The following is a 71,132-nucleotide window of genomic DNA, read 5'->3' on the forward strand; positions in this document are numbered from 1 at the left end:
GTTCCCCTTTTCACTTTTGGGGGTAAAGCGATTTTAAAATGATACGATGCCCGATTGTGATAACATAAAAAAACTGACATATTTTGCTTGTAGATTTCAGGACTATATATAGTAGAAAATGGCTAAATCTTTTCCCAGGCCACCATGCATGTTTTTTGGATGGTGAGCGACTATCATATTCTACTTTGATGCTAAGTCATTGATCATTACTTATTATGTCGTATCCTCACCAGGATTTACCGTGTGAACAAATGTAGAGGTCGCGATTATGCATCACACAGGAAGAAACCTAAAGGGAAATCACACGAGGACTGATCAGGTGCATTACAGGAATCATAGCAAGAGTTCAAGCTACCTGCATGCTATACAAGAGGGCAGCAAGTGTAAATATGGAAGAAGACTGAAGCTTTTCTCCAAGGACAAAATAGTCACTTTCAGCATGAAGATGTTCTAAAGCGCAAATGTAATTTCAGTACCGCATGATAAGTCTTCTACTGAACAAGGCTGGAGTTTATTTCATCTCTTTAAACGATTTAACAATGATTAACTTGAGAGAGAGAATTGCAGAATAAGAATATCTGCCACTGTAAGGACCAGAATATGTTATGGCCTTATCTATGCTACGATGATCTGCACAATTAATGAACGATCAACACTCTAACCAGGTATCCGTACCTATGGTCAAAACCACATGGCCATAAGAATACAGCTATAGCTCAGGAGTCTAGTATTTTTCCACAGCCTACATGTTAAGTATTATAAGGCTATTTTATTTGGTCTTTAATGTAGCATGGAGATTGTAGTGCTGAATGGACAAATGCTGCCTTTGTGTTGTTAAATGTTGTGATGTACACACTGCTACAGTGTGTAACTGGAGAGAGCTTTGTCACTGAGGTCAATGCCAATCTGTCATGTACAGAATAAATAGTGTTGTACCTTTACCCATAAAACACAAGGCATGCTTCAGTACTGTCTTTATTGAAAATGTTTTACATAAGAGTTTATGTAATCCAATTTATTCCAAAATGAAGTAAAAACTGCAACATTTCTCAGAATTGAAAATATTATGTATATATAATTTTGTTCTAAAAACAGTCATATTGTATTTCAACTAGAGTTGTTTTCTTTTATGCTAATATTCTTTTTATGATAGTCACCCAGGAAAAAAATTACAATCCTCTTTCAAAAAAGTGTGGTCTGGTGAAACACTCAACTAGATGAAATACATACGCAATGCATTGCACACACTTGGATTTGATGTGCTATGCATTCCAGACCTGATCTTGGATCACATAAGCATAGATTAGCCAAATAGTGATGGATATCTGTAGTTTGAACTCTTTTTCTAGTTAGACTAGTTTGTGTTTGATGTCGAAGAGTCTGCCTGTGAGTAAATAGAAATGTTAATGTGTCTCTAGTGAATTTTCTTACTGAATGTGGTAGTCATAGACCAGGGATCTGAGCAGTCTGCACTGACGTCTGTATACACAATACCCTCTGTGTGCACTATAATAACCAGCTACAGTTGTTCTGTAAGAATGCTATTGTGTTGTTGTGCCAAAGGGTCAAAATCATGAGGGGGTCCTAGCTGGGATAGCTCATGCCATTCAGGAAAATTAGATAAAACAGCTGTTGGGTGGGTCTCTGAAGGGAGAAAGTCCTTTACTGTCTGATAAGCAATCACATGCAGATGTTGGTCGAGAAGCATGGAGAACCTTTCTGGACTGCTGGTTTTCTTCCTAACTATACACTCAGGTACTGAATTTTCATTTACTGAAAAAGTACTTAGTTCCATTCAACTTTGTTAATATCAAAGATTTCGTGAAAGTGATTCTAACTTTTGAATTTAGCCCCAGTAATAAATACAATGCTTTTGTTCTGATTTCTGAGAATGTATTTATGTGAAAATCTTATCATTTAAAAAAAAAAAGGTCAATTTATCCAGACATTGTCACAGAGAAAAGGCTATGCTGATGTTTGTGTCCACCTAATAACTTTACTATAGTCTGTATTAAATCTGCTAGGGCCACTCGCTTGTTTTTCGGAAAACATTTCTAAAATGTGCAAAATGTTTGAAATTCTATATCAGTAAGTTTATAAGTCTAAATGACGTATTTCCCCCCCCCCCCCCAAGTGAGCTTAAGGTGATACATGAAAAGATTCCTGTAATATTCTACCTATTTTCTTGTATATTACAGTATATTCTCTGAAGTGTTATGTGTGCAGTTCCACTCCATCTAATGAGTACTGCAACAGAAATGCAGAGGAGTGTCGGGCTCCTCTTGATACCTGCATGACCACTGTGGACATACTGGGTAAGAGCTGTCTAAAGTAACAGTAACTAGGAAATCATACACTGTGTCTAAATTACCAAAGAAACTACAATGCCATGAAAGTGTTAGTCTCCTTCCCGATTTCTTTTATTTTAGCATGTCACACTTTTGTTTTAGAGCTTTAACCTGAGTAAACAAAAGTTTTTAAATGAACCATATATTTAAATAATCAAACACCAGCTACCCATGACTGAAAAAAATAATTACCCCCTTACTTATGCAATTGACGAATTAACCAAATTTAAATAAAAATTGGGTTCAGTTGGACTACACACACCCAGGATTGGTGACTATCTAAACCTAATCTAAACATTCCACAATTAAAGACACAGGGCAAAAGTGGTTTCCATGGGAGACAAATGTCATATGACATTTGTCTCATCTGACATTTGTCAAAAACACCTTGCTGACCCCCCCTTCCCCCTTTTGAAGGCTTCTGGGATAATGTTCTGTGGCCTGATGAGTCGCAAGTGGAACTTTTGGGAAGACATTGATCCCGTTACATCTGGCATAAAGCCAACACAACATTCCACAATTAAAACATTATACCTAAAGTCAAACATGGTGGTGGTAGTAGTATGGTGATGTGGGGATGAAACAAACAAACAAAAAAATTAAGGCTTTGGAGTTGCCTAGTCAAAGTCCTGACTTGAATTGCATTGAGATGCTGTGACTGGACCTTAAACATGGAGTTGATGCACAAAAGCCTCTAATGTGGCGGAATGAAAGCAATTCTGTCAAAACTCCTGTACAATTATCAGAAGTTGTAGTTGTTGCTGTTAAAGATGGCACAACCAGTTAGGTTTAGGGGGCAATTACTTTTACCACCTTTTCCCTTCAATCAGTGAAATCATTTAAAAATGGTTTTGTTTCCTATATATATTTCCTGTATATTTTGTTCTCCTTATCTTACATTTTGTATGAGGATCTGAAACCATTTATACAGGTGCATCTCAAAATTTGAATATCGTGGAAAAGTCCCCCCCCCCAATTTAATTAAAAAAGTGAAACTCTTATTCTATGTTCATTACACAAAGTGAAATATTTCAAGCCTTTTTTTGTTGTAATCTTGATGATTATGGCTCACAGCTCATGGAAGTCAAAAATCCAGTATCTCAAAAAAGTAAGTTCCACTTTTTGAATTAAATTAGCAAAAAAAAGCAACTTTTCCAGGATATTAATTTTTTGAGATGCACCTGTAGTGTGACAACTATGCAATAAAGGAAATCAGGAAAGGGCCAATACTTTTTCATGGCACTGTACACGACTTTGTACAATAATTGCAGATTTACTGCAGCTGATAACGGTCTTCAAATCAAGAAGTACAAGTTACTGAAGTATAAAGATACAAAAGCACAAATTAGCCAACAGTGAAAATCATGGCTAACTTAATTTCCTCTCTGTGTAGGTGAAGTGAAAGTGATCGTGAAGCAGTGTTCCAGTTTGAGAACATGTGCAGGGGCTGCAGGCACTGCCTCACTTGATGCAAGCGGAAATGGAAATGAAGTTGCATGCTGTAGCAGTCACCTGTGCAACTTCAACACTGCAACAACCATTCAGCTGTGCACATGGCTACTGAGTCTACCCTTGTGTCTACTCACCCTACTCATTAAACAAGAGGTTTAAAGATACACAAACTCAGCTCTATTCAGTTTACACTTTTATCTGACTAGAGAACTCCGTGCAAGTGCTCAATATTAAAAGGCCAGTTAATTTTGTCAGAGCACTGAAGTTTAAGAACCTTGCTTTATGTTTGGTAATGGAGACCTGTAATAAAATTAACATGGTCTTTTGTGGATGTTAATGAATATTGTTCGCACTCTCTGCCATGCTTTACCTACCAACCAAGCAAATTAATTAATTAGTTAAAATATATGCACAGGGAAGACATAATTGCACTAAGACAAGTTTTTCATTCTTAAGCTGTATTTCTGTTAATGACAGTTCACTTATTAAGTAGTTATAGTACTATTGTGCTATCACATGTTTAACCATTAAGTTACCACTTGCAGACGAATAACTTGGTGTGATGTGTTAATGTAACAGTTAGTTCTGTTTAATTCCTGATGAATGTCTATTGGCAAATAGTGTTCAAGTATTCCAAATAAAATACAACTACGTGTAACTACACTCACATGTACTCTTAATCAGGACGAGATTATATCTTGTAAATAACCATTTGAATGAGCTGTTAAATATGATAACTGTCCAGTTCATAATGTGTAAATCTCAGAAGTTATAAAAATAAATAAATCTCCAACATGAATCAATCTTTATTTTGAATTTTAAAATAAATAATACATTTACAGGGTGTTGTACAAAATGTTCAACAAATTTAAGTTTTGAGTTCCCAATTTTAGACAGGTTATTCTGTATTAGTGATGTATGGTTTGTAAGTAACAAATACCACACAACATTCAAATTTACAAGTGTTACTAATATAAAATAAGATGTACTGTTCAAATGTTCCTCATCAAGGCAAGAAATGGTACTGAATCACATAGCATGGATAAAACCAGTGACCTAATTAATGCTAATGGCTTCCCCTTAGGCATACTGGATTATGGGTTAGTGCAATATTAAAGCTTATTCTATATTTAATGTCTAGACTGAATTGAAAAAAAGCCCCACTTTCCTCAAAAGGTACATCACTACACATCCACTTACCCACTTTTTGCCTCACACTAACCAAGTGGAGAGGAAATGAACAGAATACTTAAATAAGCAATCAATGTTTGTGACTGTTACGGTAAAGCTTCACCAGAGAGCTCTATGGCAAGCTTAACGTCTGTGTCTGTCTGAACAAGCAGCAAGCTGGTGAACTGGCCTATAGCAGTCGGTTTGAACTGCACAGGAAGGTTGATATAATGCTGTGTCCTGGTGAAAAAGGAAGAGATGTCAGATTCTCTCAACACTTGGGAACATGCAAAGTAAGCACAATGATTAAGCAGCAAATGAAATTTACAAGCATGGATGGAATGACAATTTTACAGTGATTAAATACACAACATGGTCACCTATATCACATCACAGGTTTTCATCAATATGGATACCAATATTTATATTTATAAATAATCTAATGAAAACATTTGCTGTGCAATATTTGCCAGCCATCATGTTCCAAGATAAAAGAAACTTCACAGCAAGCAATGAACACACAAGTATGCACGATTGTCAGTGTATGCATGCATGAAGTACTACATGCACTCATGCATATACCTGCAGTTAAACATTAATAGGTCTCACAGCAGGGATGTGCAGCAGGAAGTGAGACAGTTGTTCAAATAAAAAAAATTAATAAATTACACTCTGTTATTAAATTAAGGCCCTTTCAATTTTTCCACACATAGAACAGTGTATAGAACTGTGTGAGAAGAGAGAAAGAGGCAGAAGAACATAAAAAAAAGACAGGTGCAGAGTCAGACAAAGACAGAGGGAGAGAGAGACAGATACAGAGATAAATAGACTGATTGTTTCTGTACAATACTAATTAACTCACCTTAAAGAATATTTGGAATGCTTGATGTAGAAAGGCTCTGAAGGACTTAAAAATCTTAGCTGTAAGTCAATTAGAGAAGCTCAACATCAATGACATGCAACATTTACAGTAAAATAATATTCTCCCAGATTCTACTGGAAGGCAACAAACTCCCATGCAATGATGATCAATAATGGGGTCAAATTAATTAGTGGGACAGTTTCTTTAAACATAACTACATACACGCAAGTGTGATATATGCATATGTACAGCTCAGAGTTTCCGTTAGCCGGTAAATACCGTTTTTTGACCGTTAAAAATTCAAAACGTCCAAAAAAAACGGTCAGGCACAATGTCCCGTACAAATATTAACACGAAGCAGACGTTACACAAAGTACATTCACAATTACGCACCTAAATAAGGTCTGTGCAAAATTAGTTTTTTCACATTTTTCCTGTAAAGTATACTCTGATTTGCTCGCATGAAAAAAGCCTTATGTACCTGCCTTCAGTAGGAAAAGGTCACTAAGACCTTTTATAGGTCTTGTATAGGTCCTTGTAAGACCTTGTATAGGTCACTGACGCCAATTCTACAATTATGATTTATTTTAACAGTGTGGAAAAGAAAAACTTTTCTTTCATTTGATTGTTTTGCTGCTGTTATTATTATTATTATTATTATTATTATCACTAACATATCTGGTTTGGGTCAGGAATGAGGAAGCGGGAGGCTGAGGAGAACTCGAAATGTTTTTTTTTTTTAATCCTCTCTATTTTCACTTTTGATTTTCAGTGGACTCATTCAACGACATGAAAATGCTGACATGCATCTGGTTCGCCTTCACTCTTGTTATGGGAGGCTTTGAAAGCACAGACATGCACAAGTAAACTCATGCTACGACCACACCCCTGCCGCCACAATCGCATATACTATGCACAATCCAAAATAAACACTGAAATTTTTTCCAGTTTGTCCAGTAAACTTAAATCACTGCTGGACGTGTTGCTGGGCTCTAAAACTTCTTAACGGAAACTCTGGTACAGCTAAGCCTTAATATTCAATTAATCAAGCACAAACTGTGCTGTTAAAAAGTCCAGTTTTTATTCCAATGTTAGAAAGACTCGAGATGCAGTACTAGTCTGTTAAAGGTTGCGAAATTCCTAAAGCTTTCTGTGAACACTCACCTCATGTGTATCACAAGAGTTGTTTCGAAAGTTGACCTTCAATGTGCTGACCTCACCCACACGTGTGGCAGGGAACGTGTAGAGACTCTGAGGGGCGTACACTCCTCTCCTGGAGGGCTCCGTACTGAATGGGAACGAGGAAAACATGACGTAGCTAATAAGCCAATGAAAATCTTTTCTGAAAGAAAGCCTTATACACAAAACATGTTGCTGTACTACATACTTTTTATCTTTAGGAAAACATTCACATCTCCTTTCTGGATGCTCACACATAAATATACAAGTCAAACTTTCCCTCCCTCAGAAACCAGTACAGTACACATCTTACCCTGTCTTCGAGCCTGCAGACTCCACTCTCGTCCTGCTCTTCACATTGACGTCTGTCCGTACTAGAGTGCAGTCTTCTTTACGGCTTGTCCCTGCGCCTGCTCTTATGCCCTGCAAAACCAAACAATTCCATTCAATACTCAAGTTTGCCACTGTGCTACAATTCTGTCTCACTCTCAAAACAGCTATATGAGAAGTAATGTCAAGCATTATTTACACGTTATTTCATTAAATCACGTATGAGAACCTCACCATGCCACAGAGCTGAAACCGGATGCGGCTCTTTTGCTGTGGTTTGGTCACTGGGTGACACTCAAGATCCCAAAACTGAGCATAGTCCCCCCCGTCCCGCGGGAGAAATGTAAACGGCACCTGAAAAACAAAACCAAATAAATCAGCAATTAATGAACCTGCCTGTTGTAACTGATTAAATGAATAGGCATAGCACACCAAGATTTGACAGTATCTTTCAGTATGAAAATCAAGCAAGGTGTCCCTAAATGTTACGGATGGAAAGAAATCTCCTTTATTGTCTCACCTGCATCTTTTCTTTGACCCCAAGCATCCCAGACATTCTCTCGCATCTGAATGCTGTATACGTGGCCCGATAAACATCTCCACTTCCATCTACACCCTAAAGGTCACACAAAAGTTTTGTAATTTTTTTTTAAACTTTATTTTATATTAAAAAACAATATTCACAGAATGTATAAAGTGATTCCAAGGCTCAAAGATGGGATAAAAATACCTTGACATATGGAGGTGCAAAAGATGAAAGGTACCACCTAACTTCTTCCCCATGGTTCTCCACCTCCACAGAATACTCTGAAAATAAGAAAAACTTGTTCAGAAGCAAAATTTCCCCACTCTGTACATTTCAAGGGGGGGAAAAAAAACAAAGAAAAACATTCATAGCTACAAAACTAAACAAGAGCTTCTTCAGTCTCCAGATATTTTGTCTCAGTCATGATAAAGACATATGGCTTAAGAGAATCTGTGAAAACACAGGTTTGGCAGCACCATCCAGTTCAGCACTAGGTCTTTCAATAAAACAATGATCCTATGTATTCCTCCAAATCCACACAGATTCTGTGCTCACATCTAATACCTCTGCCCTAAACTACAGGGTATCCCAAACGTCTCCATACGTGGGGGAAATTAACAATCTTTAGAAAAATATCTTCCACAGTTTTTCATACTTATTTTATATTAGTTTTCTTTTTCCAGAATGCCTTTGACAAAGGAAGAATGCATTGAAATCATTCTCATGGCTGGATCGGAAAGTTGTTGCAAGGTTGTGATGGACTTTAACAGGAAACATGACAAGCACACCACATACGACCCTTTAAAATTATTAATAGATCCAAAAAGACTGGAAGTGTTGCGGACCAACCGAGGAGCGGACATCCATGAGCATCCACAGGCACAACTAACATGGAAGGAAACTTTTAGACACACCCTGTATGTCTAAAACCCACTACCACTGACGGTGAAACTAAAACCACTACCAGATAAACCAGGAACCTGAAGGTGAGACAGCACAAATGGTAAGGTTTTTAATTTTTTTTAAAAAAACTTAATACAAGTATGATCTCACATCAATCGTATATGATGTGCATAAGAGGTTATGCTAATTTTGGAACTGGAAGTAGTTGCTGGTTATCATCTGTTACCTGAGGACTCTCCAGAGCAGGTGGAGGGAAAGACCACTGTGCGGTTCTTAATTTCCACGCTAGTCTGAGGGCTGCTGCACTGGGCTTTGAGACCTGAGCCAACAGGGGTTTCCGCCTGGGGTGGCAGGGGGCAGAGGGAGTGGTCCGAGGACGAGCCAGCAGCAGAGATGTCCATAGCCAGGTCCTGACGGATCTGCACTCTGATAAACTAGACAGTAGCAGTACACATTAAATTTAACAGTCTAGAATTTTAGATTTATCATATGAAGCTTAGTAAAAATTAATACCGGGATTGACCATGCTGACTTTCTATAGACAAAATGCACAGTTTACAATGTCTTAATACCTTCTGCTGATTGTCACATTGGACATATATCTGGCCACTCCATGGAAGCATAGAAGTTTTGGTTGCCAATGAGGGGTTTGGGCTAATTAATATTTGCAAGTTGCTCCTGTACAGAGAGGAAAATTATATAATAAGGACTCTATACAACCATACATATACAAGCATGTGTGTGAGTGCACAAGTCATACTGGGGCTCAATGATGCCATGTTGAGGAGTGATGGTCAGGCAGTGGGCAGGCCAGGAGAGCTCAAATCTCAGTTCACGATCTGAACAGTTCAGGATCCGCACATGCTTGGTATCAGCTACACCAGCTATAGTCAAACACAAATTAAGACACTTCAGTAACCGCAAACTCTAAGACGGGAGGCAAGGGTAAAGTTGAAATTAACAGCATCATAACTACATAAAAAAGGTACAAGAAATATCTCATGAAATTTCTTAATGTGGTATTTTTAGTCTGCCGTCTTTTAACTGCATTCCCGTTGAAAGTAAGCCAAATTACATGGTCACTTTACACATCACTTGATGTACACAAACATTACTGTCATATACTGTACATACACAGAGTTAACCTGCTGTACTGTAATCGGTAGTACAATGTGTGTGAAGCCTGGAGGGAGTGTTTGAACTCACTGATGGTGGGTGCACTGAGGACCAGCTGTTCAGGCTGGACACTCCAGGTGTTGTCCACAGAAGACTCAGTCCGTTTGAGCGCAGGTTCTGACGCACACAGCGGTGGCCCTTTTACTGGAAGAACGTCCAGGGAAACATTACTGAAGTGACGCTCTGAAGTCCCCAGACCACTAAAGGGAAACAGAATATTGCTGCTATAGTATTTGAGTATATGAGTATTTTACACCTCCCTACCCAAACCCCTATCTACCCTCTTCCATAAACATGAGTTCACAACTAGCTCATGTTGCTGTGATTTACAGGGAACATATGGGTATTTCATGAGAACAGTCTCCTGTTGCACTACAAGAGCCCCTACATTTGAACTCTTAATGACAATTTTCACTAGACACATGCTGCTGTCCTCACCACCATCTGCCTCTTTTGGAGATGAGGCCTCTCACCAACAATTCAGATATAAGTAACAAGTATGATAAACCCCCCCCCCATGGCACATCATTATGTCTTAATGCAAGTACCACCTGCAACATTCATTGCCTATTGTTGTAATTATTTTCTACCTACAGACTTTCTCAAGAGAAAATGGTAACGCTTTAAAAATAGTACCTATCTGAATCCATGGCATGGTGCTGTAAGGCTCTGACAAACTCAATATGATCACTCGCTGCTAAAGCAGCGGTTTCCACTGTACCCAGTAGTGACAGGATAACCTTACTCATGTTTCCATAGAAAACTTGAGCCTCATTCGGCCTCTGGGGGAGGTCACAGGCTGGGAATAAAAATACAGGATTCATTATTTAGTTGGTCATCGTGCATTGTGAAAAAAGGATGTTAATGCAACTTGGAATGTCATTTAGTAGAAAATAAAAGTCTATGCACAAGAGGTCTTACCTTCCTGAATCAATTCCTCACCAAGGAAAGGCTCATCAAAGGAGATGCTCTTTAGTAAGCTGTTTTCAGACAGCACTTTTTTGCCTACATCAGGCTTGATGCGTAGTAACCTGAGAGAGATCAACATTCCTCAGACATCCAATCAGAGAAACAAACTCTTGAGGCTGATTAGACACAAAAGAAAGTTCGAACAAAACTGTTACTGACTTCCTGAATTGCTGGCGAGAGACCTCATCTCCACAGAAGAGGCAGATGGTGGCAAGGAGAGCAGTGTGTGTCTGGCAGAGAGCCTGCTCCCTACACGATGCCTTCATCACCACTGTAATCACCTGAAAATAGAGTAGTATAATGCAAACTGACTACCTCTCAACACAACTTAAATCAACTACAAAGAATAAAATCCTTCTTCAAACACTGCATGAAAATTCTTCATGTCATGCAAATTGGTCATATGATAGTATTGCATTATCTGGAACACCAAATTAATATAATCCATTTTTGCGAATGGAAAACCGTCTTTCAGATACAAGTACAGTTGTTAACTAATCTCCAATCACACATGAAAAAACAAAACTTTTGCAAAATCAACTCACCTCTTGCGTCCTTTCTTTCAGTATAAACTGTGATGGTGACAGGCTGATAACGGCAGAGTCCATGACTGTGCGCTTCTCCAGGTCACTGTATGGGACAGCTCGAATAAATGCAGCTCTGGAGCCTGTGTTTCGCACGCACACACAAAGTTTGCTGACTCTGCCTTTCTGAATGCCGCTCAGTGTGGCCACATAACCATCAGAACGTTTCCTTAATTCCTCCAAAATCACATTACTTGTGCCTCCATAACCAGACAGAGGGATCTTAAAAAGGCAGAAAAAAAAGTATTTTTCCAGTTACAAATTAAAGTAGCAGTATCCAATATAGGGGAAAAAATGGTGTGCCGAGAGTTTCTCTGAAAAGCCAAAAATATTTGAATTCATAGCTGTCAGTTGGATGCATCACATTTTTTGGCCTCATATATTATAGTAACAAATTCAGTTACCAAAAAGCCTTGCTGCTTATGAGTGACAATATTTTGCAGCCAGTACTGAACCAGAGAAATATGAGAGTAGAGTAAGTAGATGATATGGTCCCAAGTACCATACTCCATTGTACTGGTACTTTTGGTACTTTCCCCAATGCATTCCTCATTGTATTTTATTTTCAAGCCATTACAGCGTGCATTACATATTTAGATTTAAAATTTCCACCCAAATATCTGCAATAATAAGATTTGATGAACAAACTGACAAGAGAACAACAGATCAAATGATATTCCGAGTAAAATATCAAGAGTATACTTACAGTGAATTTAACTCCAGGTTGAGAGGGTCGGACAGCAGACTGTTTAATCTCAAGCTTGGCCAGCATGGAAGCAACACGAGTGGGAGCGAAAAGAAGGTGAACTGCCACGTCCTCTTTGGGTTTAATTAATAGCTCTCTGCTACGAGTCAAATGCTCATCAGGGCCAAAAGAACTCTGCAACTGAAGATAAGAAAAACAAAAATTCTTCTTTGAACGTATTTTTAAAATCACGTTCGAATAATCATTACCAAATTTCAATTGCCATTTTTATTGTGTATTGGTTATACTCTTTTTTGTGTATTTGTGTGCAATAACTTGTAGCAGACTACTCCGATGCTAAAATACAGGGGTTCATATGCAAAATGTTGGCATGTCTGCACATTTAATGCAACTAACCTGAAAGCAGTCCTGGTCCTGACCTCTGATAAGTATTCGTAGCTGCTGTGATGTAGTGGGGGAGTTGTTTCTCAGTATTAGCTTCTGCTGCCTGCAACATAAACATGATGTTTCAAATTAAAACAAACCGAATCTGTAGATATTTTTGTTGGCGAATGTGCATGTTGCTGGCGGGCTTACACAGCTCTGCCTAGAGTGACTCCTCCCCAGGCCATGAACTGCTTGTTGGAGAGGATTGGTGGCACTTCACCATTTGGCACAAAGACTTGAGCAGATGTCACATTCCCAGAATTCCCCTGGACCACCTCTCCTTTCAGGACAACCTCATATTGTGGCCCACTGGGCAGTACGAAGATTGTCAACAGACTGAGAGAACAAAGAAACATTGTGCGTCAATACTGGAAATTCCAACTCACATGCGATCATGCATTTTGCCACAGGGTTAAAGCAAAATAAAAAGTGACATACCACTCTTTATATTTTCTGTTGCTCTGGGCAGTAAAAGTAACAACAATTCCCTGTTCCTCTCCAGTTCGCAGGAGTAGCTCTTCAGGTTTTACCATGAAGCAGTTGTCACCATCATTACACTGTAAATCCAAATATTCACAACACACTATATAATTGCTCTCTTTTTACATTCTTTGATATAATACTGCACATTTCCAAAGCTGTAAACTTTGCTTAAATAAATGCAATTCCAGCAATTTGGTTTCCCCACCAGAGAAGAAAATGTACCTTCAGTCTAAGTTGCACATCAATGTTGCCTGCATTCTTTAATGGCAAAGTCTGGCTGGCTGACTGTCCCAGTGGAGTCTGAAGACAAACAGTCTGGAAAGACCAGTTACAAGCAAATAAGCCATGTACAATACAAATTAAATTACACAACAGCTTGATGAAAACCAGTCAACCCAAAGGCTCTAAGGCTCCTGATGTCCAGCTATGTGAACTGGACAACTTCCAGAGCCCAGACACAGTAAAGACTAATAATTATATGAACAACAGACAAGGCATGCATTCAATCCCATTCAATAAGGGCAGTCAATTCTGTCATGCTGAAAAAGCAGATGTATCAGTATGTATGAGTATCAGTGTATAGACCGCCAAAAGCTGGGTCCTATTTTGATAAACTGCAACTTCTTACCTGCAGATCCTTGGGAGCATGAACTCTGGCTGTCCCAGACCTTGCTCTGAGAGCAACACTTTGGATCACGCGACTGGGGCCAGGGTTGTCCACCTCAATATCCACACGAGCACTGAATTCGTCTGGCGGGCCTAATTCACCTGCATCACACGACAGCTGTTTCAAGTACAACCAGTATGAAAGGTTTTGGTTCAAATCTGCACGCACGCGGGCACGCACGAAAAACTAGAGTCATCATCATCATCATAACATATCAGTACCTAATTTTGCACTGAATCTCTGAGGTGCGGTAAAGTGAACCCACACCATAAAGCTGTCTGGATTCTGTTAACAAAAAAAGAAAAAGTTTGAATACAGCTCAGTGTAGCATGGCTAGAATTCAGTTCAGATTAGTGTCATGTTTGCTGTGATTATACACACTTACATCTCCACAGCTGGAATGCATCACATGGTTTATGACCGAAATGGAGGTCAAATTCCCACCAGAATGGAGAGAGCCATCTGATGTCATAGTGACAGGACTCTTAGAGAAGCTGAAGCAATGCCAGGCTGAGGCATTCTGGGGAGAAAAAAAAAAAAATTCAACGTTGCAAGCACATTTCTTTAAACTTCAGTCAATGTAAAAGCCACAAATACTTCGCACATATTTCTGCAGCTCACACTATTAGAGGTAATGCAAGAAATAGTTCACTAACCGCACTTATAACTAGACGTATGGGCACAGTTGCTCGAGTCCTGTTGACCATTTTAAGAGGCAGGGACTTAACACTGCCTCCTGCCAGGTCTCCAAAGTCCAGACAGCCAGTCTTGCCAACATCCACCTATTAACAAACCAACAAATTATATTAGGCAGTTTCACACACAGTTCATTTCCCTGTTCATTTTATCTAGATCAAAATGCTTTATGAAATGCTCCAGTGCCGTCCACAACATTAAATACTGTAACATGCACGAAACGCTTACTTCTATTGCTGGGTTCTCAGCCACTGCAATGAGTACTACTTTCTTGGCAAAGGCCTCAGCTTGTGCCACTGTCTCACTCTCAGCAGAAGCAGGCCAGGATGACACACTGAGAGTACACTGGTAGAGGCCAGCTTTTGGAGCAATCAACAGCACCTTCTGCTCTTCTGTGCTTTTAGGTCCAATGATGGTCTTATTCTTCACAATCAGCCACTGGTACGGCAGCGAGTCCACCTGGTAGATATGTACAGTATTAAGTAATCACTATTACTAGTTGACTTCCACTTACCAGCTGAAGTCAGTGTGGAATCAAGTAAAGACTAGGGACAATAACAGTTAAACAGTCAAAACCAAAATTAAATAAACTGATCAACTGACACCAGCAGTTAAAAATGTTCATTTCTAATAAACAGCTTTTGAGAGTGACAATGGTTATTTGATCATTCAAGTGGTGATGTACATTTCTGAAACGTTACAGTAGTGTGTCCAGTAGAGCATTTAGGTCAGTTCGTTCTCAATCTGACAGAAAAGTTTAGTTTCTGTGATTAACAAGAAATATCCTTTCATTGCGACACTACTTTGACTAACAGATAGACAAGCAGTTTTAGGCATTAAAACAAAATTCACATGTTGGGCTACAAATACAACAATTACTAAATCAGGCTGGGCAAGTCATTGATCGAATAAGTAAAGTGTTCTAACCTTCTCTCCATCGATGGACAGATTTACTATAGATATGGCCACCTGTTGCCAGCGTTCGGAGGGGTTAAAGATGCTGAGTGATGTCTGGCAGGCAATGCCCACACAACATGCACCAGGAAACTTCAGCTCATCTGGGACAACCACTTGGGCTGAATAATAAATATAACAAACCAGGAATATAATAGTTCCATTGTTATTAAAAGAACTAGAAACACTGATTTAGGAAAAAACCCTTAAGTAACAACAACGGATTTATTCTTATGTAGCATTACATCCCATCTGAATATAGGAGTGAAAAGTGGTTGTCGATATGGCTACCTTATGTGCTAATCTAATAAGTCTTCAGGAGCCGTTTGTCTGTCCAGTTGACAACTTATCACTAATCTATGACTGCTACAAACAAAAAGGACAGTGCCCAATCTCCCAAACAATAAAAATGCACTTACTTCTCAGATCAGCCAGATCTCGTGCAGACCATGCCGCCATGCTGGGCTGTCCATAAGGTTTGCTCAGGGGGTACTGATGAGGATGTTGGCCAGCAGTCATATAGACAGATGGTAAACCTTTTGATCCAGGGACATGTGTATGTGCAATTTGTGAGTTAGCACCAGTCATCACAGCTGGCACACCATACGGTCCAGCCAGGGGCCCTATATGATAGGATGAAGCCTGCAATGACCCTTCTGCACCCAAGTACTGCTGTGGAAGCTGAGTGCTGAAGAGTGACCGACCAGTTAGAATGGTTGGTATACCACAAGTTAGTTCTGACAAAGCACCCTGGGAGTTGTAATTTGGGGCCAACCCATACCTCAATGTTTCAGATTTGTAAGTGGTGGGGGGAGGACCATACTGTGAGCCAAGAAAAGCCTCACTCCCAGCTCCAGGGAAATCAGGGACTTTGTTAGTATTCTGCTCCATTGGTCCAGCAGGCTGATTGTTAATGTTGAGGTTGCTGGAATAACCAGAGTCAACCCGAGCGTACAGACTTGGGTGAGACTCGGACTGACGATTCACTGGCCGGCACTCATGCCTGCAGTCCTTGTGGATATGGCACTCATTTTGGATGCGTGAGCCATGTTCTGAGGTCTGTTGATTTGAGCCAGGATTGGTTGATGGACAAGATGATCGTGAACTCAGGTCTCCATTATGGGTCTGATGGATAGGTTTATTTGCATCAACAGGCTCCATTGGTGGGGTGGGACTTGCTCTGATGATGGTGGTACTCAAGGACATGGAATTATTTTTCTGACAAAGAAAAGTATTCCATTACATGCAAATACTGCATTCACATTAAATGGGAAAACTTCATGTAGATACTAACTGGACACTCACAAACAATCAATCATTTCAGGGACATTAAAGTTTATGAAGATATCATAAGCTTTGGGCACAATGTGATATGAAACTGCAATAATATTATATATATAATATATATACACACATAATATATTATATACATACACACACACACACACACACACACACACACACACACACACACACACACAGTGAGGGGGAAAAAGTATTTCATCCCCTGCTGATTTTGTACGTTTGCCCACTGACAAAGAAATGATCAGTCTATAATTTTAATGGTAGATTTATTTGAACAGTGAGAGACAGAATAACAACAAGAAAATCCAGAAAAACGCATGTCAAAAATGTTATAAATTGATCTGCATTTTAATGAGGGAAATAAGTATTTAACCCCCTCTCAATCAGAAAGATTTCTGGCTCCCAGGTGTCTTTTATACAGGTAACGGGCTGAGATTAGGAGCACACTCTTAAAGGGAGTGCTCCTAATCTTAGCTTGTTACCTGTATAAAAGACACCTGTCCACAGAAGCAATCAATCAGATTCCAAACTCTCCACCATGGTCAAGACCAAAGAGCTCTCCAAGGATGTCAGGGACAAGATTGTAGACCTACACAAGTCTGGAATGGGCTACAAGACCATTGCCAAGCAGCTTGGTGAGAAGGTGACAACAGTTGGTGCGATTATTCGCAAATGGAAGAAACACAAAAGAACTGTCAATCTCCCTCGGCCTGGGGCTCCATGCAAGATCTCACCTCGTGGCATTGCAATCATCATGAGAACAGTGAGGAATCAGCCCAGAACTACACAGGAGGATCTTGTCAATGATCTCAAGGCAGCTGGGACCATAGTCACCATGAAAACAATTGGTAACACACTACGCCGTGAAGGACTGAAATCCCGCAGCGCCCGCAAGGTCCCCCTGCTCAAGAAAGCACATATACATGCCCGTCTGAAGTTTGCCAATGAACATCTGAATGATTCAGAGGACAACTGGGTGAAAGTGTTGTGGTCAGATGAGACCAAATGGAGATCTTTGGCATCAACTCAACTCGTCGTGTTTGGAGGAGGAGGAATGCTGCCTATGACCCCAAGAACACCATCCCCACCGTCAAACATGGAGGTGGAAACATTATGCTTTGGGGGCGTTTTTCTGCTAAGGGGACAGGACAACTTCACCGCATCAAAGGGACGATGGACGGGGCCATGTACCGTCAAATCTTGGGTGAGAACGTCCTTCCCTCAGCCAGGGCATAGAAAATGGGTCGTGGATGGGTATTCCAGCATGACAATGACCCAAAACACACAGCCAAGGCAACAAAGGAGTGGCTCAAGAAGAAGCACATTAAGGTCCTGGAGTGGCCTAGCCAGTCTCCAGACCTTAATCCCATAGAAAATCTGTGGAGGGAGCTGAAGGTTCGAGTTGCCAAACGTCAGCCTCGAAACCTTAATGACTTGGAGAAGATCTGCAAAGAGGAGTGGGACAAAATCCCTCCTGAGATGTGTGCAAACCTGGTGGCCAACTACAAGAAACGTCTGACCTCTGTGATTGCCAACAAGGGTTTTGCCACCAAGTACTAAGTCATGTTTTGCAGAGGGGTCAAATACATATTTCCCTCATTAAAATGCAAATCAATTTATAAAATTTTTGACATGCGTTTTTCTGGATTTTTGTTGTTGTTATTCTGTCTCTCACTGTTCAAATAAATCTACCATTAAAATCATAGAATGATCATTTCTTTGTCAGTGGGCAAACGTACAAAATCAGCAGGGGATCAAATACTTTTTCCCCCCTCACTGTGTAATAATATATATATATATATATATATATATATATATATATATATATATATATATATATATATATATATATATATATATATAATTTTCACTAACTAGTAAATAAAACAGGAAAATGTGTACAGTAGAACTGTAAAACATTCAAATTCAAGCCTTGTGTGGAAGATGTACTTTACAGGCTTTTTAAAAGGCATTATAAATCATCATCATAATGAATGCATATGTTCTTTTGCTTCCGTTTAGATTTTAACATGCTCAGCTCAATACTGACCTGATGATGATTAGGTGTGGGGAGTGTAGTGTTCTCATTAATAGAGAGGTAGGTGAGCCTGCTCATGGATGGACTAGAACAGTGAGACTGAGGTGACAGGGGGTCAGTCCCAGGACTTCTCTCACACATACCACTACTAGAGGACGGAGAAAGGTCTCTAAAGAACACAAACAGGTTGCAGAAATGAGTAAATGCTCCAAGTATCACGTTATTTAAAAACATACACTACCATAAATTCATTATAGATGACAAACTTATTTTATTCGCTACTTTGTTTTCCCTTACTCTTAAATAGGCTATATTGGTTAAGGTAAGCTAGAACAATCATTGAGTAAAGGGGTTTACCCATATCCACTAAGCAGTGAAGTCTGGCTTGGGCTTGAATGAGTAAGTGGAGAGGTGGATGGTCTAAAGGTGCAATGGCTAGCCTCCACAACACCAGAAGTACAGCGCTCAGGTGAGGCTTTAAAAACAAACAAGAAAAACAAATATACACACACTTCATAATAATAACAATAATAATATGCTCAGAAAAGGTTTGCACAGAACTGGAACAAGTTAGACATTCATCTGACACCTACAGTACGTAAAATTAAGTCCTACTGACATAAATAGCTGCGTTTACATGGACAACAATAATCCACTCTTAATCCGATTAAGACCATACTCTAAGAAACTACCATGTAAACAGCAATTTTTACTTACCTTAAATCTAATTAAGGTCATAATCGAAGTAAGCAATAATCTAATTAAGACAGGTGGAGTACTCCTGTTTTAGTCGCATTATGGACGTGTAGTAGTGACATGTAAAGACCTTAATCACATTATGAACGTCGTGTGGGAGTTTTCACCACATTTTGCGACAGGACACGAACACACACGGCAGTTTTACGTTTTACAGCGAACAAGAGAGTTCGGCTGTGTCCCAAATCGCATACTTTCCTACTATAGGCCTGTAGTTGGGGAAAAATACATGTATCTCGGCTACTATATAGACGGTAACTACGCGATTTGGGACACACCCACCGCTTCAAGCAGTTGTCTATTAGCACATATAGCATGACAAATAATTAACTGCACTTAAAGCGATCGTAAAAAATAAATAAATAAAAACACCCAAAAATGTATACGGTACCATAACGAAGACAAACTGTATGTTGATACGTGAAATTCTGGAGGGACGTCGGACGGCGTGGCCCGGTTACGTAATGACGCGGGCTGTTAATCTAATTATGTTCTAAAACATGTAAAACAGGAACATGACAGGAGTATTCTAAAAGCGACTCATGTAAACACCTTAATCACATTATTATCTTAATCAGATTACTGCTGTCCATGTAAACGTAGTCAATGTCATCAACAAGATTATGCTATTTCATAGTAATTGCAACATAAATCAAAGAGAAACTTGCCAAATTGTGCATCAGTGGTTGGAAAAGAACTCTGTGCAGCAAATGTCTGTTTCTCTTTTCCAAGAGTCTGAGTAGCTTGAGGGCTCCTAACGGATTGTGCCTCTTCAGAGCAGGACGTCCCATTCTGCTTCATATAATTTTTGCTTTTGGGTGTGTGTGGCGAGCTCCTTTGCATAGGTAACTCCGAACATCCACCAGTTTGAGAGTTTTTGGGGGCAGCCATTGAGTCTGATATTGGGTCATTGCTTTTTAATGAGTGACACATTCCAGAAACCTGTGGTCGAGCTGTGCTCATTTCGACCCTGGACTCTGAGCAACTCCGGTTTCCTGCAGGTGTTGGTACGTGGCAGTCACTTTTGCTTCTTTCTGACTTGCCTTGCACAGGTTTAGTCTTTATATTCGTTGATGATGTCAACGACTGTCCTGCACCTGCTGATCTCCTGGGTGGGTGAGCTGTGGGTGTTGGAATGCAGCTAGTCTTCGGTCGTGGAATATAACTTCTCTTTGCATCAGACCTCTTAACTTCGGACACGACTTCTGTAGACTGTTTGGATGAGTTATTCGGTGAAACCAGACTTTTCTTTACAATGTCTTTTGGAGTTGAATGCTCTTCTGCATGAAGAGTGATGCTGTTTGGTAAAGGAGTCTGTCTCTCTGTAGACCTGCAAGAGTTAGCAAGACTGTCTGCCAAGCTGAGAATGTCAAGACAGGAATGGGAGCTGGAAGCATCACTATCACTGCTAGATACTTCTGCCTTTTTCAGGTATTTCTCCATGTCAAGAGCACTCAGGTCACCCAGGGATAAGCTTTTCTGAAGGTCATCCTGCTGAAGTAGTTTTTTAGGGTGAGGGGTCTGAACAAGCTCATCTGTTCTTCTGCTTTTAGAATGCCTCTTTTTGGATAACTCCATGATCATTGCTGCAAGCTGGGCAGGGTCTGAGCTGATTGAGGCATCTGCAATGGCAGATGCAATTGTGCTGATACTAAGTGTTAAACTTCCACTAGAGTTTGATTCAGAACTTTGACTGGAATTCCCCTTATGATCCAGTGATAACACAGGTGAAATCTATTTCAAAATGAAAAACAAATCAAATGCTTGTATACACTCCAAATATATTTAAAACAGATTACTTTGTAAAAGAACATAAATGTGACTTCCAGTAAATAATACCTTACCTGGACATCTTTTGGGTCTGCATGACCCTTTAGTGGCTGCTCAGCTGGTGTAGGCTCAAGAGTCTTCTCCAAATCCTCTATGGGTTCAAAGTAGCAACCAAGTTAGCATTTTCCATAAAGCCTTGATCCAAGACCAGACTCTAAGGGGCATTGCAGGAAGATAATATCATACCTGGATTCATGGTCTCATCCGCATCACTGAGCTGGACCGTTTCACTGCGAACAGAACTTCCTCTAGAAGAGAAATCAGAGGGCCTAATCAAAGCAAAGGGCTCCCTCTTCTCTGGAGAGTTGATGATATAACCAAATGAAGGCTGAAAGAAAAATAAGACATAATAAATAACAGATTGTATGACTAACTTGTAGCAGTTTAAATTAGCTGTTGACTGGTCAGCACAGAGAATCCAATAGTGTATTATAGCAATCAGTAGCACCGTAAATAACTAATAATTAGTCTCAATTAGAGATGTAACAGTATGAAAATTTCATATTACGATTATGACCAAAACTATCATGGTTATCAGCATTATCACAGTATTGTTAAACTGTGCTGAAAATATACTGATACACACACTGAAATCATTCAATGTGTTTTTTATATTATACTATAAAGTGACGGATTGTTGTCACTAGCCTTGCTGCGATAGTCAGTACACTGTGCTTGGGCCGCAAACGATTACATCACTTGCCCGTCGCGGCACCGCCCCCACAGTCATGTTGCCTTTTTATAGTAATAAAAATTTAGTTCAGTTAGAAAACGGATGCTACAATTAAAAACGCGTCTGTTCAATTCAGCATGAACCGAATGAGTCAGAGTTGCAGCACAGATCAGCAGGAGTCAGATTTCGTTTATCACGGAACTAGAATGAGGCGAGCTGACTGACAAAACAATGGCAGAAGATTTGGTTAAGTAGAAGCGAGTTTGTCATTGTACTGTTTTGTTGTTGTGTTTTTCATCAAGAATAATAATGAACCAGGGACATTCAGAAAGTTTCTCAGGGACAAGTTTAAAATAATAATAATAATAATAATAAAAAAAGGGGGCCATCACCAAATCCATCACTATTTAAACTACATTACTAACTTTAATTTAACTACATATTCTTATCACCCTGGTTGACACTCTAAACAGATTGTGTGTGGTCACAATAATGAATATGAGAATGACACTACTAATATAACCTAATGGCATTTTATTTGTACGTTTTTAGATTAATTACAACAAAATGGCAACTTTTAGTGGAGAGATGAATCTAAAGAATCATTAAAAGAAAATTTAAACATGTTTAACTGTATTACCATCCACAAATGTAGTGACATCCACTGTATATCACTTACTGTAAAGTCAGTAACACTTAATTTCACAATCACATTTGGCAGCAGCACTTTGATTTCCATAAAACAGCAGTACTGCTTGATGAACTGGCTTTTAGTCTCAAAGTTTTAAGATGTGCCTTTACTGACTATATAACATGCATATAATATAACAAAAGTTACTTACATGTCTGAAAATGTAACAAACTTGAGTAGCTAGAACTTACCAACACATTCCCTCTCAATCAATTTGAAAACTACCAGCAATAAAATGCTGCTAATATGAAAAGGTCAGCAGAACAGGTAGTGGTCTCTGCATACCTGTCTGCTTGTTGAAGCAAGACGCATCACGATTGCGTCATGACAGGACTCGAATTGAATAAATAAATAAGTTCTCAGACTTTCTTGTGATTATTTTGCTACCGGTTTTGTGCATGCTCTCATGTTAATTCGAACTCAAATTTTTATTTATTTTTTTTTTTACATAATATACTTGCTTATCAATTTTGAGAGGGGCACTTTTCAATCATTTAGAAATAGGGCAGGAGCTTGAGGCCCCAGAGTCCCCCCTTCTGCAAGTGCCTTTAATGAACCCACCATTCAAGCAATTGCCCCCTGAACTGCAGCTAATTCAGAAGCGAAAGTGAAATGCACACAGCTGCACCAGCATTCATAAGCAATTTAAAAGTGAGGGGGAAAAGAGGAAAAAGTGCCAACGAAGCGCCAAAGCCTCCTTTTGCAGCAACTTTCTTCTGGCAAGCTCTGCAAATAGGGTTACCATCTTCTATTAAGTTTCCCTCAGCATTTTTATCAAATCCAAAAATATGACCACACTTCAGATTTGCGTCAGACTCGTGCTGGGTGTGTGTGGACAGCATTTACTGCGAGTTTATAAATAAATTATGATAATCACGCACAGTTTTAATGATAATTAAATGTGACCAGGTAATACTAACAATCAGGGAATTTTATCGTGAAACCAGGAATCATTTCATCCTTAGTCTCAATGCAGTTTTAATGTTATTTTTTTGTGAAGCTCTCACCCTTTTAATGTCTTCTTCTCTGCTCCCTAAACAGCCCAAAGCTTCAGATCGCTGCTGAAAAAATTCTCCCAGGGAAATACGCAAATAACTTTGGTTCTCCTTTTCAAACTCAGTTGAGACTTGGGAGGCTCTCATCAGAATGTGGCTACTAGCAGGAAGTTTCCAAGATGTGTCACCAAGAAGCACACTTCTATTGACTGCTTCTATCTGTTCCTCCTATTAGTGGGAAGGAAAAAATCCTGTAATTCTATGCATGGACACACACACACACACACACACACACACACACACACACACACACACACACACACAAATATAAAGAAAAATGAGCAACTCCCACCTGCATGAATTGGTGCTCTTTCTCAAACTCCTCTTGATCCACAATAATCTTTTCCATAGCCTGGCCTGAAGAACAAGTAAACGTTTCAGACTGTCAAAACAGAATAATATTTTTAGGCATTCATCCACCTATACTTACCACCACCAACAAATTCCTCAGACTGCAACTGGTTTGCAATATCATCAGGTACATTTGTCTCCTTTTCAAAAGAGGAGTAGTAGGCTAGATCAGTCACCCATTTCCCATCCTCATTCTGGTAGACAACACTATGAGTAGCATTGGCACCTACAAAACGAGAAACTTGATGCATGACATCCCAAATGATTTGACACCAAAGATGAAGTGCAGGGTTTAAAGGCTTGTAACCCACATAAACCATTTTAGCCATAAACAAATCACCATTAGCTGTAATTAATGGTGTAACAGCAGGTTTAGTTTAATCAGACACGGCAAAAAACATTTACCAAAAACTTTCAAAAATCTGAAAAAGATTAATTCCTCGCAAATAAGACCTTTGTGAAGGATCTAACCTTGTTGGAACTCCAGTTCCACATCGTCGGGACGTGATCCTTCATTCCAAATATTACTCTGCTCAACTTCATTCTGATGGACATTTTGAGAGTGGAACTTTACTTCAACAGATTCTCCTGGATGTTCCTCACTGCTGTGTGGGTGTTGGCCAAGACTGACAGAATTCCTACAAAGGCCTCCACAGAGACCTAGATCACCAAAGTCAATGGTATGCCCTTTGTTGATTCCTGCTTTGGTCTCTCCAAAAGGGTTTTTGGTAAAAGAGAATTCAAAAGCATTTTGAGTGCCTTGAAGGGCAGAAGCACCTGAAGTGGAGTCCTGTAGGTTACAGACACCACCAGGCCTAAGGTAAATGGAGTCAAAGCGTTCTTCCAGAGATGTTGCACCCGAGTGTGAACTATCCATAGCATTCTGTTAAAGGAAAGGGGGTTTGGCATTACTGACCAGTACTTTAGCAAGGCTGTAAAAATGCCAGTGTCTCAAAAACAAACTCACAATTTCAACTGCCACTATCAAACTAACAGGCAAGTAGCATAATGGAGTAATTGATACAATGACGTTATAGCAAAAGGTATCCATTAGCTAACTTCACTTAATGATGCTATAAAGTGAGGCCATGTAACAGTCTAGTTTGCATTCAAATTAATAGTGTTACCACAGTACCAGTAACAAATGATTTACAGGTATTTTCTCTTGTTTGGCACCCATGCATGAAACTAAAAGAGCTGATCTACTGAAAGATCAGCAGTGCACAAAACGTGAGAAGTAAACTTTAAAACTTCTATGCAGAGATGGATCAAACCTTACCAGAGCCTCTTGCCTGTCCTGATTCATACTCTGGTTTATAAACTGAAGCCTGGTCTGTCCAGAACTTTGAACTGAAGAATCAGTTTCAACTGTTCCAACTGGGCCCACACGGTCTCCCATCTGAAAACACACACCACAAATAGATGATGGTTGCAGATTTGGATATAGACCTTCCTCTAAGCAACGTTTTCCCTACCCTCCTCATCACCTCACCCAACTCATTAAAGGCATAATAATTAGCTCATTAACTCATCAAGCATCAACTAATTTTTTGTTTTAAACAAACAAACAAACAAACCAGACCAGGAATACTTCATACACAGAAAATCTAGTACCTAAGCAAAGGTTGGAGAACATATTGAACTGGGCCTAGTCTTTGGAATATGGATTACCTGGCTATGCACATTTGAGACAAATCGGCCTAATCCAGGGAGCTGTGAGAGTAACTGATGTTCATCCTCGCCTGTCCCACTTCCTCCCACGATTCCCAGTCCCCGTAGCACGTCATATGTGGTCTGGACACCAGTGGGTGGGAGGACTGTAGCTACACCCCCATCATTTCCATCCTCCTCACTACCGCTGCTCCCATCACCCCCTCCACCATCTCCTAAAACAGAACACCCAGAAGTGTAAAATGTTGAACTTTCAACATTGCTGTGAATACACACATCAGGTTACATAGATGCAAAATAATACATAATCTGAATACCTGTTATTGGCAAGTCAATCACTTGTCCCTCAGCAGAGCACCGGTGTTCAATGCCTGTTCTGGAGTCTGTAAATTGAGCACCTGTCTGAGACTCATCATCTGAGCTTCCCCCTACCAGGCCTGGCCTAAAATGAGGCTGATGGCTTTCCCCAACCTGTATACACATTAACACAAAGAAACATATGTAATAGCAAAATAAAAATGTATGAATGTATGTTTCTGTTCCATCACACTTTAACGTGATACGAGTGTGACAGAAGAACAAGAGCATGAACAGGTGTCTACTATGTTCTTCGCTACATTCTTAAATAAAATCCGACTTAACCTATTATCGGACGTTTATTGTCCTGAAATTAAGTTCATCCCCACAAAAAATTGTGCAACATTGCTTGATCAAATAAATTACTGGCCTTAAAGCCATCTTGTGTCTTCTGGGCTATTAAGTTGCTATGTCATTCCAAACATGTTAACAGATTAGTATCAAGACTTCATGTTACCAGATGTCTGGAGGTGCTTGGCAACAGAAATCGGGTTCTGCTACGGTTCTGCGAGGCTTCCAGCTCATCCTCAGTATCTTCATCACTAGCAGGACAAGAGTCCATACCTGTGGCGGCCAGCCGCACATCAGGCATGCAAAAATCCCCCTAAGAAGAGAAATTGGCAGATAAGAGGATGTTTCTTTTTTAAAATCAATTTTTAAAACACAGAAGCATATTTTAACAAATCATATGTATAAAACATAACCGTAAGTTCAGGTGCATGTACAGTTAGCAACTGGTATCTTGCTAATGTAAGCAAAATATTCGATACCACCACAACTAGAATTAATTACTGAGTTTTCCCGAGGTTTACACTGGGCTTAGGTGCAGTCTGGGTTCCAGGGGCATGGTCGTGGTGGTTAGGGGAGTTGAAATTATTCAAAGGAAACTGTTTACACCCACCCCCCGTTGTTTGACAATTATCCTTACCATATTTGCAAAGGAAAGCTGTTAACACTTCTTATACTTTACAGTCAAAAATCTAGCCATTTCACCAAATAACATGTTTGAGATTGAATGAAAATATATGTGGACCCATTAAAATATGCATCACCTTTAAATGATGTTTCCACCTTTTTTGAAGGTCAGCACTTGTTTTACATAATAATCCTAGTGGTTTTTACACACACACACACACACACACACACACACACACACACACACACACACACACACACACACACACACTCTACTGGTCAAAAGTTTAGACACACTCATTCTTGATCTTGATTTTTTTCGCCCCCACAAACATTTTAGAATGATAATAAAGTCATCAAAACTCTGGAGTAACACAAAAGGAACTATGGGAATCCCAAAAAAAATCAAAATAATTTAATATTTTAGCATCTTCAAAGAAGATGCCCTTTTTGCCTAGAACTTCCAGAAATGTATTCCTGGCATTTTCTCAACCGATTTCTTGAGGAATCTCCCCAAGACACTTTTTAAACAGTATTAAAAGGAGTTCCCACCTATACCGGACTCTGATTGGCTGCTTTTCGGAATATTTCGCTCCAAGTCACCCACTTAAAAAAAGATTTTTTTTTTTTTAAATAAAAATGTTAATTTTGTAATGAAAGAAATGAATATCTCTGCATAATTACATTTGTCTACAACACAGATTTCAAACATTTAATCATAAAAACCTTTTGATCTGAATGTGTAAGATCATGAGAAACATTTCAGTCATGTGTCTCTAAACTTTTGACCAGTAGGGCATGTGTGTAATTCTATATATATATAAAAAATAATGTGAAAATACTGACCAGTGGTTTTGATCAGAAAAAGACGTTAGGAGTGAACACAGCCAAACTTTGTTTAACTACCAAGCCACGTTAGTTTCTAACATTAGTTCAGTTGAAGTATATTTATCTAATGTCAACTAAGTAGCTTCTCTAGCTAATGTAATTTAATTCAGTACATGAATATCTATGCAAGTTAGCCTTTTCTTTAGTTGTATTATTACACTAGTTACATATTTTGCTATGGTATCTCTGCTATCGCATCCACAAGAATTACTCCCTAAGAAAAAAGAAAGTTTATAGTTAATTTATTCTTTGTTGAGGTTTACCTTATAGTAGGTTTGCAACTTGCTTATCCGACTCGATGGTTGTAACTACCATAACAAGGTGAGGGTACAGAGAAATATCCAATCAGCTTTTCGATTAGCTTGGCATGTCACACACCAAATCACACAAACGCATGTCCAAACACTGAACGCTCAACCCTGTTCCCAGCTTACCTTTCCATTTGAGATCAAGCCACCTCCCCGTTTTTGTTTTTTTTCAGCGCATAGAACTTACGGTTTTTACGTTTGTTTTTACGTTCATTCTAATATATCGCCTAAATGGCTTTTTACTTTCATTCGGCGCTCCGCAAAAACACTTAAGCACTGCACCTAAGCCTTTCTATGGTAGGGAAAACCCTGAACTAGACAATACTATAATTATAATATAAACTTCTTTGCTTAAAATATAATCCTACCTTATCATAGTCATTGAGAAAGTTACATCGGTTTTGGGGCGATGTATCTGGACCAGTAACAAGGGGTTGAGATGAACCAACTTGATTGTCTGGTAATTCCTACATAAAAAAAAAATTATTAAATAAAGGTGATGTACATCTTAAAGAGACACACACTGCCAGCAGGAAACAGTCTCCACAAAAAACTTTAAATATCCCATGAACAAAATGTGCCTGTTCAAATAAAGTACAGTATACAGCCAAAACTATGTGGACACCTGATCATCACACTCATACGTGGGCCTTCTACAAACTGTGCCACAAAGTTGGAAGCATACAGTTATTACAATTAGATGTCTCTGTATGCTGTAGCATTACGATTTCCCTTCACTGGAACTAACGGGTCTAAACCTGTTCCAGAATGACAATGTCCCTGTGCACAAAGTGAGGTCCATAAAGATGGACAAGGTTGGAGTGGAAGAACACGAGTGACCTTGAGAGCCCTGACCTCAACACCACTGGACACCTTTGGGTTAAAATGTAAGTCCGACTGCACCCCAGGCCTCCTCAAGCAACATCAGTGCCAGACTTCCCAGATTTTCTTGTAGCTTAATGAGCACAAATCCCAACAGCCGTGTTCCAAAATCTAGTGGAAAGTCTTCCCAGAAAGGTGGAGGTTATTATAACAGCAAAGGAGGGACAAAATCTGGAATGTGATGTATAGTGGTGTGATTGTTAAGCGTCCACAAACTTTTGGCCATACAGTGATCAAATTTTTAAACTGCACTACATTTCAGTTGTCAATGTACACTTTAATATTTTAGTCATTAGTTAATGTGCTGCAGTACATAGAGAAACAAGTCAGTAAACAACAATTATGCGATGTACGACAACCATTTTAGGTACACCAACAACTTACAGCAGCTGGGATCTCTTGGCCCTCCACTCGACCTCGCTGCATGGCTGGAGGAATGAGCTTGTTGAAGTATAGCTGCAACTCCTCATCATGCAGACTGTCTACATCAATATCATCATCTGCAGAAATATAAACATGAAACTAAGAAATGCCCTCAGCCAGTCCTGAAGGTCTACAGTACAGACCAGTGTTCCTCTGATGTAACTTGTCTAATTCAAATAACTAGTTAATAATAATGATGAATAAATGCATTTCATTCATCCATGATTTCAGATTGACACAATCAGATAATGACATTATAAAGAAGGAAAAAAACATGAATGACACGAATCTGTGGCTGACATAAGTCATCTTTGAATCATATTTAAACCTTTTGTTTAACAAATAATTAAATGACTTGATAAAACTGCTGATTATGAAAGTGCTAATGAGTAAAACCTGTAATTGCCTCTCACTTATAATACAGTAAAACCTGTCCACTCAGTGACCATTTTAGCAACATTACCGGGCACATTTCTAGTAAAACAAGACCAGGCTCATGACTAGGTAAATGGGGAAAACAAAATAACCCTGAAATGGACAAAATGGTGTTTCATAGATGTATCTGAAATCACTGTTAATATCAATGCATGCTCATGCTTTACTCAAAGAATCTGATGGGTCTTTTGTCGTTAAATTTTTTTTAACACACACCGTAAGTGGCCTTTATAAAAAGCCAATAGTGGGATTTATGTAATACGGTCACTTTGTCAAGTATTACACACACTGCCATACAGTCTCTAAAATATACATTATACCTAGTTACCTGTAATATCACTGTTCATGCTGTCCAGTGACATGAGCTTCTCATTAGCCAGGAAGCTTGAGACACTGCCACTCATCCCATCACTGTCCACTGCATCACTCTCTGGACCCTCTTCTATGGGTATTGGAGCTAACACAGCCTAAAACATGCAAGAGTTCATTGGCTACAACACTTTGGCTACAACTGACTAAAGTATTTTGCAACCCTTGTGATCTTACCTGACCAGTAATGGTTTCTTTACCTCCAATATGAGAAACTGTCAATAGGCCAGTGGAAATATCTGCAGGACAAAAAAAAAAATTCACTAAAATTCATCTGAGTGTCCCTTGAGTTCTGTGATTTAGTGCCACAAAATTAATCATTAAAATACTGATGGGGTAAAAAAAAAAAAAATTCTAAAATCTAAATTCTAAAATTGGCGAGACCAAAATAAGAGCAGTACAACAAGTTTGAGTTTAGGTTCAGCTAAGCTATTACAGTTTTACATATGATTTTGCAACAAACATTTTTCCCTTATGCCAACATATGGTGCTAGCGAGCCACAGCGTCTCACATGCAAAAAAAATTTTGTACCATCAGGGTAATCAGAGGGCCGAGCAGATACAGAGGGAGCTCCCACTTCTACGGCAGCTTTAGACGTAGACACAGATTCTGACTCATCTAAATTAACCTTCACCAACAGGTCTGAAAAACGATTAGCAGCTATGAAGTCATCTACATTGTCCCTGAAATCAGAAAAATCCGAGTGGATTAAGGCAAGAAATCTCATTTGAATTATTTAATCCATCCATTATATTATGTCCAGCCACACTTTTTGGTGCACTTTTATAAGATAAATAATAATAATAATAAAAAGGACAAGACATGAATCTGGGGATGACACTCACAAATCATCTTTAAAGCTGAGAGCAAACTTTTCCCTCCCACAACCTGAGCCTTGAGAACCTGCTTGAAAAACTAGTCCAGGCTCCAAGTAAGATGCTTGGACATCAGTTAACCTGTAGCAAAAAAATAATAAGGACTTTATCAGACTTAAATGTACAGTCCATTAACTGTCCATTAATTTCTACTGAGCAACCTTTGAAAGCCAGACAGTTTGCAAATGAAATTCATGACGGATATTCTCAGTATGCTGACCCGATACTGACTAGTAGGACAAATGCAAGATTAAGTGGTAAACAGGGCTTTAATCTTGTAACATGTCATTTATACATTAAGCACAAGTCACAATAAAAGTGAGATTTTTTTTTTAACCAAATCCACAAGCACAAGTCATGCCACATGTTCACATCACTACTCTAATATTAACAATACCATTAACAGATCATGAGTTTACTTAACTCAAGCACTAGTGTGCAATGTTGTTGTTCACAGGGTTTTCACTACCATATAAAGGCTTAGGCACAGCACCTAAGTGTTTTTGTGGAGCGCCTGAAGCCGAATGAACTCAAAAAGATATTTAGACGATATCAGAACGTATGTTAAAATAACGCTGATAGTTCTATGCACTGACGACGAAGAGAAGAAAAAAAAACCCCAGAGGTGGCTCAATCTCGAACGGAAAGTTAAACTGGCAACAGGAACGACCTGCCAATTAACAATCAATGTTTAGACAAACGTTTATGTGATTGCTGTGTGACAGATGCTCATCTGTTGAGTTACCTCAACAAAGAATAAATGAAAGTAGAAACAATTTTTGTTCTGGAGTAATTCTTGTGAATGTTAACAATAGCAATAGCAGATAGAGAATAAATATATATCGAACGTAGCCTACTTTACAACTAAAGAAATTGCTAACCTAACTAACTGACATGAATATTCATGTACTGAATTAAGTTACGCAAGCCAGCAAAGCTACTTAGTTGACGTTACACAAAGATACCTTGACTGAACTAAGGTTAGTATTTAACATGGGTTGTTAGATAAACAAATTTAGGTTGTGTTCACACAGAACGTCTTTCTGATCAAAATTTTTGCTGCTCCAAAATGCAGTTGAGAGCGTCCCAAAAGAAGCCCAGAGTGTTTTTGAAAACACAGTCTACGCCATGAGATTATTATGTAAAACAGGCGCTGACCACTTCAAAAAAAAAAAAGAAATAAATGTTTGAAATAAATCAAGAAGTTATCTGTCTCCTTTGGTTGTATTTTCAAATTAATTACATACGTATTTCAACATTCTTCATACATGTACATATATTTTCATTAAATCTCAAACATGTTATTTGGTGAAATGAATAAACTTTTGACTACAAGTACAACACGTATTGCCAGCTTTCTTTCATAAATATGGTAAGGCCTCTGAAAAGCTAGGGAAAACCCAGGTTTAGTTTTTGCTGTATTGTTTATTCATTTATCTTCAGTAACTGCTTTACCCTGGGCATAGTCACAGTGAATCTGGAGATTATCCCTGTAACACGTAGCCTAATTTATAATTTATTGTATAGTCTACTGTCTGTAATTATTGACTTGCCCAGTTTCCTGACATTTCATCTTATCCTGCCAGGGATTACGGCGCATACGCAGATCGACATCGTCATTTGTCACGCTGAACAACACACCCATAATTTTTTTTACTACTTGTGCGTGGACTTGGAATCTGATAGGGTATTTTGCACTGTAAAATCATCCTACCTGTATTTTATGTTGTTAGGACAATCTGTTAGGGTATTTTGAACTTGAAATCATCCTACCACTGCCTAATAAGAATTTTCTGCAAAGTTGCACAGAATCATTTTACGCAGTCACAGACACGAAGCAGAAACCCACGGTAGGATTTTTCAATATGGTAGGATGGATCGACAGATATAGCTATAACTTTGCGCTATGGTAGGAAAACCTGACAAGGTAGGACAAATCAACAGGACACCGGTTTGTCACTGTGTTTATGTATACTCTCATACATCACTGTTTCTGGTAAAGTGTAGAACCGTATTTCATTTCTGCACGAGTCAAACTAATGCAACAGCAGGTTTCACACTACTGCAATGCTGTGAACATACAAACAAGAGTCTCACACCTGTTGTCTGCTGTAGCTCTACTTTTAGCCACAGTAGAAGCAGCCATGGGCACCCCGAGAGTGGAGCCCAGTGTAACATCACCCAGAGTGGCCCGGCCATCGCTGCCCAAAGACGTGTTGGAGAAGAAGCTGGGAAACGTCTCTTCCTCCAGGTTTCGGAAGCTGTCCATGTCTGTGACTCAACACCACAAGGTCTCATCACATGGGGCATGGGCTGCAAAAAGTACACACACACACAAAAAGTGGGACAACTCAGTATGTGTTTTTGTAAAAACCTCTATCTAATCAATCACTCTACAAAAACAACAGACTCAGATATAGCTACAGTTTTACAAGACAATAATCTACAAATGCAGAAGCCATTTGGGTGAATATGGGCATATCTGTATGTGCTGAATATCACGTGGCACTTTTTAAATATAGTTAGCAAATCTGTTCAAAGTAAACACACAAAACACTTATATAAATATATATATATGAGAGAGAGAGAGAGAGAGAGAGAGAGAGAGAGAGCGCTTTCACTTCCACTTAGCAATAACTCTCGGGGGTTTTTTAGTCGGGGACTCAGAAAGGTTGTTTTCACAGTAAGTTGGTGTTTTCCGCAAAGGTATATTAACAATAGCCACACAACTCCGCGAGGAAAATTTACTTTAAGTTAGTAAAAATAATTTTTGTAACTCACTAATTACACAGAACTGAGATGACCGAGATAACCCAGCTAGCTAAAGTTGTTTGCTATATTAGATAGCTGCCGTTAGCTGAAAACTCGGCCATGAAAGAAAAGCAGGGATTGAGTATTATCTAACTAACTCGGCTGTACAAACTAAGTATACAGAGACAAACAGTTCCCAAAGGTTCTCCTCTCCATTACTCACCGTGTTCATCTAACTATCCCCATTAGCTTTCCACTGCCGTCTATTTATTTATCGACCACCAGCAGCTAACTACCTCGGAAAATGTCCGCAAATTAGGTCTCAGGCTCCAGTTCAGCGGAGGGACTCCGAAATTACAGGCGTGATGTAAAGATTTGCACCAACAGACGGCTTTTCGCTAATACTCCTTAAAGTTTTTAACCGTTTGCGAGTTCTGGCCTGCAAACGCCTACTTTACAGTTGTGTGAAACCACTCTATAACAAGCCCAAATAAATAAATAAATAAATAAAACAAAGTTGAGCTGTAACCGAAGTAGCCCGCCTCTAAATTTCTTTTTCTGGGCGGTCCTTCACGATAAATCTGAAATTTCATTGGAGCGCCACGTTTCACTCATGAAAATAACCAACCAATCGCGTGAAGCGTTGACTTGTTTGAAACGTTAGCGGCGTGAAGATCCAAAATCCGCCTGTCGTTAAGACCGCGCAGTCAATATGGCGCAGGCTTACAATCCCTTTTAGTCTATCCATGTTCTCTACTTTATCATTTGGAGAATTTGCACAAGGCAGGGTTTATGAGTTTCAGTTATATGGAGAAAGGGATATATATATATATATAAAATAAAAATAAACGAGGATTGTCTAGATAAGCGCAGATACCTAACTAGTTAAACCAGATAAACAGTTTGGCTTAGGACTGCAGTTGCAATGAGTTGCAGTCAAGTCTCCATCAGTCAACAGCTGCTAACTCCAACAAAATGGATGATTACACAAAGGCACTTTTTGACCATGATTATTTAGAATTGCACTGCCTAGTGTCACCCAGATGATGGGTTCCCTTTTAAGTCCGGTTCCGCTCAAGGTTTCATGTCATCTCAGGAACTTTTTCCACTTGCTACTGGCTGGCTCAGTAGGGATAAATTTATGAATTTAAAATTTATATTCCAGTTAAGCTGCTTTGTGACAATGTCCATTGTTAAAAGTGCTAAACAAACAAAATTGAACCTCTGAAAAGGCCACTCTCTAGAGTCACCAGAAGACAATTTCAACATAAGACAGCAGCAGTGCAAATATACCACATCAATACACGCACCACCAAAACCATAAAGACAGCCTCAACACAAACATCAGTAGGCTTTTTGCTGGAGATTTGTACTTAAAGAAATGGGGGGGGGGGGGGGGGAAAGAAACCCCACACACCTTTGCCAGCTTCACCAAGGAGCTTGATTAACTTCATTTCACAGGTGCTATTTGATGTTGAAAATAGACCAAGAAAAAGCTGATCTGCTTTTAAGAAGGCCCAGTTGTCACAATATTTTACTGTTATTGGCTTATAAGTGTGCCTTAGGCTGTCTATACCCTACCAAGAATCATTTTATTAACTGCACCACCCATTGGCCTTGACATCCTAGCACCTTATTGTGAAAAATCTCAATATGTTTTGTTCACACAGACTCCAGGAAGTTATCTTCAACTACAGGGCAACTTCAGTCCAAAGCAGAACTCTCATTTACAGTATTTAACAGAACTACATCGTTAAACCCTGCCAACTTCATGACTTCCAGTAATGACTAGAAGCCCAGGAGTACATTTTCAAGTTTGTGTTAGTGTAGGAACAGCTTTTATGACCTCAACCACCACGGACCTCACCATTTGAGTTTTTTTTTTAAAAAAACCAGACACCCCACAACACATGGACAAATACATTTTATTTTATAGCCAAAATACAGATCAAGATCTTCTATAAAACAGGTTTACACTCCATTTCAAATTGTTTCAATAAGATTTCATTAATTCCCCAGAGTGCTCAGTGCTTCTTAAACCTCCCCATTAAGCAGAACCACCCTGAAAATCTCGGGCAAAAAATCAAACAACTTAATAGAATGAATTATAAATTTATACCCATTATCTGAGCAATAACTAGTGCCATCAGAGTAAATGATGCCATTAGGACTTCAGGGCCTCCATTACAGTAGTTTTCACCACAGCAAGTCCGTGTCATTTTGTAGAGGGTTTTATTTGCAGGAAAAGTCACGATAGTGGTCTTATTGCAGTGGCCATTAGCAAGGCAGCCCATCATCTTAATTTTCAGGACAGATGCTAAAAAGACACAAGACACCTTGATCAGTGAAGATCACATCTTGTTACTAAAATAAACCAGAGACTCAGCTTTATATAGGTTAAAAAAAAAAAATAATAAAATAATTCCAAACAACTGAAGCACCCAGCACACATACCTGCCACACCAATGCCAACAAAACACTGCTCCCCAGCACTGCAATTCGTTTTGGTAGTGTGGCACATGTCCCAGAAACCAAGTTCACATTGAAAACAGTCAAGTGTTTGTCCTGAAAAATCAAGCACGGTCAGGCTTAGGCATGAGGACTTGCAGTCACTACGTTTGAAACATTCATCATGCTTCAGTAGCCACTATCTTGGTTAGGGTTACACGGCATCTGGAGTCTAGCCTGGGAACACACTAGGATAAGGTACTTTCAGACAAAGCAACAAATTCATTTAACCAATTTCATGCATTTATTTTCAGACAGGCCAACACATACACCATAAACATTCTATTGCAAGGTAAACTGCCAGAATCCTGAAGACAGCCACACATCCACAACAATATGTCCCAGGCAAAAAGCATGTTCATCTCCAGTTCAAACACATTCTCCTGAAGCAGTTCTCATTTTTATTTAAAAAAAAAAAAAAAAAAAAAAAAAAGCATCATTTATTTAACTTACCTGAGCAGGAGACACTAATCCACACCACCACACATAGACCCAAAACAACTCCAGGCATGTTCAAGCACAAGCACAAGCACAAGCACAAGCACAAGCACAAGCACAAGCACAAGCACAAGCACAAGCACAAGCACAAGCAATCACGAAAACAGCGCACAGACAAGTGCTCAGTACACAAAAAACCCTTCTGTTGGGCCTTAAAAAGACTGCCAAATAACGGCTATAAGGATTGGCTGCCATCATGGTATATTGAACCCAATGGATAACAAATTCACCTTATTGATTAACTATTCATCAGGGACAGCTGTGAGAGTGACGTAAAGGACCACATGCACAAACTTAATCAGCGTTAATCTGGAACTATTATACTATGTATTATACACATGTACTCTAAAACCAAGAGGCATTATAACACAAAACGTTTACACTGCCACCATTTTGCTAAACATTTAGAATAGGGGAATATTTTGATTGAAATCATTAATAGAATCAATAACACAGCTGAAGTTTTTTTTTCCCACACGATGTGTCGTTAGATTAATTTACATGACGAAATTTACATGTAATCATGGTTCATATATTTCATATTATGTGCTAATAACAGGTCACTATCATTTTATCGCAAAGTGTGTAGGTTATATTTGAGCCTTCTCAGTGAGTTTTCAGTATGTGACTCCCATTTGTGAGCTCGAAACGTGCACGACCTCCTGAACATTTCCTGTCTGTGGCTGAATCCCAAATAGCTCCCTATTTACTACATAGGAGAACTGTGCTGGGGTATCCAGTCTTATCCGGACGGGGCGGGTGTGGGTGCAGGTTTTCATTTCAACCACGCAGGAGGCACACCTGATTCCACCTGTTTAATCAGTTGAGCTTGACTTTCAATAGACTCAGGTGTGGCTTCTGCTTGGTTGGAGTGAAAACCTGCACCCACACCGGCCGTTTCCGAATAAGATTGGACATCCCTCGCTGTGGTAGTATGCTGTCTGGCTGAAACCGTCCGCCAAGCGACGTGAGGGAAAGTGGGCGGGGCTTTCCGTGACGTCCTTCGAGCTCTAGCCTAGCTACGGAAGTACAAAACGGCACCTTTTTTTTTTTTAAATCCTCTGAGCACGAGTTAATGGAAACATGCATGCTTCCTCCTGCTCGACTGCTCTCATCACTACCTCTGAGCACGGATCACTGAAGAGTTGTTGGGTCTTGCGTGGAATTTGACCTAGCACCTTTTAAATGATTGAAACGGAGTAAAAATGGACCAGGATGAGTTTGAGGACGTAGCGTCACATGGACACTGGCAAAATCTGTATAATGTAAGTTGATTGAAATTTGAAGGTGTGGGATTTGTCATGTTAAGTTTGACTCCCCTATATAACTGGTCAGAAATATCCACGCCGAGCTAGCTCTTAGCCTGCTGTTTAGATTTAGCTAGATATGCGCATGCGTGAAACCTAGAAACACTGAAGATATACATAGAATTGGGGACCTCTAGGTTAGATGACTTAATTAAACTGTGATCGTGATGTAATTATGTTCTCCATAGATATACATACTCTCCCGTGGTTTTCTTGTTCACTGTCGTTGTGATATTACCGCCACACAGTTATTGGGATGTGAGAAATGATGGGATATGTCAATAAGAAACAAGAGAAGGTGAATGGTGACTAGGATTTAAACTTGAACAGCTGACTGCATTACTTGAGCAGGCAGTGCTGCAATAACAGGACTAGGCGCTTCCTGTGAAACGCTTATACATAGCTGTTTTTCTCAGAACTGACCAGGGTTTTCCAAGAACTGTTCTTAAACTGAGCCAATAAAGCTCTGCTCCTTCTTTAGACTTGCGTCTAAGTCCATATTAACCTAATGACGGTTTTAAGGCACGGATAACTAACTATATCTATGGGTTTGCCCATCTTGCACAGCCTTTGATTGAACACTCTGTTATCAGTATATCAACTTGCAAATATGTTGCTTTGCCCTTTTATTTCGGTTAACACTACATAACCACAACATTACCAATCATCAGCATGGTTCCACTTTTTGAAATTATTCACTTTGCTCATATTTGCAAGCTAGACTGCAGACTCTAATAATTAGGTGATATATTTTGTCTTCAGGAAATCCGTAACCAGTCTCAAGAATGTCCCTGCAAAGTGGCAAAATTCCCAGAAAATCAGAACAGGAACAGATACAGAGACGTCAGCCCATGTAAGTGACTTGGTATGGAAACTGCGCACACTTATCCATTCATAAATGTGGCAGATAGAACATGTATGTGCTTTTCATGAGACAAGCATGCACCAATCATACTACATACAGTATACCTTCACTGATCAGTTTTTTTTTTTCAGTAATAGCTCTACACCTGCTTATTCATGTAATTAGCCAATTATGTGGCAGCAAAACATATGCATGCATATACAGGTCAAGAGCTTCAGTTATACATCACACATTAGAATGGGCAAAAAAAATGATCTCGGTGACTTTGACCACAGCATAATTGTTGGTGGGGATTTTCATGCACAACAGACAGTTTACATGGAATGGTGCGAAAAACAAAAAAAACATCCAGTGTAAGAGGCTGTTCTGTGGGTGGAAATGCCTTGTTAATGAGAGAGGTCAGACAAGAATGGCCAGAGTGGTTCAAGCTGACAGGAAGTGTACAACAACACGGATAATCACTCTTTACAGCCATGTCAGCAGAAGAGCATCTCAGAAGGCACAATAAGTCGAACCTTGAGGCAGATGTTCTACAGCAGCAGATCACGTCAGGTTCCACACCAGTCAGCCAAAAACAGGCATCTGAGACTAGTGGGCACTGGCTTAGCAAGACCCCTCTGTTCTAATGTTTGATGTGAACAGTACCTGAAGCTCTTGACGCGTATCTGCATGATTATGCGTTGCATTGCTGCCACATGATTGGCTGATTGGATAATTGCATGAAAGAGCAGGGGCACAGGTATTCTGAATAAAGTGGACAACGAGTGTACAAGACATTATTTTTTTTTTAGTTTACATTACATTAGCAACATCCTTTCTTGTGTCCTTTTTAGATGATCACAGTCGGGTGAGATTAGAAAATTTAGAAAATGACTACATAAACGCAAGCTTGATAACCATGGAGGAAGCTCAGAGAAACTACATACTGACCCAGGTATGAGAACACATAATGTGTCCTGTAGTTTTGAACTAATGTTCCCTAAATATTGGGTGTTCCCGGGGAAGATGTTCTTGAAAGAAGCTTGAGGTTATAGAGGCGCTTATGCATGTGTTTCCCCCAAGATGGGGTGTAGTTAAAAATGATAAAGGCCTCAGATTGAACTTCTCCTGAACTTTTCCTAAGTGAAGTAATTTCATTAGTGTGTTTCAGTTTGTTTAGATGTAATTGTATATTCACTTTTAAAGATGAATGGGGGAAATCCAAATATTGAATAGCAAAATCTATTAACAAAAGTCACAATATATCTCAATATTTTCAGATGTAATAAAGGATTGTTACAGTATCTGAATTGTTTTCCCCCCTGCTGTGGAAATGGCATTTTATAAGATACCAAATAATGAGGTTTTACTCTACACTTTATCACTAAGAATTCTGTGGTGCTGAGATTTGGACTCTCAGCCTGCTTATTAGTAGTCCAGGGCACCAGGAACATTCCTTACACCTAAGGGCAATTTAGAGAATCTAATTTTTTTTTTTTTTTTTTTTTTTTTTTTTTTTTTTTTAAATGTAACCTAAAAATTTAAACCTAGATCAGCTAGCCTGAGTCTCTCCATGCTTAAATTCTCTTGCAAGCTACAACCCCAATTCTGAAAAAGTTGGGACAGTATGGAAAATGCTAATAAAAAGAAAGAGGAGTGATTTGTAAATATATTTTGACTTGTATTTAAACACAAGACGTATAAAGACAAGGTATTCGATGTTTTACCTAATCATCTGCATAGTTTTTTGAAGATAAATATTTATTTTGAAACTGATTCATACATGTTCCAAAAAAGTTGGGACAGGGGCAATTTAAGACTAATAGCGACGTGACGAGTTGAAATAAGAAGGTGATGTGAAACAGGTGAGACAGTCGTCTAATCATCGTATATAAGGAGCCTCCAAAAAAGGCCTAGTCCTTCATGAGTACGGATGGGTCGAGGCTCGCCAATCTGCCATCAGATGTGTCAGCGAATAATCCAACACTTTGAGAACAACATTCCCCAAAGACAAATTAGTAGATTAGTAGATTTTGGGCATTTCACCTTCTACAGTGCACAATATAATTAAAAGATTCAAGGAATCCGGTCAAATCTTAGTGCGTAAAGGGCAAGTCCGAAAACCACTTCTGAATGCGCGTGATCTCCAATCCCTCAGACGTCACTGTCTTAAAAACTGTCATGAGTCTGTAATGAATATCCTGCCATGGGCTCGGGAATACTTTGGTACATCTTTGATGACAACATTAATGCAGAAAGATATGTACACATTTTGGAGAAACATATTCTGCCATCCAGAGCAGGACAACGCCAAACCACATTCTGCCCAGATTACAAGTACATGGTTGCATAAGCATAGTGTGGGTGCTAGCATGGCCTGTCTGCAGTCCTGACCTGTCTCCGATGGAGAACTTGTGGCGCGTTATGAAGTGCAATATAAGGCAACAGTGGCACTGTACAGTTGCACAGCTGAAGAAATGCCTAATGGATGAATGGGTGAAATTCTGCTTGCTAAACTTAACCAACTGGTGTCTTCACTCAGTGACCAAACGCTTAATAAGTGTTAAAAGAAAAGGTGATGTTACACATGTTTTGGAATGTGATACAGTCATCAGATTTGAGTCAGATGAGTGTATATTTACAAAAATAAATTAAATTCACAAAGTAAAACATCAAATAATGTGTTTTCATTATAGTCTAGGGTGTATTGAATTTTTAAATTAGTTTTTTTTTTGCATTTTTCCATACTGTCCCAAATTTTCGGAATTGGGGTTATATGTCCTACACATTTAATTCCTTACATTATTTCCTTTCATAGCATATAGTTTTTCATCTGTTGAAGTTAGTGGTATGTTAATAGTCTTTTTGTGATATGCAGGGACCCTTGACTAATACTCGTGGTCACTTTTGGTTAATGATCTGGGAGCAGCGGTCCAAAGCTGTCATCATGCTCAATAGAGTCATAGAAAAAGGCTCAGTAAGTAAATCCTATTTATGGGTATTTTCTGCTCATGGATGATGTTCCTTTCTTATCCATGAGCATCTTTACATGACCAGTATTAGCACAAGCAAAATTCTTCCTCTTTCTGTTGTTTCTGACAGGAGAAATGTGCTCAGTACTGGCCCTCAGAAGAAGAGAAACAAATGTATTTCAGTGATACGGGGTTTGTGGTGACTGTAGTGACTGAAGACATTGAAACTCATTACACAACAAGACTGCTCGGGCTTCAAAACATCAAAGTAAGATGCTCTTTCATTGATCTCTGTAATTTAGATTTACTGCACCATTGAACACTCATTTGTCTTGTTTTTTCTCGGTAAACATTATGTTCTTCACATTTTATGTCCTTCACCCATGAGCACTGGGTCATCCATCCACTGTTTCTTTACTAGGTCATTTTGTCCACCAGCATGGTTTCCCTGCTGATTTCCCAACTGATTTCCCCCCAAAATATTTGATAACCACAGAAAAACATATCCTACTGATTTGTGTGGAATGCTTTACATTACTGATGTTAAAATTTCACTGTGCATGTCTTGTTACACTTGTTTAGACAGGAGAGAGAAGAGACCTCTACCACTTTCATTTCACCACTTGGCCTGACTTTGGTGTGCCTGAGTCCCCTGCATCTTTCCTCGACTTTTTGTTCAAGGTTCGAGGGTCTGGCTCATTGGAGCCTGAGAATGGGCCGGCTGTGGTCCACTGCAGTGCCGGGATTGGCCGTTCAGGGACGTTCTCTTTGGTTGACACTTGCTTGGTCCTAGTAAGATTCTGCCTTTTAATCCTTTCCTTCTTAACTTGCGCTACAATGATGATTTGTATAATTTAATTTAATAAAAAGGTTCTATTTTTTTTTTATTGCATGTTGTATATTTGCTTGTCTGAAAAGATTACACTTGATTTCAGGACGTACTTTTTTTTTTTTTGCCCTGAAAATTTCCTACAGGGGAAAAAAAACCTTTCTTAAGGTATGTTCACACATACAGTAATTTTATCACTGCAAGTTACCAGTAGGTGTTCCCACTACTGGTTGCCATAGTAACAGTTAGCAGTGGGTGGTGCAACTAGCATTGCACTTTTGAAAACAAACAAAATTAAACATTCTGGGGGGAGAGCGTTTGTGTATAAAATTCACCAGTGTATATATGCATCATATAGGAGAAGGAGAATAAGGAGAATCAGTGTGTGCTCTTTGCCACTGTGACACATCTACATATGTGTGAACGTACCTTTAGTCCCAGACAAGCAGCCTTACATTTAAAGTTGGATGTCTTTATTTATTTTATTTTATTGTAATTTTATCCTTTAGATGGATAAGAGGAAAGATGCTTCATCTGTAGATGTACAGAAAGTCCTATTGGACATGAGGGAGTATCGCATGGGCCTCATTCAAACCTCAAACCAGCTTCGTTTCTCTTACATGGCCATAATGGAGGGAGCCAAGTGCATCTTGGGGGACTCTATTCTGAAGGTATTCTAGTGCATATTGTCAGCAATGCAACAATGTAAACTTTGTTTACAATATTGAATTCTTGTCCTGACATTTTCTGTTGTTCTGATGATGATGATGATGATGATAAATACATTTGATGGGGGGGAAAAATAGTTAATGTTGATAAAAATTAACCACTACGTGCACAAAATGCAGTGTTGCTCATTGTTTTCTTCTATACTGCAGCAACAATGGCCAAACATGTCTAAAGAGGACAAGGAGCCACAGACTGACCTGGGTCCAGCTCTGCAGGACACTGCAAGACAGCCAGATGAAATGATTGGACGGATCTCAAAGCTAGGAAGAGAAAAGGATCCAACAGTGTCAGTAAAGGAAGAGCAGCAAGCAGATTTAAAACCAGAGAGGTATGTTCCTCTGGTCATGAGTTCTTCACTGACCTTTGGATTTCGGGTTCTATGTATTGCACACACATTTGGATAATATTTTTCTCTCTCATCTTATTTTAGTGCCTGTTGTTTTTTTTTTTTTTTTTTTTTTTTTAAAATCAAGATGGGGGAAAATCTTAAATGAAAAGAATTGTACTAATCTGCTGGTTTAGTATGGATGTAAAAATATTGTTTTGATGATAATAAAGATCTTAAAACCTGTTCTGCCAGTGTGCTATAAAACCGTCTATCATTTTAATTAGAAAAGACTTGCTGGAATAGATCATTCTTGGCCTTACAGGAATCAACCCCTTTACCTCATACCTGGAAATCTACTAATGTTATTTGCTTTGATATTGTATTAGATTAAAGCAGCACTCTTTTCTCCCCCGGGTAGCTTGCGTAAGCGACATCGTGAGGAGCGGATAGCCAGCACAGCACAAAAGATCCAACAGATGAAGCAGAAGCTGAATGATGTGGAGAAGAAGAGAGAGACTTGGCTGTACTGGAGGCCTGTTCTCTTGAATGTAGGAGCTGGAGCAGCTCTAGCACTGGGTCTGTTCCTGTGCTGGGCATTTCTCTCACCGTGATGCCGCTATAATCATATAGACTTTTTACACTCAGACATTTTGGTTCACTGTGAGATCCAGGACAGTGAGCTCTTTGATAGCAAAAGGCTTTTTTTTTGTGCAAACAAAGGTGCTCACTAGGACATTCTGCCTGATTTCTTGAATAAAATATTTATACAGATCGCTTTAGATTGCATACAAGCCCTCTAGCTTGGCTCTTGATAATTTCAGTGTTTAGAAGCTTGGTCTGTTAGCACTACTACAAAATTTGTTGGCCCAAGAAAGACATTGTTTTGCTGAAATTTATTTGAGTAAATCACTCTGTGAACTTTGGATGTATTTGGGTGTCACTCACCAGTGTAAGATATTCCTGTCACTTTGTCTTATTTTTTTCATCACTTTTTTTCTCCTTGTTCTCACATCTCAGGAGGTCTTATTAATAAATGGAATATAAAACATTCCACCAAATTTAAGAGGTGGATCGTGTCCCATTTTGAATAGTGATGTGTGTATATATTAAAGACTTTTTGCTGAAGAAAGAAAATGTCTGTTATTTGAATGGGGTGCTGCGTATACACAACAGATCAAAGCCAGTTTGCAGGCTTTGCAAGTATTAATAGGGCATCCACTGGTATTTATATCACATTCAGTAAGACAAATGCAGACATTTAATTTTTTTCCATTATTAATCTACTTACTGAACACTTAATTAGGAACATAATACTAATACTGGGTAGGGCTAATACTTTTTCTCTCAAAACAGCCTCAATTCTTTGTGGCGTGGATTCCACAAGATGTTGGAAACATTCCTTTGAGATTCTGGTCCATGTTGACATGATTGCATCAGGCAATTCCTGCAAATTTTTCAGGTGCACTTTCATGTTACATATATCCCGTTCTACCACATCTCAAATGTGTTGTATTGGATTCAGATCCAGTGACTGAGAAGGCCACTGAAGAACACTGAACTCCTTGTCATGTTCATTAAACCAGTTTGAGACAACCTTTGCTTTGTGACATGGTGCATTATCATGCTGGAATTATCCATTAGAAGAGGGTAAATTGTGGCTAGGAAGGGATGCACATGCTCAGCAACAATACTCCTAAAAGGCTGTGGAAATCCAGTGATGATTTATTGGTATTAATCTGCACTAAGTGTGTCAAGAAAACATTCCCCACACCATTACCCCACCTCCACCAGCCTGGGCTGTTGACACAAGCCAGGTTAAATCCATGGATTCATGCTGTTGGCACCAAATACTAACACTACCATCTGTGTGCCTCAGCAGAAATTGAGATTCATCAGACCAGGCTACGTTTTTCCAGACTATTGCGTTTTGATGATCCTGTACTCACTGCAGCCTCAGCGTTCTGTTCTTGGTTGACAGAAATGGAACCCGATGTGGTCTTCTGCTGTTGTAACTCATCAGCCTCAAGATTTGATGTGTTGTGCATTCTGAGATGCTTTTCGGTTTACCACAATTGAACAGAGTGGTTATCTGAGTTACTGTAGCCTTTCTCTGAGATCAACAAGACATTTCCATCCACATAACTACAGCTCACTGATGGTTTTTTTCTTTATTGCACTATTCTAAGTAAACTTTTGAAACTGTTGTGTGTGAAAATCCCAAGAGATCAGCAGTTATAGAAATACTCAATCCAACCCGTCTACTGGCCCAATTTTATTCATTGCACTGCTACTGCATGATTGGCTGATTAGATAATTGCATGAATGAGTAGGTGTACATGTGTAAAACCTACACATTTTGATTATTTATGTTGCGATAATGAATAAACACCTAGAACACTAGATATCAGTTTAATTAGTCTTTATTTTGGCCTAAGGGTATTTTTTTCCCACCCATTTGTACTAATCTAAACCAAACTAGAAGCAATAACGTTAACACATTAGGTATACAATTACAGCCTGTAGCCCTCCTGCTATTATGTTATTTGTCAGCCCCATCTACTCTGATATTCTTTAGGTATTGATTTTTTTTTTTTCCAACACAGCAGTGACACTGACATGGCAGTAACATCTTAATGGATGTGTGTATAGATGTTTGTGGTACCGTCAGTTGTTTGGAAATTGGCTTTAAGATGGGACTGGACTTGTGGAGGTCCATGATTTGTTCCCCCTGAGGTTTACTGGCTGAGTTGCTTGGATTTGCTTGGATTTTTCTCTAAAGGTAGGCCCTTTTACAGCCACAAGCACACTCCTGTTCATGAAATCATGAACAAACTCATTTACAGATTTGATATTTTCATGGTTAAGACTAGTTTAAATAATTGAGAATACTTGTAATGTGTAACATGGGGACATGGTAGCTTAGTGGTTAGTATGTTTGCCTTGGGTTCAAATCCCGCCTCCATCCTATGTGCATGTAATTTGCATGTTCTCCCCTGCTTTGGGCATTTCCTCTGGGTACTCCAGTTTCCTCCCCAGTCCAAAGACATGTGTTGTAGTCTGATTGGCATTTTGATAGTATGCGATTGTGCACTGCAATGCGTTGTCACCCTGTCCAGGGTGTCCCCTGCCTTGTGCCCCGAGTACCCTGGGATAGGCTCCAGGATCCCCTGCAACCCTGTGTAGGATAAGCTGAATCACAAGTTGTGCTATGTCTACATATCATAAACTCCATCAATATCGCTAGCATGTGATATTGTCTTTTTTTAATGTTCTTTGAAATTTTCCAGTGAAACAAAAATGATAATAAATAAAAAATAACACGGGTCTATGCTGTGTTGTAATTTCCTGATTTAAATATTAGTTGTCTATTTAGTTTAATTGGTTACCAATGTTCTCGTCGTAATTACACAGGAAAATCCCCAGTATTGAATTAACACCTTGAGTGTTTATTTAACTCTTTCAGTGTTCATTTGTGTCCAGGTGGACATATATAAGCACTGTAGGTGTTAATTCAACACTGGGGAATTTGCTGTGTACGTATTTCATGCCATGACTATGCCGAAATATCCCTGCACTGCTAGTGACCACCAGTAGAGGCCCCTCATTTAGTTTGGGTCTTATGTGGAGCTGGCTGTATCCACCATAGATGTAACGGAACCCGTTTTGGTTGACACGTCAACCTGTCCGCCATCTTGTAGAGGGCAACTTTCCAAGTGGAGCTTAAAAATGAGAAGCGGACTCACCTTTCCCAGGCGAAAGCTCTGACAATATGTGTGTGATTGTGTATTTTATTTTAAGTGAGTTGTAAGGCATGAGTTACAATAGGCAGGTTTGTACTAATATATTAATATTGCATAACTATCGTTTTATGAATATGTTATTACTATAATCAATATATTGTTATGATCAACCTTTGTGCTTTAACTACTATGTGGCTACTATTATAGATGTCTTTAATAAGTATGCAGGAGATTTAAAGGTATCAATAACAGTAAAACTTTGCTTAAAAACTGACAGGTTTTACCTTGTAGTATCATTTCATTCCAATGTAAATTTATTATTAACTTTATTTTCAGGGAAAGGCAGAACTTTTTAACATCTGTAAGAAAGCAAATTCTGTGTATGTTTGTTAATAATAATAATAATAATAATAATAATAATAATAATAATAAAGAAATTTCACATGATTGGCTTCATATGCGGCTGGGAGTTGATTACTCAAGTTCAGGTATTGGAGCTTTGGACAAGGAGTTTTCCAGGAGAATTGTATAAAGTTTAGCTAGTTAGCCCCCATTAAGTTGACTGAGCTAATGTAGATAGCGGTCACTCTCTAAATTGCTTTGCTAGTTAACTAAACTGGCATTTTAGCTACAATTTAAAAAATTCAATTAGCAAATAACTGGTCCTGTGTTCAGTTTGAAACACATAAGAGTAGAAATGTTGAAATACATAGCAGCGCAAAGCCATCACGTGTGCTCAAGCAAATTATGAATTAATATTGAACGGTTTATTTTGCCAATTTTCTCCCTCTTTATATACTGGAATAAAGTTGGTTTGACGTTGGACGTTCGATATCGCGGATATGCGGAAATTAAGGGACTGTCTCTAAAGTTACATACGACATTGTTAAACACGTTTCTAACTTCAATAGCATTTGAAGGGAATGACTTAAAGTCATATAACCAACTGTAAAGTGTTCATCTAGGTGTCAGGTATGATGCACACCTCTTAGATTTTTGATATTTATCAAAATAAGCTATTAAATCATATAAATATTGCCATGTGTTTCACTACAGAATGGGCTCATACACAAAATATGCCATTATTTAAAGCTCAATAGCATTTGAAGGGAATGGCTTACAGTCACAATACCAACTGTACAGTGTTCATCTAGGTGTCAGGTATGATGCACGCCTTTTAGATTTATATAGATATATATATAAATTATTTCATTAATAGGACATCTATTTTTTGAAGAAAACCATTCAATCCAGTACGGGTCATTTTGACCATTGGTGAAGTTTTTTTTTGGTTCATGCATTGTAGGGTTAAATATCAAAAATCTTAAAGGTGTGCATCATACCTGACACCTAGTTGAACACTTTACAGTTGGTTTTGTGATTGTACATCATTCCCTTCAAATGCTATTGAGCTTTAAATTATGGTATATTTTGTGTATGCGCCCATGCAGTAATAAAATACATGGGAATATTTATATATGATTTAATAGTTCATTTTGTTAAATATCAAAAATCTAAAAGGTGTGCATCATACCTGATACGTAGATGGACACTTTCCAGTTGGTTACATGACTGTAAGTCATTCCCTTCAAATGCTATTGAAGTTAGAAACGTGTATAACAGTGTCGTATGTAACTTTAGAGACGGTCCCTTAATTTCCGCATATCTGCGAATATCGAACGTCCAACTTCAAACCAACTTTATTCCAGTTCTATACATTGGTTTTTAGAATCGTGAATCGAGAAAATTATGGCGTGGAATCGACTCTTGGAAGTGACTCCATCGAATTCCCTGACTTGGCATCGGAATCGGAATCGACTCCAAACTTTGTGGAATCGAACAGCCTATGGCCCTTTCCAATATGGCGGACGCACTGGCGTGTCACTATTAGCTAGCAACGCAGAGTCTAGTGTTTTGAAATCCACAGCGCGTAGTCCCGCTTACTTTTCCGCCAGGGTTTGAACGGTTGGTGATTACATGGAGGCGTTTACGCTTTTGCAACGTTCTTAAGCTAGTAGCAAGTAATAATGTAACTAAGAAATCATTCGTTTCATATTCAGAACGACGATAATAATCTTGAACAGTAAATTTGAGATGAGATGAGATGAGCTGAGCAGTGCATTTCGCTTTGCTGTTTGTTTGGATTGTGTACGAGAAAGCGGTTGAAACATGTCTCTACCTCCGGAGAAAGCTTGGGAACTAAAACAGATCATTCAGAATCACCTGAGTAAGGTGTGTTTATAGCTGTAATGTTGCTGGTCTGCTAGGTAAAATATATAATAATGAATATTATCTTAATGCGTGATACTTTTGCTAGCTACTTTGTACTATTTTAAGCTTAATCGGTTTAGCAGCTCTCTCTCTCTCTCTGTGTGTGTGTGTGTGTGTTCACATAGATGGATATCCAGGGGAAGATTAGGGATGTGGTAGAGGAGGCAGTGAGGTGTGAGGGGGACCGGGGCGAGCAGCCTCTCTCTCAGGAGGATCTGCTGACCGAACTGCAGCGCAGGGGCATCGTGGAGGACGCCATGAAGCAGCTTAGCTTCACTAATGCAGTAAGATTTTCTTCTTCTGCTTCTTCTTCTTCTTATTATTATTATTATGATTAGGGGTTCGAATCGTGCCTCCTCCCTGTGTGTGCAGAGTTTGCAAGTTCTCCCTGCACCTCAAGGATTTCCTCCTGGATCTCCGGTTTCCTCCCCTACTCCAATGACATGCGCTGTAGGCTGATTGGCAAATTGAATGTTAATGTGTGTGTGAGATTGTGCCTAACGATGGGTTGGCACCCCATCCAGGGTGTCCCCTACCTTGTTCCTTGAGTTCCGTGGGGTAGGCTCCAGGCCCCTGTCAACCTGTGTAGGATAAGCTGATTAGAGATGTGCTTCACAAAAAAGTGCAGAACATGTTGTTCTGCAGGACTGCAGATAGTAAATGGTAAATGGCGCACTTATATAGCGCTTTTATCCAAAACGCTTTACACTGTGTCTCATTCACACACACACACACACACTCACACACCAATGGTAGCAGAGCTGCCATGCACGGTGCTGACTTGCCACCAGGAGCAACTTGGGGTTCAGTGTCTTGCCCAAGGACACTTCGGCATGTGGCATGTGGAGTCATGTGGGCCGGGAATCGAACCGCCAACCCTACGATTAGTGGACAACCTGCTCTACCACCGATAATACACAGTGAAATGAAATGTTCCTCCAGGACCATGGTGCTATGTAAAACAAAAAACTAACCACATGAGACGACACAAAACTAAATAAGATCTACACATTTCTACATAAAGTGCACGTGCAAACATGTGCAAACAACACAGAACAGTACAATAATACTAAAATAGGACAACAGGCACAGTATGTGACAGTGTAGCGCCGACCTGTATACAGTTCTAGTCTGGAAGTGTCTGATATCAGACACTTGCACACTAGAACTGTGTACAGGTCGGCACTACACTGTCACTTACTATGATTTAGTCAGGAAATGATGTTTAAATACAGCATTAGCCATGGTCACAAATCAAGTTTTTGGAAAATCAAGACAAGATTAGAAGCTATTTTCTAGTTATTAACAGAATGGTTCCATGAAAGATGCAGTTTGCTACACATTTTGTAATTGCCGTAGCCAAGACATTTTTTTGATTCTAAGGTATTTATTGTGTTGTTACTCTTCCTATCTTATCCTATCACAGAACATTTTGTAATGTGGGTCATGCTCTGCCATGAAACTTTAATTCTTTATCTCTTTAATTCCGATCACATGTTTTCAATAGTTCTCAAATGTATACACTGAGATGACCTTTGAAAGACACTGATTTTTTGATGTATGTAGAGGGTTATTTTGTTAGATAAGCTCAATCTATGACCAAGTCTTATATTTGGAGTTTAGAATCTAGAGTATTAGATTTTAACCACAAGATTTGGAGCTAAAATCATCTCTATCGTCAGTAGAAGCCTAAACTGGAAATTAACCAAAGCATCAATAACACCATTGTATTTTACAGTGAGTCTGGAATACACTTTAATAATATATATATATATATATTTTTAAGGCACTTTCACAAACAGAGGGGGAGGATCTGAACAAGTCTCCAGCTCGTGTAACTGAGAAAGATGTTACACAGCTTAAAACAGGTTAGTCAAGAATGTGTATAAAATGTGTGATAATGTAGTATGTGTAATGAGGAAAAAAAAGTCATTTAGTAAAAAATAAAATAATAGTTTCCATGCTTTGTTCTGTTTTTATTCTTGCTAGCCAATATCAATCCACTGAGGAGATACTTGTACCTGCAGGTTCTTGGGGGAAAGGCCTTCCTCGAGCACTTACAGGAGCCAGAGCCTTTACCTGGTCAGGTGTGTTCTACCTTCACACTCCACCTTCACTTCCGCAACCAACGCTTTCACTCCAAACCTGTGCCTTGTGCCTGTGATCCAGACTTACAAGAGGGCTTTCTTCTAGAAGTACACCGAGATGGTCCAGGTATATCACAGCACATATGTTGTTTAGTCTAGCTGTATACTCAAGATTAGTGTTGATTAATACTGCTTAGTCAGCAAAAATAACAACCGTATCCTGTAACCTCAACATAAAAAGATAACAAAAGGCATCTGTCTCCATTGTTCCTGTGGCCTAGGTGACGCCAGTAAAATGGCTGATGCCACCACTATGTTGTCCATTTGTGACCCGGTGCACATGGTGTTGATACGGACAGACACCGCAGGAGACACGACGCTCATCTCTTCTTATTTCTTGGACTGGCGATCTGTCCTCAGTGCCCCCAATGGAAAGACATCAGTCTCTGTGGAGCTGCTTGGTGTAGGTAAGAGCTTCTCCTTATTGATTCATTCATCTTCAGTAACTACTTTATCCTGGTCAGAGTTGTGGTGGCTCTGGAGACAATCCCACAACACTGGCCATGGTATACACTCCGGATGGAACACCAGTCCATGTCGGGGCACCATGCACACACACTGACAGGTGAACCGGTGACCCTGAAGCCGTGAGGAGCCACGGTGCCACCTGATTCTCTTTATTGAACATAACAAAGGAATTAGTAGCATCAATATTACTGATATTTTTTTTTTAGATTTAAGAGCTAATGTAATAATTGAATATCTGTATCATGTTTGCTTTAACAACGTTAATGACCATTTAAATTACTGTATAATTCTCAGCGAGTGTGTGCGTGTGTTCCTTTTAGGGCTGCAACTAACGATTATTTTGATAATCGATTAATCTGTTGATTGTTTCTTCAATTAATTGATTAGTTGGATTAAAAGGCCAATTTTGTTTTCTGTATTTTTTCTAAAAAACAAAAAAACGTGTTATTTCAAATTCTGCCCGATGTTGTCCTTCAAACACTGTGCAAGTTGAAGGCTATCAAAAAGGTATTAAATGTATCTATGTGGACTGCTATACATTGTGCAAAGGATTTTTTAAAAATATTAACATTATATTTTGAAAACAAGAAAAATCGGATTGTCCACAAGCTTTAAAGCAGAAGTTAAATCACTATATTAAAAATGCTAAAAAAGAAAAACAAAAGCACAGACTAAGTGTTAACTGGAAGGAGGATGAATATTCTGAATATAACACACACATTCACTCGACTAAACACAGTAACGTTACTTTATTCTGTAAATGTACGACACTTCTTACATTTCTATACAATTCCATGTTCTAACCCCATTACAGTTTCTGCTCTCATAAAAAACACAATTACTTTTGTTTCTAAATATCACTAAATAGCATCAAACAACATATTTGATCAAAATTAATATTTTAGTCAGAGTTATTGCGCCTCCTTTCTGTTGCACTGTTTGATTGACGCGCATGCGTGGACTCGCGCTCATTCAGTGAAGTTGGTGTGGAGAAATGGAGACTCGCTCGCTGTAAGGACTAGGCTTTATGTAAAATGGAAATACTGGTGTGAATTTCTAACATTTACAGATAAGGATATAAATGCAAAAATGTAATTTAAAAATGTAAATTTCTGCACTGAAGAAAACATGTCTGGAACACATTAAACAGCACACGCATCTGTCGCAGCATCTGACACGACAAGCCACGTTAATACACTTACGAGTTTGTTTGAAACACTTAATATAAAACATTCTCACGTTTTAGATAACCTGGTTCGTGCACTTTTCACCCAGCAGCTCACTCTGTGACCTCCGGTGTTTTCCAGATGTGTTTTATTCATAGAATTGTGTTTTTCACCATAGTGAAGTGACGCCACTGACTGGGGATTATCCACAGTGATGTCACACTAATCCATGATAAAATTAGTTGTAGATTATTTAAATGATTGATTATTATCGATTTTATCAGTTAGTTGTTGCAGTCCTAGTTTCTTTCCTCAGGCAGTGAGTGTAAAGTGCCCGCTGGTGTTCTTAACCTCAAGCTGGAACTGTATCCTCCCCTCAGTGAAACGCTGAGCCCTGAAGTCATCAGCACACAGGTGAAATACCATCCTACCCTTTTAGTTTATTCAGTTGTGATTGATGTGCATATGTAATTACTTGTTTACGGTTTTGAAATTAAATGATTAACAGTTCCTTCTTGGCCTTTCTATGATTACAGAAAAAGTTGCATTATTCTTAATATAAAAATCTAGTTTACAGGCGAGGGGTATATTTCTCTGGCTGTTTACTGTTTCACTGTGGTGCATAATTTCACTACTCCTAAGAAGTAAGCACTACTAACCCAGTAATTATCTGGAGGTTGAGTTAATTAAAACTGGGAGATGACCAAACGGCTGAAGTCCACCCCTCAAAAAAAATCAATTGATAAAATTAAGTTGATGATCTGTAGCAGATAACGTAGTTATAGTAGCTTAAAACTAAATAACTGAATTTCACTGAATGAGTAGCTTGTAACATAATTTTGTAATTTATACAGAAAGAAAAAAAATAAATGCAGTGTCTGTTGTTTCCTCATTGTATGCTTGTGATCTCTCTTTTTACAGCAATCACTGGAGCGCCAGAAGACCGCAGAGAAAGAGCGTTTGTTTCTGGTCTATGCTAAGCAGTGGTGGAGGGAGTTCTTAGAAATACGACCTTCTCACCAATCCAAGCTGGTTAAGATCTTTGCACAAGTGAGAAACTTAGACTGGACACAAAAATAATTCCAATCTAGGTTTTTCTTCATGCTATGTTCTCCCCCCCCCCCCCCGGACTCTTGGTGTGTCTGTGTGTTTGTAGGATGAGAATGGGGTGAACCGACCAGTGTGTTCATATGTACGCGTGTTGCGTGCTGGACGGTTGTTGGAAAGTCCACGGCAGGCGGCTCGCTTTGTGAGTCTGCTGGCTCAGGAGAGGGCGCCTGTTCTGGGGGGAGGAACACGTCAGGAGCAGTGGTGCACTATGATGGCATTCCTGTGTAGGAACAAGGTAACCGAAGCCTTTCCTGACTGTGAACCAGTGTAGAAAGCTTTAATGAGTTTATCAGAATTATGCATAAGTCCACTATGTCCTTTTGTTTATTTGTGCTTTTCCCCTATATTTAATGTTATATACTAGGGTTAATGCTTGTGTAAGGCAAAATATGGTTGTGTGTTATTGATGCTTTGAAAATGTTTTGGTTCAGGGCTCTCGTGAAGGGCTCACACTACCCTGGTGCTGATCATTTTCCTATAACAGCATGTCTAGTTGTGTTTTATTTCATACTTAACAGATCGGTTAACAATACAAGCCAACACTAAATCAGATTAATTTTCTTTCATCATGCTCAGAGAGATAAACTGTAACTAGAGATCGACCAATAGTGGGTTTTATCGATACAGACAACTAAGGTGGGCAGTACCTGCCGAACTTTATTGCAACAATAAGCAGTACTGACTGTACTGTGAAATCTTACTGTACTTTTTAAAAAATTAAACAATTATATAAACATTAATATATATACATTAACTATTAATAAATATTAAAGTAAATAAAATATATACATCCAAACTGAACCTAAACGTAACACTCCAAATAACAAATTAAAAAATGAAAAATTAAATATAGAGACATCCAAAATGAATAAAAAGCACTTCAAATAACACAACAAAATTAGTCAGTGATAGTTTTTAATTCGCCTCTAGAGGCCGTATAATTACAGCGACCCGCAATGGACGCAACTGGGAAAAACTATCGTTGTGGATTTTTACCGATAACTGATAGTTCCAGTAATCGGTTATTAGTGCTGGTTAATCTGCAAAACCGATTGGTCGGTCAACCTCTATCTGTTACCATTTGGTGACACTCCAATTGTTCCAGATTTGTATTCAGTTCCATAAACTGGACAGTACATAGAGATTACTGAACAGTGATAGTGCAATAATCTTTTTTCCCCCTCCCCACTAATTAATGGAAGCATCCATTCCTCTCTAAGAGGTGATTGTTTTTGGTTTCCCTGTTACAAGGGTGATTGCGAGGACCACGCCACACTGCTGTGTAGTCTCCTGCTGGGCTTTGGCCTGGATGCTTATGTGTGTGTGGGCACCAAAGCTAAAAATATCCCCCACACCTGGGTTATGACTTGTGGTACCGATGGCACTGTCACTTTCTGGGAGAGTCAGACTACACACAGGTAGGATCTTACGTAGAAACCCTACATAGTTCAGTCATACTGTAGATGCCCTTACAGTTAAAGCATGAATCATATGTTCACTTACTTTCTTCTCAGGTACGTACATCAGCTGATAGACCCTGAGGCTCCTCCACTAGTTCCTCAGCCCAAACCCACCTACCCATACCGCACGATTGGTTGTGTTTTCAACCACAAGACTTTCTTGGCTAACTGCCAGCCTTCAGACTCAGTGGAGTTGTGTGTGTTTGACTTCACGGATGCGTCTCGCTGGAAAGCTATGAGCAAAGAGGCTGTTTGTTCAGTTTGTGCCCCCAGTTCCATATCCTCTCTTCCTCCTACTCCTCCTCTCTGTCCACCCTCAGTGCAGGCCAGCGATGCCAGCAACCAGCTAGAGCTTGAGCTACGCTACTTGGTTACTGAGCACAGGAAGGTAGTACAAACTAATACATTAAACTGTTAATGTCTAAAAATGAAGGTAGCTCAAGTTACTTAGAAAAACAAATACTTCAATTTGTCTGTCTTTTTTTTTCTTCAGGATATTGGTCTGGCTACAGTGTGGGATGATCACCTGTCATATCTGCTGTCATCTGCTCTGGCAGCCTATGAGCTGGAGCGCTGTATGGGCATATCATGTGGAAATGAGGAGTTTCAGGATGCTGTTCGGAGAGCTGTACCCGATGGACACACATTTAAAGGCTTTCCTATTCAGTTTTTACACCGTAATGCACGCAGAGCTTTTGCTACCTGCCTCAGGTACACACACAACTTCTAATTTAAGCAGATATCCACAATAGCTTTTCCACAATCAATAGCCATATCCACAATTTCTAACATGATGACTGTGTGTGTGTGTGTGTGTGTGTGTGTGTGTGTGTGTGTGTGTGTGTGTGTGTGTGTGAGAATGGGTGAATGTAAAGCACTTTGTAGAACCGCTAAGGTTAAAAAGCGCTAAATATGTGCAGACCATTTGGCATTTACAGCCAGAATAAGGGATATGCAGCTGTTATGGCTGTTCTCTATGTGTGAACAGGTCACCGTTCTGTGAGGAGGTTGTGTCTTGTCGAGGAGATCATGTTCGTCTGGCAGTGCGGGTGCGTGTGTTTCCCTACGTCGAATCAGCCTGTGCTGTCTGGATCATGTTTGCCTGCAAGTACAGATCAGTGCTGTGATCTGTGGCCAACGTTGTGTGTGTGTGTGTTTGTGTAAAATAATAGTAAGATGTGATTTTGTTGGGACATTTGTTTGTTCTCCATAGAAAATGGCTTTTATTTTTTTTATTTTTGTATTTTACAAAAGTACTTACGAGCTCAACGATTTTTTGGCAATATTTAGCTATGTTAGTACACAGTCCAGATGAAATGGTCCTTGAATAGTGTGTTTGAGTTTGTGCTACGCATTTTAGAATATTTGCTTGTTGAATATGTGCTTGTATTAAACTATGTGACTTTTTCTATCATGTATGTGTGTTTGGGGGTGGGGGTCAGGGGGTTAAAGTACAGTGGGTTTGGAACATATTCAGACACTTTCAGTTTTTGTACAGTTTAATTTTTTAACAATTATGTTAAATTGAATCTACGCACAATAAATCAATGACAAAGCGACATGTTTTCAGAATGGTCAAAAAAACCCAAAAAACTGAAATATCTCATTTAGATGTGTATTCAGAAACTAGGCTAAAGGCACTCCAAATTAAACTCGGCTGCATCCTTTCTGCTTTGATTATTTTGAGATGACTCTAGAACTTGACTGGAGTAGTGATGTAGCAAATACAATTGATGGGAAATGATTTAGAAAGGCACACCCCAGTGTTCATTAGAAGTTCCACAACAGTGAACCAAGCCATGAGCTGTGAAGACAAAAAACTCACTGTAGACCTTAGCTTTGAATGGTTTGGTATCACCAAGACTGTTCTCAAATATTACTGAGAACCCAGTGGCCACACTAATGGAGCATTTCAGAAATACAACATTAATCAGATTGTCTGGTTTTGATGAGGCAAAAATGTTTTGGGCTGAACTGGTCTGGTAATGTATTATTAAGGTGAAGCATAGTGAAGTTTCCACAGTCAGTGATGATTTGGGGGGCCATGTCATCTGCTGGTTTTGGTCCACTGTGTTTTCTCAAGTCGTCTACCGGGAGACTGTAGAGCATTTCATGCTTCCATCTGCTGACAAGCTTTATAGAGATGCTGATTTCCTTTTCCAGCAGGACTTGGCACCTGCCCACAGTGCCAAAACTACTAGTAACTGGTTTACTGAGCATGGTATTACTGTGCTTGATTGGCCAGCCAACTCGCCTGACCTGAACCCCATAGAGAATCTATGAGAGACACCAGACCCAACAATACAGACGAGCTGAAGGCCGCTATCAAAGCAACCTGGGCTTCCAGAACACCTCAGCAGTGCCACAGGCTGATTGCCTCCATGCCACGCCGCATTGATGCAGTAATTCGTGCAAAAGGATTAAAGCCCCGACCAAGTATTGAGTGCATAAATTCTTTATTCTAATATTTTGAGATACTGAATTGTTGATTTCCATGAGCTGTAAGCCATAATGAAATATTTGAAATATTTCACTTTATGTGTAATGAATCTAGAAAATATGAAAGTTCCACAATTACAGAAAAAAATGAACTTTTCCACGATATTTTAATGTTTTTAGATGCACCCTTAAGTGTATATACTTGCAGTATATAATACGCTTATACAGCTGTTAGTTCCACCCAAGTGATCTAGAATACATTCTGGCTGTGCTGTTATACCTGAGAACAGATATAATGTTTGTGTCAAAGGCTTCCACATCTTCATCTATACAGTGCATTTCAACTGTAAACTGTTTTGCTAATTTAAGAAAAAAAAGATGTCCAATAGATGGCAGCAGTTACCTTCACATTTATGCAAATTAAGCTAAATTATAAACTAAATTTATAGAGCTTCTCTATGTATTAAGCCAGGACTTTTGAACAGTGTGGATTATGTCTGATGTGTAGCAAAATTTAAATAACCGTGAATTAGTTTTTAGTTCAAATGTGCACAGCTGTGCTTTTTCCATGACATTTTCTATCACCAATTTGAACAAAATGATTAAAAGTTTCTTAGTAAAGGTTATTTTGGTGTAGGCAATGTAGGTTTTTTGTTCAAGATCGACCCTGTAAAGAACCACATGAAGTGCTATAACTGACACTGCTTAGCAAAAGCATTTTCTGTGGAGGATTCCCACCTGCAGAGTAATCAAGTCCAAGACTAAGATTACTTTGTCTCCAGTGCTTTGCTTTAAGTATTTTAATAACTGGAAATAAGCATTATGATGAACCTAAACTCCTTATGGTATTATAACAATATTTGAAATTCTGGTCATTATAGAGCAATAGAGGCTCAGTGGGTAAAGTTCTGCTGATGACATGTGTCATGGCTGACCTCAGCTTTCTAGCAAGTTTTTTTGAATATGCAAAGAAAGAAATTTCACACTACTCTACCTGTATATGTGACAACAAATGCTTTTTTTAAAAAATTTATTTAAAAAAAACTGTAATACCATCTAATTTTTGTTGTACATTTTATTCTGTACACTAGGGGGAGACAAAGTCTGTACAAATCATTGGTTGTTCCTGAGTCTACAGTGTTTCAGACTTCAGCTCTGCCATAGAATACGTATATATGCCGTTTCTGACTTTGCTGTTTTAACATTCCCCTGATCTCATTTGAGTAGAAGGGGCGGATTAATCTAGCCTTTCTTTTGCTCCCTAATTGGCTACCTTTTCAGCTGTACTCCTCATCCTGTCTTAAAATATTGCCACTGTTCTATTTACAGAAAGGCCTACTTGCCAAATCTGACTAATTTAGTTTAGTGAGGATTTACCACCAGCAATTAATGGGCGCTAAATTAAATCATTTTATTTATTTATTTTTATTTTAATTGGTTTAGAATGTGACAGAAGTCGTCTAAATCTAAAGGTAGGTACGTGAGTTTAAGATGTCAGTGACTGTGAACTACATGCAACCACGTCTGACTGAATACTCTGAAAGGCATGTTTTCTTCCTTGAGTAACCATCTTGTTATCCTTCCACAATTTATTTTAATCGCACATCACCATCAACCCGCGGCATGTGTGTGCAAGGACATCCAATTATTTCTGTTTTACCCACTGCTCATTATCAATTATTATTCCGCCCTGAGCTCCAAAGGAGTGTGTGTGTGTGTGTGTGTGTGAGAGAGAGAGAGAGAGTGAGTGAGAGAGAGAGAGAGAGAGAGAAAGAGAAAGGAGGTGCTAGTTTGGGCTAATGAATAAATTCCTCTTTGACTGAAGTGCACCTTCACTCTTCATCACATTTCCTGTCTGGGAGAGAAAGTGTTTAATGCTATAGGCAGGTAGTTTCTTCACCTCATATTAATCCTCTTTGTTTGCAGGTGTAACTGATTAATAGGTCTTTAGGGAGGGCACAGGAAAGTTAAACAAAGTAAAAAAAAAGTCACATTTCACACTGTTTTAATAAACATGTTATTTGAGAAGTTTGCCTTGAGAATTTAGAGGAACTGTTTTTTTTCGCTCTTGTTTAGAAGAGTCTCTTATGTGATACTGAGTAGTGGTGTTAAGATGTAAAAAAACCCCAATAACTCACTTTCTGTTAATCTGCAAATAAGCATATGAAAAGAGATGGCTTTAACTTGATATCTGAGCTCTGGGTGACTGAGCTCATGTGGAAGCCTGTTGCATCCCCTCTCACTCTACAAAAAGCATGTAACTGAAAGTAGTATTCATTTTTTTTTCTATGTTGGAGCACCCAACGCCATTTACAGTATGTGAAATGAGATCATAGACTGTATATTAGACTGTAGAATATTTCAAACGGTTCAATTAAAATAAACAAAAAATGGCTAAAAACTCTATCCAATTTCAACATATTGTAAATGTTGCACACTTCAAAATACAGAAATAAGAAAAATTATCACACACTCTAAAAACACAACACTTGTTTGATGATGGGAAATGCACGCTCCCCTTTTCCATCATTAGCTAAAGGAGTTCAATTATAGAATGTATATGTGAAAACGATGTTTGGAAATAATGAATGCTTTTGCACAGTGAAATACTTGGAAACACCTGTTATGCTACAACAATTAACCTCCTGTGACAGAGATCTTTCACTGTCTCGTTAATGCATTCCAGTGCCAGGCAATCAGTGGCAATTTGCAGAGACAACTGAACAAGTGTATTGTCAGTGTATTTAATGGATTGAATTTTAGAGATATATTATGCCTTGTAGTGCAAAAATAGTCCACTTGGAGTGGAACATTTTAAGTGAATAAAACGTACTGTAATATGCTTGGATAGAACAATATCAGTGCTTCCTGTATTTTTCTCTCCCTTCAAAAAAAAGAAGAAAGAAATACTGGTAGTGGTTTGCTGGAACTATATAAATAGACTAAAGAGGAAAAATAATGCAAAAACAAGGTGCATAGTGCTTATTAGGTTCTGGCAGAAAGCGCTGCATGGTCTGGAGTAGTATGGGTAATAAAGTCATTAATTCAGCTGATGAAGTTGGCCTTTAGGTTAAAGAAAAATCATATCTGTCTTCCTCTAAGAAGTAACTGGGGAGGCACACAGGGTGGAGAGGAGGGGGGGTCGCCTAATTAGCAGACAAAAAAAAAAAGAGGGGGAATGTGTGGAGGGAGGGAGGGAGGACGGGAGGGAGAGGATAGGGGGAGTGCCAGAGGTGCTTCTACAGAACTCCTAATGAGACATGTTTAGGGTGAGGGAATGACACACTCATCACACACAGAGTCTGAGATGCAGCAAGCTCTGAGTCGCTCCACACCAGCTAATGATGAGAGCAGGAGGAGGGAGACATGGTTTAATGTCAGTTAATACAGAGTTCTAATGAGCTGCTTGTGTCATTATGTATAGGGAATAGAACTAAGACCAGACACTTCTGACTGACTCTGCCCTGATTTGAGTAGGAATCCTTCTTTATACTGGACACGCTACAAAATACCACCAGTTTTTTTTGTCTCCTCCATTTAAAAAAAGGAATAAGACATTTCCGTTAGGGAGTTGTCTGGGAGAATGTGCTGTACCTATTTTAAAGGATATTTTTAGGCCAGCCCGATCTCGTCTTGCAGACTGAAGTCAGAGATTGGTAGATTGCAAGAAATACATCTTACTGCCTTGCTTTTCTGTTCTCCACTATCAGCAAGTCCTGTCTGTCACCCGAGCCCGGCCTGTTGTGTCTGCTGTCTCTGGACCTCGCTATTTGACTGACAGCACTGCATACATTTGACAAGCATGTCATGTTGATGGACAGGATCCATCTACTTGGACCTGTCTATCATAAGAACAATATGGAGGCTGTGAGGTTGCTGTGCATTTTGAATGTCACTGATTTATTCCTGCTTGTAATAAAGACTACAAGACAGGTTGTAACTAAGATAATCACATAAAATAGAACTAAAATAAAGCATCAGAAATAGGACATATAAAACTCACGGCATATTTATTTATTAACATAAACCTGGTTGATGTTTTTTCTCCCATCAGGTCATTATTATATAATTCAGATGGCATATATATATATATATATATATATATATATATATATATATATATATATATATATATATATACATAAAGACCTTAATCCAAAGAAACCCTACAAAAACAACGTTATGTCATTAATACTACTATTGTCACTGGACCGGAGTAGGTTAGTTTCAATTAATATTATTCATTTTATTACTTTGGGGTTTGAGTGCATCCATATGTTGATTGAAACACATTGTTTTATGTCTTCATCATTCACAGCACTGATTTTTCATTTCAGCTATGCTTTAGGCATCGTGTCTATGGTCGTTCTGTTCTGCACTCCCTTCTCGCGCTCGGTCTCTAAATGGCAGTAGTATTACTATGCCATGCACAAGGGAATCCATGACCTTAGCATGACTTCAGTTCTGCCTGCATTGTGTTTCATTGTGTGGTTTCTAGGAGGGAAGCTGCAGTGCTGTATTTGCTTGTAGCACGAGTTAAGCCATAATAGCAATCTAGATTTTTAAATTCACAGCACATTCACAATACCACCATGACTAATTTGTGACTCCTGAACAGAGAAATAGAATTGAAATAATACACATGTATGTAATTCTGTAAGAAATGAGCTGAACTTTAGTCATTTTGCAGCGATGGAGTGGGATTGTGCTTATTGTTCATTTGTGACATTATTGTTCAACAGTTGAGACAGAGTGATAACAAAACAGATACACAATGCCATTTTGTGGAAAATGTCTAAATAATCATTTAGCTTGGTACCTTTTCTGGCACCTTTATTAAGAGTGTCCCCTTTTTATAGATAAACACATCAAACAAATTAAAAGCAAATGGGATGAGTCTGGTTTTCTATGGTTTCTGATTTTAATTTTTTTTTTATTTTTGCCAAATACAAAACTTGAATATTTAATAGCATTAATTACTATGTTTAATCTTCTATTTATGGCATGTTGCAAGTCTGTCCATCAGACCAGCCATATCAGTGTGAAGTTATCTGGAATTTTAGAGCCTTGGCCCTTCTTATAGAGAGGGTTCTTTGTGTAATTCTGGCCTGTTTGTAGAGTGTTTGAGAGACACTGTGGCCTCATCTGGCAAAGCCTCTTCTACAGAGGCTCTGATTCCCAAACAAATGTGTGCCGGCTGAGTGTTGCCAGAGCCACTGCTCCTCTCCTGCAGTTCCACCGAGAGCCAATGTAGAGAAAACCTCGGCGCTTGAGAGCACTCAAAACATCGAGAGCTGTGCAGTGCCAGTGCTGGTGTCAGGCCAGAACTACTATTCAATGGAACATCAGAATCAGACAGAGAGGAGGGACTCATGTGCATCAGTGGTACTTTCACTAAAAGGTTAATGTTAGTTTTAGCTTTGTTATTAACCTAAGATGTTGCCAATCACTCACTCTATAAAACCCAGTAACTGCAACATGCCGTCACTTCCAGTTTCTGAATCAAAAAGGACACTCTTAATTGAGGCCTTTAAATAACAAAGGACCATTGGCACTGAGCAGATCCATTTGGATTTACTCCAGACCCAGTGGGTGAAAGGTTGCTATGCTTTTGACAGCAGAATTCGCTGAAAGACTGAAACAGGCATAGAGTGTGGCGAGGAAACTAGAACTTCCTGGACCTCCTCCTATTTCTTTTCATTGTTCAGGAAAATGTCCAAGAAAATGAGGAGGATAGCTTATTGACGACTGATGGGAGGAAAATTGTTGGCAAATGTTTGAATGCTTGAAATATTACAATCAAAAACTATAAATAAAGAAATATAAGAATATGCAAGAAATATATGATAATTATGTTATAACACTCTGTAGTTAGATTCAAGTTTTAGAGGTGGAATTTTAGTGTTAAACCCTTTCTGTGATGTGCACTAATTTAATAGTAAAATATATATATATTTTTGCAATTTAGTAGCAGGTATTTTATACAGAGAATACACAGAATCAACACTGATTTTGATTAGATAAATTAAACGTCTTTACTTCATGCTTGTTTGTGACTTCATGCTTGTTTGACACTTTTAAAACTACTGCAGAAATAAAAAGAAAGAAAGAAAGAAAGAAAAATGTAAGTACAATTATGGCCTGAGGACCTCTGGAGAATTCAATTACCAAGTGTGCTGGAGATGGAACCAAGATTGCTCTGTATCTAACAAAAACAATTAAAGCCTATCTGATTGTAGGCTTTAGCTGTGGAGTCAATTTTAGAACGCAAACACGTCTGATGAAGATGTTCTCTCTCATTTTTTTTCACCACCTCCTTTATACCGCTTCTGCTTTATTTGCACCTTTTTCTTCTTCGACTCCTTTCTTTGCCTTTCTCTGCCTTTCTCTCTTCATGTGGCAGTCCTGTTCCCCTGTCCTGTCCTCCGTCTCCTCTTTGTCTTGTGAACTGTTTTTTTTTTTGTGTGTGTGTGTGTGTGTGTGTGTGTGTGTGTGTGTGTGTGTGTGTGTGTGTGTGTGTGTGTGAGGAGACGTGCACTGTTCACCAGCCTCTTTACCTCAATAATGAAAATATCACAGTGAAGCTGGAGTGAGGAGGCTGACCTTTATCGGCCTGGCGCATTTTCGCCACGCTTGCTTGCTCTTTTGTAAAATGCCTGGCCACATTCCTCTCCCACGGGCAATCTGACTGAGAGACTGCAGCGGATTGAGTGTTTGTAGATCTATACCCAGTGTAAATAATTTACCGTGTTCAGACGCCGCTCAAGAGGAGGAGAGGAAAAATGTGCAGCGCCGTGTCTGAAAAATAGAGCTGCTTTATTTGGATGCGGCGCAATGCACCCAATTACTGATAGGCTTAGAAGCGCCGAGAAAAAAAACAAAACAATGAAGCAGCCGACTCCTAAATTTTACATGATGAATCGGATTGGACTGAGAGAGCCACTCCTGCCTTAAAGGTAATGCAGTTGGGTAATAATTGATTGTATGCATAGAAGAAGCACATTTGATTGATAACATTTTTGTTAACATGCAGTTCAATTAATCCACTGCTAAATCGTGCTAGTGCAAAAACACTACTGACTCAGAACTCAGAGGAGATTCAAGAGATTATGGAGGCTCACAAAGATAATTTTCCCCACCTGAAGATTCATCGTCATGATGTTACTCGAGATTCTTATTAAATGATCAGACATCAGTGAAAACGTTTGTTATAGAATGTAAACTTCAATATCACCTCTATGTTGAGACGAGAAACTGGTATGATAAGAATACTATTTGTTCTTGTATTACAGTAATACTATTTGTTTAATTTAATAGTATAAATGTACAGGTATTATATTAACAGCAAGAATTATTGTGTTCCAATTTATCTTTAGGCAAAGGCAGAACAAGGAAAATATTTTTTTGTAGCAGAATTCCTACACCAAGGCAGCTCAAAGTGCATCAAAATGTCAAAGCAATGAGACAACGTACAATAGAATATAATAGAAATAAAATTCGAATAAAATAAGGGTAATAAAATAGATTCAAAATATAGTAAAATAAAATAATGTAGAAAGAACATGAAAAGACAACGTTGCAGCACAAAATAAAATAAACAATAAAATAGAAGATAAACTGCAGTGCAGTGCTAGCCCTGAGTGCTTATTTAACCTTAAAATTGTCTAGACAACTACAGGTAAAACAAACAACATCCTTAATTCTATATGTTATGAGGCTCAAGAACAAAAAGGTTTTCTGTTCTGTAAGGTTTTTTGCAGACCAGATGCCTTCTACACCATCCCTGCTTTATATTTGCTAATGTTTTAGCTTTAGACCAAGATGTATGTTGCCCTGGGCGTTAGTTGGACTGTTAATCATCTGGGCTGAGCCCAGATTCTTTTCCATGAAAAACGTTTTAAAATGTATTTCTAAATAGACTGTTTCCATGCATTTTTTAAAATCTTGCATGTGAGGGCTAATTGCTTAAAATGTGAAAATTGGTCGAAAAGTTGGATTTATCATAAAACTTGCCTCTGGTGTGATTACTGTTTGCAGGACTACCAGACCGATTAAATATGAAACAGTTTGTCTATCTAACACGAGACTAAGCTAGTTTGGTGTCGCTAGCCAAGGGGAGGCACAACTAAGCTATCAGTGTATGGGTTTAGCTGCTACAGTGCCATGCAAAGTACACTAACTGTCCTTATGCTCTGCTCATATCATGTTCAGCTAACTTGGAACTCATATAGACATTTACACACCTTATTTTGCTGCTCAGCATCAGATGATGTTAGTGTTTCAGTTTCAACCCCTTTACTGGTAAAAAAATAAAATAATTAAAATTATATTTAAAAACATCACACTGTGAGTTAGTGTTTGGAAGGATTGAGACTGTAAGCCAATAAGACACGAGTATGAGTATTTCCACTTATTTTCCTGTAAACCCTGTCTGATTGGTCTCACCTCTGTTCACTGAATATAGAAAAGTACAACCCTGCTGTCTTCTTTTACTGATTTTCAGTTATGTAGTGACAAACCGCTCCAAGTGGAGAATTAGTCGAGCTAAAGAAAAAATCTTCAGGGCTACAGCCCCAAATGCCCAGGCCAAGTTACACCCCTGTTGCCCATTATGTTCCCTTTTTTATTTAAACATTTGACATTTCTGTGCTCAGCCTCCTTTGCCTGTCTCCTTTGCTTGCTTTGCCTATCCTGTAGCTATGGCAGTTCTCGACTGTTATAAAACTAAATGTTGTTTTAAAAATGGGAACAGATTCAAATAAATATAATATAAATATATGTTAACAAGTAATAATTTTGAAGTTTCAGATTCAAAGCATAGAAAGGATCCTTGGATTGTTTTATTAACCTTCTGTTTAATGGCTACCAGATAAATTCTGCCCTCGTTTTCACCATGATGATAAAAATTTCGAACAGATTCAGATAAGGTCAGTGCCTCCTCTTTATTGGAATTAATGCCCAACTGGTTTACGCTGACGTTGGCTAATGTTCCCCAGAAGCTGTGCAGGAAGCTGGAGTCATAATAATGTCTGCCTAGCTGATAGACTCCTTGGCCATATTTAAGAATTATTTAAGCTCTGTTGAAAACAAAAACATAGAGATGGGTGACAAATCAAATGAAAACCCAACAAACGTGTCTTAGCAAGATGCTGTGCTACCATGAGCCACCAAAACAGCTTCACTGTGCCTTGGCATAGATTCTACAAGTCTCCAGAACTGTACTGAAGGGGTGAACACCATTCTTCCAAAAGAGACTACTCCCCTCAAGATAGAAGATGATCAGTCAGAATAACTTGTAACAAGTGGATGCAAGTGGATGCAGACATACCAGCAAAATGCTTCCAAAGCATAAGAGTTACCATTTTTCCCTTTGCCACCCATCACTACATAGATGTGCTCAGTGTGCATAGCCTCTACCCCCAGACCTGTATGAAATCCACGCTGTGCTCTATGCCAGTCTCCAAGGTTTATCTGGGCAGCATGCCAGCACAGAAACAGGATGCCAGTTAGAGTAATGCAGTCGTTTGATATTAGCCTGCAAACAGTGTAAGACAATGAAAAGTAATTGACAGTGCTTTGCAAGACATTTGCTCAGATGTCATGTGAGAAGAGTTAATGGACCTGTGTTTGATGGATTATATATGTTGTTCAGGGTCCATAAAATTAAAATGATCAGAATTTAACCACTGTATTTTTTTCTTCAGTTTTTTTTTGGTCCCAAATTGAGTTCGATGTAACATTGTTGATTAAACTCTTCTGTTTTTGCAGTGCCAAAAATCGCAGTGAATCCTGATAGGCCCAATTTTCTATCCTGATTTTAAGAAGGGTTGTTAAACATCCCTTGTGCAACTATTTTGCACACTCAGACTGCACAGTGTGAAATTTGTGCCTCTAATTTGGACAGATTCTCTCTCATATTATAAAGTCTGGTGAAAGAAAGATGTGTGAATTCAGTTCTTGACTTTATGTACCTTTGAATTCTGTGCTATGTTTTTCTATGCCCTAAATACAAAGAGCTACCTAACAGATTAAACTGTACATTAATTCACTGATTGGATGTTCACATTTACTCTTCTGGGACATTATGCTCATAGTGTACTTAACTATGTAATTCAGTCCACCTGGTTCTCACCAGAGTGACTCATCTCATAAATGAAGGTGTTTGTTTTTGGCTTTGGTCTGAAGTTTTCAATTCACGCATGTTTGGATACTGAAAATCATCCTCTTAGGTCAATATTAGCATGCTGTTCCTATTAGTTAGTCAAACTCCATAACTGTAAACAATTTACAGACACAGAAGTAGAGTTATGTCCAGTAGAGTTGTACTATTTTTTTTTTTTTTTGGCATTTACACATTTCCTTTACAACTTTGAACGTTTTGAGTGCTTTAAAAATTTATTACATTGACACAACTGCATGTTTTTAATCCATCTGTGAACTACTTGTTATGAGCTTTTTAAAATTTTTAAACATGTATCTCTCCAGTATTTTCTCAAAAAGAAGGATGTTTGCTTGGGTTTACGTTTGCTACATTACGTCATCCTTATAAGTAACGTTAATATTGTTAATTCTCTGTAGTGCATTATAGAACTAATAGCTGCATAGCTTTCATTTTTAATTTACTCTGCTGAAGTATAATTAATGTGATTCAGTTGTCTGCACTTGTGAGGCAGTAACAAATGAGTTAAACTGAAGCTGCAATTAAAAATGTTTCCTCAGGATGCAAGTTAAAAAATGTATTTATCAGATAAAAGATTTTGAGTCCAAAAAAATCTGTAAAGGAAAGACGTCTATAAGCGAGCGCGGCAGCCTGTTGGAGGCCCTAATTAAGTGTGATTGGTGGACGAGTAGAGAAGTGGGACATGAGGGGACTGAGCCGAGGGACAGAAGTGAGACAGGCCCATGATTAATGTGCTGGCTGTGATGCATGGCGATAGGAAAGACAGGACTGAGCCACACAATGCTGATGACTACCACCTCATACTTCTGGAAAAAAAAACAACATGCTAATAACAAGAAGACACAGCAATTGTGTACAGTTGTCTTCTTTGATAGGGGTTAAAGAAGGTCAGAGCTAGCAAGCTCTACTGGCAATGCTTATCTTCCACAGTGCATTTAGTTACATCCATCCATCCATTTTCTATACCGCTTATCCTACAGGGTCGTGGGGAACCTAGAGCCTATCCCAGGGAGCATCGGGCACAAGGCGGGGTACACCCTGGACAGGGTAATGCATTTAGTTCCGCTTATGATTTTGTATCTGTAAATGGAAATGTATTTTGTACATTTCTACAGCACCACTTGAGAAGCTCTAGAGAAGACACCCAGCATTGAGACTGGAATACTCAGCCCGGGGCTAAATTCTAAACATTCGTGTCCTGTCTGGTTAGCTGGCAGCACATGTGCCAAGGCTGTCATAGTGATGAGTTGGTATGTAGAATATCCCAGAGAGGAATGCTTTCTGGACTAATTAAAATGCAGGTGGGTGTTATGGGGCTCACACACCTGCCTCATGCATATACACACTTCATTGCCAATCATCTATCCCCCTAAGAAGAAATAGGATTTGGAGAGAGACTTGATTTAAGTTAGTGATGATGATTTTTACTGTTATGTTTTTTTTTTCTTCATAGTATTAACATAGGTACAATTTTAGGCAGTTCAGAGATAATCACTTCTATTCTCAATCCTTTTTCACTCTGGTGTGTTGTTTTTACCCAATAATTGTTGTAGATAATGATCTTTAAAAAGTAAATTGTTCTCTTTCTCCCTGTCTCTACTTTCTGTTTGTCTTTATTTATTTATTTATTTATTTATTTATTTATTTATTTATTTATTTTAGCTCTAATGGAGTGTATGGAGCCTTGCTTCTGACTCCCACTTGCCTGTGCTTCATATTAAAGCTATGCAAGGCTAGAGAAGCACCCCCAATACACACACACACACACACACACACACACACACACACACACACACACTCACTACTGCGTTCTCATTATCCACTGAATCAAAGGCCAGTTAGACATTTAACAAATTCAGTGGCTGACTTTTTGCAAAGCAACTCAAACTTTGTGGCTTAGCACTGCTAGTGAGTATTGTAAATCATTGTCTGAATGCTTCACTCCATTGTTCTAAATACACTTTACTCCAGATGTTCTAAAGAGATGGAAGTCAGTGGCTTAATTCATGTCTAAATGACACAATTCTTGTTGGCCATAAAATAGATAAAATTCTTTTCACACTTTACTGAACTCTACCACATTTCCATAGATTCCCAGGAGAGGGAGCAAGCCTCTGTTCCTCTCTGGATT

At 38.9% G+C, this 71,132-nt stretch overlaps 5 protein-coding genes across 11 annotated transcripts in view; 4 read left to right on the plus strand and 1 right to left on the minus strand.

Annotated features, from left to right (window-relative positions):
* LOC128611420 (lipid scramblase CLPTM1L-like) overlaps positions 1–319 on the plus strand; it is a 4,749-nt gene extending 4,430 nt beyond the window's left edge. Inside the window, exon 15 of the mRNA XM_053630916.1 lies at positions 234–319. Coding sequence (XP_053486891.1) covers positions 234–315 — 82 coding nt within the window. The 3' untranslated portion in view covers positions 316–319. The remainder of the gene's footprint in view (positions 1–233) is intronic.
* Positions 320–1,683: 1,364 nt separating this feature from the next.
* On the plus strand, positions 1,684–4,489 carry LOC128611426 (ly6/PLAUR domain-containing protein 6). The gene is made up of 3 exons (XM_053630928.1): positions 1,684–1,755; positions 2,199–2,315; positions 3,742–4,489. The coding sequence occupies exons 1-3, from the start codon at positions 1,707–1,709 to the stop codon at positions 3,957–3,959; spliced, it is 384 nt and encodes a 127-aa protein (XP_053486903.1). The 5' UTR covers positions 1,684–1,706; the 3' UTR covers positions 3,960–4,489.
* Positions 4,490–4,588: 99 nt separating this feature from the next.
* Positions 4,589–34,524, minus strand: cep192 (centrosomal protein 192). Of its 2 annotated transcripts, XM_053630904.1 has the most exons (49): positions 34,229–34,524; positions 33,354–33,567; positions 31,225–31,335; positions 30,911–31,062; positions 30,556–30,617; positions 30,338–30,476; positions 29,536–29,651; positions 28,638–28,736; positions 26,616–26,762; positions 26,119–26,272; positions 25,802–26,016; positions 25,410–25,529; positions 24,908–25,013; positions 24,602–24,790; positions 24,210–24,356; positions 24,072–24,136; positions 23,732–23,947; positions 21,547–21,688; positions 21,375–21,451; positions 20,199–21,264; positions 19,132–19,249; positions 18,787–18,943; positions 15,851–16,649; positions 15,405–15,553; positions 14,706–14,936; positions 14,438–14,563; positions 14,167–14,301; positions 14,003–14,066; positions 13,743–13,882; positions 13,337–13,429; positions 13,070–13,188; positions 12,782–12,967; positions 12,602–12,692; positions 12,206–12,385; positions 11,461–11,721; positions 11,075–11,196; positions 10,868–10,977; positions 10,583–10,745; positions 9,977–10,146; positions 9,531–9,654; positions 9,343–9,448; positions 8,997–9,204; positions 8,072–8,148; positions 7,862–7,957; positions 7,576–7,695; positions 7,325–7,434; positions 6,997–7,120; positions 5,833–5,891; positions 4,589–5,210 (listed from the first exon to the last, which is right to left on the minus strand). In XM_053630904.1, exons 2-49 carry the CDS (start codon positions 33,521–33,523, stop codon positions 5,078–5,080), a joined length of 8,064 nt encoding a protein of 2,687 aa, XP_053486879.1. In that variant the 5' UTR covers positions 33,524–33,567; positions 34,229–34,524; the 3' UTR covers positions 4,589–5,077. The 2 variants fall into 2 exon arrangements, with proteins under 2 accessions (XP_053486879.1, XP_053486871.1); XM_053630896.1 differs by having other exon boundaries at positions 24,602–25,013.
* A 3,287-nt stretch (positions 34,525–37,811) lies between these two features.
* On the plus strand, positions 37,812–46,268 carry ptpn2a (protein tyrosine phosphatase non-receptor type 2a). The gene is made up of 9 exons (XM_053630994.1): positions 37,812–38,276; positions 39,081–39,171; positions 40,017–40,117; positions 42,041–42,139; positions 42,265–42,402; positions 42,717–42,926; positions 43,473–43,634; positions 43,842–44,020; positions 44,439–46,268. The coding sequence occupies exons 1-9, from the start codon at positions 38,217–38,219 to the stop codon at positions 44,629–44,631; spliced, it is 1,233 nt and encodes a 410-aa protein (XP_053486969.1). The 5' UTR covers positions 37,812–38,216; the 3' UTR covers positions 44,632–46,268.
* Positions 46,269–47,699: 1,431 nt separating this feature from the next.
* cep76 (centrosomal protein 76) lies at positions 47,700–57,941 on the plus strand. 6 transcript variants are annotated; one of them, XM_053630959.1, is made up of 13 exons: positions 47,700–47,849; positions 50,157–50,315; positions 50,404–50,481; positions 51,818–51,899; positions 52,021–52,245; positions 52,400–52,585; positions 54,129–54,226; positions 54,734–54,862; positions 54,969–55,157; positions 56,174–56,340; positions 56,437–56,770; positions 56,876–57,093; positions 57,371–57,941. In XM_053630959.1, the coding sequence occupies exons 1-13, from the start codon at positions 47,832–47,834 to the stop codon at positions 57,507–57,509; spliced, it is 2,022 nt and encodes a 673-aa protein (XP_053486934.1). In that variant the 5' UTR covers positions 47,700–47,831; the 3' UTR covers positions 57,510–57,941. The 6 variants fall into 6 exon arrangements, with proteins under 6 accessions (XP_053486934.1, XP_053486950.1, XP_053486925.1 ...); XM_053630975.1 differs by lacking the exon at positions 47,700–47,849 and adding an exon at positions 49,511–49,992 and having other exon boundaries at positions 57,258–57,481; XM_053630950.1 differs by lacking the exon at positions 47,700–47,849 and adding an exon at positions 49,514–49,992 and having other exon boundaries at positions 54,734–54,844.
* Positions 57,942–71,132: the final 13,191 nt, after the last annotated feature.

This window comes from Ictalurus furcatus, chromosome 1 (genome assembly GCF_023375685.1).
Source record: "Ictalurus furcatus strain D&B chromosome 1, Billie_1.0, whole genome shotgun sequence".
In the NCBI taxonomy this organism is placed as follows: Eukaryota; Metazoa; Chordata; class Actinopteri; order Siluriformes; family Ictaluridae; genus Ictalurus; species Ictalurus furcatus.

Excerpts from the sequence above, each read along its gene's own strand:
- LOC128611426 (XM_053630928.1), top strand. The coding sequence starts at position 1,707 with ATGGAGAACCTTTCTGGACTGCTGGTTTTCTTCCTAACTATACACTCA. Across the intron at positions 1,756-2,198 it reads CTTCCTAACTATACACTCAG|TATATTCTCTGAAGTGTTAT; the intron begins GTACTGAATTTT and ends TGTATATTACAG. Across the intron at positions 2,316-3,741 it reads GACCACTGTGGACATACTGG|GTGAAGTGAAAGTGATCGTG; the intron begins GTAAGAGCTGTC and ends CTCTCTGTGTAG.
- cep192 (XM_053630896.1), bottom strand. The coding sequence starts at position 33,523 with ATGGACAGCTTCCGAAACCTGGAGGAAGAGACGTTTCCCAGCTTCTTC. Across the intron at positions 23,948-24,071 it reads AAGAGCACCAATTCATGCAG|GAGGAACAGATAGAAGCAGT; the intron begins GTGGGAGTTGCT and ends TCCCACTAATAG. Across the intron at positions 5,211-5,832 it reads CATTCCAAATATTCTTTAAG|GACACAGCATTATATCAACC; the intron begins GTGAGTTAATTA and ends CTTTTTCACCAG.
- ptpn2a (XM_053630994.1), top strand. The coding sequence starts at position 38,217 with ATGGACCAGGATGAGTTTGAGGACGTAGCGTCACATGGACACTGGCAA. Across the intron at positions 42,927-43,472 it reads TTGACACTTGCTTGGTCCTA|ATGGATAAGAGGAAAGATGC; the intron begins GTAAGATTCTGC and ends TTTATCCTTTAG. Across the intron at positions 43,635-43,841 it reads TGGGGGACTCTATTCTGAAG|CAACAATGGCCAAACATGTC; the intron begins GTATTCTAGTGC and ends TCTATACTGCAG.
- cep76 (XM_053630942.1), top strand. The coding sequence starts at position 49,930 with ATGTCTCTACCTCCGGAGAAAGCTTGGGAACTAAAACAGATCATTCAG. Across the intron at positions 50,316-50,403 it reads AGCTTAGCTTCACTAATGCA|AGTTTGCAAGTTCTCCCTGC; the intron begins GTAAGATTTTCT and ends CTGTGTGTGCAG. Across the intron at positions 52,586-54,128 it reads TGTGGAGCTGCTTGGTGTAG|GCAGTGAGTGTAAAGTGCCC; the intron begins GTAAGAGCTTCT and ends TTCTTTCCTCAG.